The sequence below is a fragment of the Zingiber officinale genome, chromosome 1A (genome assembly GCF_018446385.1).
Source record: "Zingiber officinale cultivar Zhangliang chromosome 1A, Zo_v1.1, whole genome shotgun sequence".
Lineage (NCBI taxonomy): Eukaryota > Viridiplantae > Streptophyta > Magnoliopsida > Zingiberales > Zingiberaceae > Zingiber > Zingiber officinale.
The window spans coordinates 149,029,132-149,101,220 of record NC_055987.1 but is presented as its reverse complement, the minus strand read 5'-3'; the positions used below and the strand labels follow the sequence as shown (position 1 = coordinate 149,101,220).

Genomic DNA, 72,089 nt, shown 5'->3' with positions numbered 1-72,089 from the left:
TATTAAGGTAAAATAAATATTAAATCCAACCTTGACTGCTTTTGCTCTCGCCCCACTCCATGTGTTATCCTTTTTTTTAAAAGTGCGAGTGAAAGTATCAATGAAAGAAGGCTCCTTCCCTCTCTCATGGGTCTAAAAAAAATATTATTTCAAATAATGAAATAATTTGATATATATTAAAAATTTGTGAAAGAGAGAAACAATTACCATTCTCCGTCTATGCTCATCTATGTTAATGGAGCCTCCCGCATATATAGCACTTGATTCACCAGAATTGTGAGATTGATTCATTCTATTCAGGTCACTCCTTTGTTTACTTTCCTCCGTTGCCCAAAATAAAGTGATCCTCTCCCAATTTTCTTCAGTGATGAAGTTTGGCTTTTTCCTCCGACTCTTTGCGTGACTTAGTACATGTCTAATGTGATCGCCACATTTCTTTTTAAATATTCTTCGTATCTCCATTTCGTCATTCGGGTCCCAATTATTTAAGCGCTGAAATAGAAATTTATTTTATTATATAAAAACTGTAAAATTGAAGTAAACTCATGTAACGACCCGCCTTCTACTAACTAAGCTGTAAGGCCGATCGTCACATTATGTTGTGCTAAACTATTCCCTGACCATCTCTAGAACTAGATGCGGAAGCTGGACTAATTAAAATTTTACTAATCTGTTAACATTTCTTGGTGCTACATGTACTAAGGAGTGTAATCTCAAGTATACCTAACATATACCATATCCCCTATGGTCAAGGAACTGAAATATATGTTTTCCAGCTGTTATCAGACCTCCCAATCGATCCACGGATTGATTGGAATAGTCGGATCGATCCAGTGATCGATCCAGACGGCTACTGTATGCGGGACATAAGTTGGATCGATCCAGTGATCGATCCAGCATACTACTGTGCCCGGGACGATAATTTGGATCGATCGGCTGATCGATCCAGGCTGATCAATCGATCCATTGATCGATCCCAGAGCTCTCTGTTCGTGGCAGAACGCGACTGGATCGATCGGCTGATCGATCCAGAAGCTTACTGTTCGCGACAGAATGCGACTGGATCGATCGGCTGATCGATCCAGAGGCTTACTGTTCGCGGAACCAGGCTCCCAATCGATCCTCTGATCGATTGATGGCCCCCAATCGATCCACGGATCGATTGGGGTTTCTGATTTCGCAGTAAACTCTGATTTCAGCACTATTTCGTGCCAAACTCACATTCACAAGTTCTAATATAACTGGAAAACAATCTAACAACGAATATTTAGTATTCTAAGCATAGCCTAATGCATAGTTCACTAGTTCATGGCATTTAAACATACTAAAGTGCGGAATGAATAAAACTACATAGTTCTAATGCTTAAAACAAAACTGGCTAGATCCCTAAGATCTTTATTCCAAGTTCCACCCACACACATCTTCCTTGCATTGACCTCCAGCCTCCACAGCTAGTCCATTTTCCTTTTACCTGTATCTGCAGTATAAGGAAAATAGTATCTGTAAGTTAAAAAGCTTAGTAAGGAACCATCTACCTCACTAAAACATGCATACGATGCAAATATGATTTTAAATCATGCTGTTTGAAAGGATATGCTAAGTATACTAAATAAACTAAAACATGGCATGGCATATAAGCATACAATCATGGCATATCTAAAGCTGAACATGGTATCAATCACATGGTATCAATGAAGAACTAAGCTGATACTAAAAACTAAGCTAAGCTAATACTGAACTACGGCTAGGACTGTACTGAATTCACGAACTAATTGTGAAAGTTTGAAAACCATATACATATAGTAAGTGAAAATACTAAACATGCTGCTGATGGGCCCGGCAACTATACGTGCTATGCGCGCATCTCTAACTAGACCCGGGGTTGCAAGTCCCGAATTTAGTAGAGCTACTAGGTTATCTAAACCTAGGGACCGACTATGGGAGCCCAGCCCAATGGATATCTAATCCAGTACAGTGCCAACTGAAAAGTAAAATACTGAGTATAGCTAAACTGTTCTAATTTGCTGTTTCTAGGTTATCTGAACCTAGAGTTAGGTTGTCTGAACCTAGAGGTGACTGTGGGAGTCTACCCATTGGACCGTAGTCCCATATAAGCTAGAATAAACTGATCTACTAATTTAGATGCTTCTAATACATTCAACTGTGCTAATAAAAAAAATGCCTAAGTTGCATTCTTTTTTAAGATGGTCATTTAATCGAACACCTAGTGTGCTTTAACTCCCCTCTCTATTAGGGAGACTACCTTTAGGCACCCAACAGCATCTAAACCTCCAATTGAAGGAGAAAAGACGTGTCCGGCCCATCTAAAGGTACTCACTAAATCCCTAAACCTGCGAGGAGGGTTAATTACACCCTATGTGTCGAAAACATACGCATATAACTAAACTAATGCACAGAAAATCAAACGGTAGCTATTATACTGCAGGTGAGGGGTTTCTTACCTCCTGTTCATAATTTCTTACGATTCTATTCGCTAGAATTCCGGTGGAGATGATCTTCTCGACGATCCGCTCGCGTCTTCGCATTCCTCTCGCGGAGAAGAACCTTTTTTGTGTTGGAGTCGTCGCCGGAAGATGTTCCCTTGACCCTTGGCTTGGTGTGCCGTGCGTGAGGAAGAGGAGAAGAAGGAAGAGGCGGCGGTGGTGTTGGGTCTCGGTGGAGAAGGTGTTGCCGAACCAAGTTCTCAAAATAAACCAACCCCAACTTAACCTTCCTATTTATACCAAGTAATTAATTCGGCCAAACCAATTATAAATATAATTGATTCCCTTTCCTTTCAGCACGGCCCTGCTGGGTTCAACTGGTTACTAACATTATCCCTAAGTCATAGGTCTCGGGTTCGATCCCCGCCTAAGCTATTTTGCGGTTCTAATTATTTTTGCCGCTTCCGCTACTCGGAAAATTCCGGAAAAATATCTAAAAATTCCAGAAAAATCATAGAATATTTATAATGCTGTTTCAAGAATTTTCGGGTGTTACAATCCCCCATACCTTATAAAAAGTTCGTCCTCGAACTTAGAATAATTCTGGGTACTTCTGTCTCATGCTGGCTTCTGTCTCCCAAGTTGCCTCTTCTGCTGTGTGACTGTGCCAAATAACTTTGACTAATGGTACTTCCTTGTTCCGCAATTTCTTAAATGCTCGGTCTATTATCTGAATAGGCCGACTATCATAGCTGAGGTCTTCGCGGATCTGTACCGACTGGGGCTCAATCACCTGGGTGGCATTTGGGGTATGCTTCTTCAGCATAGAGACATGAAATACGTTGTGGACAACTGACATTTCCTGGGATAGCTCTAGCTCATATGCTACCTTTCCCACTCTTCTGCTGATAAGGTATGGTCCCACATATCTGGGACTTAGCTTGCCCTTCTTCCCAAAACGCATTACTCCCTTCATGGGAGCTACTCTGAGGAATACTGAATCCCCAACTGAAAATTCTAAGGGTCTGCGCCGTGTATCAGCATAGCTTTTCTGCCGGCTCTGAGCTGTCTCTATCCTCTAGCGGATCTACTGTATAGCTGCTGTGGTATCTGCTACTAGATCTGTCTGAAACTCTAGTTCTTTCTGTTCACCACTCTCATACCAGCAGATTGGAGATCTACACCTCCGCCCATAGAGAGCCTCGTAAGGTGCCATACCGATAGTGGCCTGATAGCTGTTGTTGTATGCAGTTTGGCTAAGCTCTGATGTTGCACCAACTTCCTTGAACTCAAGGGACGTCTAACATACTTCAGCTGTCTAATTGGCATGAATTACTCACTATCCCATTGAACATATGTTCTTTAACTTAGTGCCCAATGCTGACTGTACACACTCCCAGAAGTGTGATGTGAATCTGCTGTCCCTGTCTGAAATGATGGTTCGTGGGACTCCATGTAGCCTGACGATCTCCTGAAGATACAATTGAGCTAGCTTCTCCATGGAGTAGGATATCTTGATAGCTAAGAAGTGGGCTGATTTAGTCAACCTGTCGACTATTACCCAGATGACGTCAAAACCATTCGTGGTTCTGGGCAGTCCCACTATAAAATCCATAGAGATATCCTCCCACTTCCATTCTGGAATCTGTATAGGCTGCAGAACTCCTCCTGGTCGCTGATGTTCTGCCTTGACCCTCTGACAGGTGAGACAGATGCTAACATATCTGGCGATGTCTCGCTTCATCCCGGGCCACCAAAAATGTTTCTTCATGTCTTGATACATTTTGGTGGAACCTGGATGCATCGCATAGGGAGTCTTGTGAGCCTCATCTAAAATCTGTCTCCGTAGCTCCTCCTGATCTGGAACACAGAGTCTGTCACCAAAATACAACACCCACTATCGGACACTCTGAATTCTCTACTTTCTGATTCTGCTAGCCCTTGCTTGATTTTCTGAATTTCAGGGTCCTGCTCCTGAGCTAACTGAATATCACCAAGCAAGGTAGACTCTAAGGTCATAGTAGAGAGCTGTCCAACGATGAGTTCGAGACCGAAATCTACAATCTCCTTCTATAGGGGCGGTGACACGGCTGTAAGAGATAATAAGGTAGCACTGGATTTTCTGCTAAGTGCGTCGGCTACCTTATTTGCTTTCCCTGGGTGGTAGAGGATGTCTATATCGTAATCCTTGACCAGCTCTAACCATCTGCGATGTCGCATATTCAGATCCTTCTGAGTGAAGAAATACTTCAGACTCTGATGATCTGTATACACTCTGCACTGAGCTCCATATAAGTAATGCTTCTAAATTTTGAGAGCGAACACTACTGCTGCAAGCTCAAGGTCATGAGTAGGGTAATTCTTCTCATAGTCCTTGAGTTGTCTAGAGGCATAGGCGATCACCTTACCGTCTTGCATCAACACTGCTCCTAATCCCAACTTAGAGGCATCACTATAGATGTCAAAGTTGCTGGTGTTGTCGGGTAGAGCCAAAATGGGAGCACTGGTCAATCTCCTTTTTAGCTCGCTGAAGCTGTTCTCACAGTCCTCTGTCCACTGAAATTTCTTGTTCTTTCTGGTAAGAGCTGTCAGTGGGGAGGCTATCCTGGAGAAGTCCTCTACAAACTTCCTGTAATAACCTGCTAATCCCAGAAAGCTTCTGATTTCACTGGCGTTCTTCAGTCTTTTCCAGTTACTTACTGCTTCTATTTTGCTGGGGTCTACCATGACACCATCCTTTGAGATGATGTGACCCAGGAAGGACACCTGATCAAGCCAGAATTCACATTTCGTGAACTTGGCATATAGCTGATTTTGCTGAAGTGTCTGTAGTACTGTCTTCAGGTGCTCTGCATGTTCTTCCTGAGTTCCTGAGTAGATGAGAATGTCATCGATGAACACGATAACAAACTTATCTAAGTACTCTTTGAATACTCTGTTCATGAGATCCATGAATGTAGCTGGAGCATTTGTCACGCCAAAAGGCATGACTACGAACTCGTAATGTCCGTATCTGGTCCTGAATGCTGTCTTCGGTATATCACCCTCCTTGACTCTGACTTGGTGATGTCCGGATCTGAGGTCAATCTTAGAGAACACTGCTGCTCCCTTTAACTGGTCGAACAGGTCATCTATCCTGGGAAGAGGATACCTGTTCTTGATCGTGACCTGCTGCAGTGCTCTGTAGTCTATGCATAGCCGCATGCTTCCATCCTTCTTCTTCACGAACAGTACAGGCGCTCTCCATGGTGAGTGACTAGGGCGTATGAAGCCCTTTTCAAGCAGCTCCTGTAGTTGCTCATGAAGTTCCTTCAGCTCTGCGGGAGCCATGCGGTAAGGCGCTTTGGAAATAAGATTGATGCCGGGGAAAAGCTCTATCTCAAATTCAATCTCCCTGACTGGTGCTAGGCCTGGTAACTCTTCAGGGAAGACTGCTGGGTAGTCACATACAACTCGGACCTCTGCTAGCTGGTCCTGGCTGGTATTGACTACATGTGCTAGGTACCCCGTACATCCCGAATCCATCAACTTCTGTGCATTCATAGCTGAGAGAAATTTTTTAGCTTTTCTCTTTGGTTCTCCGATGTACTCGAACTGTGCTTCTGCTTCGGGTTGGAATACGACTTTCTGTTTACGGCACTCTATGGAAGCACCGTATCTGATTAGGAAGTCCATTCCAAGGATGACGTCGTAGTCAGTCATTTCTAGCAGGATCAGGTCACAAAAGAGTTCCCTGTCTGCTATAATGACTGGCACTGCTCTGAGCCAGTGCGTGGATGCCATAACTTCTCCCGAAGGTAGTGTCGTCAGAAACTGACCACTGAGTACCTCTGGAGCTATTGCTGACTTTGCGGCAAACGCCCTAGCTATATAAGAATGGGTTGCCCCAGTATCGAATAATACAGTTGCTACTTGCTGAAAAATGCTAAGCTGACCTGTAACAACTGTCGAGGCATTGGCTACATCCTCTCTGGTGAGTGAGTAGATCCTCGCATTCGCCATAGCTGGAGGGGCTTCTAATCTACCCTGGCTGATAAGTGGACCTTCTAGAGCGGCCTGCATCTGATATAACTGAGCTGGCTGGCCTGCATGCTGAATCTGCTGTGGCTGAGGAAGACCGGTCTTGTTCGGGCACTGCTTGGCCATGTGCCCTTCTTGTCCACATTCAAAGCATCCTCGTGTGCCCTTGCGGCAAACCCCTGGGTGGAATTTCCCATAAGTAGCACACTTTGGATAGTTGGGTCGCTTGCTAGATGGTCCTCCTTTTGTGTCACTCCCTGATTTGCGCTTGCTATTGGAGTTCCCTTTCCAGTTAGAGCTGTGGCCTTGCTGTTTTTGAGTGTGAGAGTTTCCTTGGCCTTTGAACTCTGAGGAGACCTGCTTCTGCTGCTTTATGCTGTTCTGGTAATGCTCTGTGGTCAAGGCACTGCTCACTAACTCCTCTGTGGTTTGTGGCCTATGTATGCCACCAGCCACGTTCACTGCTATCTCTGGCCTCAGCATCTTGAGCATCAACCGGATTCGTTCCTTCTCTGTGCTGACTAGCTCTGGGCATAGACGAGCCAACCTGTTGAATTTCTTCACGGCTTCCTCAACTGAAAGGTTGCCCTGACGAAACTCGGTGAACTCGTCGTAGTGGCGATTTGTAACCCGTATGTGAAAGAACTCCTCGAAGAATTCTTTCTCGAAGTCAGCCCATGACATCTGGTTCACTGGGCTCTTCGTTCTGATTGTTTCCCACCACATGCGTGCGTCTCCTATCAGGCAGAAGGAGGCACACTTCACCTTCTCGTGTTCTGGCCAGTCCAGAAGCTCCATCGTACTCTCCAATGTTTTGAACCATGCTTGTGCATCCCATGGTTCACTAGTGCCTGAGAAGTTCTCTGGCTTGACTCGCTGCCACTGGATCAGATAGGCTTCCTTTCTTGGCTCAGCTGTTGGGACTGCTGGTGCTGGTACTGGTACTGGCGCTGGCGCTGCAGGCGGAGCTGGTGGAACCTCCAAGACTTCTGGAGTCGTCAGGTTCGGTTCTGGGGTGACTGTGGGGGTACTCTGCTGATTAGCCTTGAGAGTGGCTATCTCCTGTTGCTGCTCAGCTAGCTGCTGCTGTAACTGAGCCACTAATGCTGTAAGGTCTGGGGGAGGCACTGAACTGCCTACCTCTTGCTAGAGCTCAGTAGCTAGTACCCTTCTAGCTGGGCGTCCTCGTGCCATTGCTAAAGACATAGGGGACAGAACATGAATAACTATTACAATCATAATTGTATAACTATCGTTATCATGTTATATACTATCACATACTATCATGCAGCAGTTTACCTATAAACATGAGCTATACAAGAAAGCAAGAAACACAAATAAAGTAGAGGTATTCTTACTTGGAAGCTGTAGGTTCAATGCTGATGTGTGTGTAGAAAGTATGGAACACTGCTCTGATACCACTCTGTAACGACCCGCCTTCTACTAACTAAGCTGTAAGGCCGATCGTCACATTATGCTGTGCTAAACTATTCTCTGACCATCTCTAGAACTAGATGTGGAAGCTGGACTAATTAAAATTTTGCTAATCTGTTAACATTTCTTGGTGCTACATGTACTAAGGAGTGTAATCTCAAGTATACCTAACATATACCATATCCCCTATGGTCAAGGAACTGAAATATATGTTTTCCAGCTGTTATCAGACCTCCCAATCGATCCACGGATCGATTGGAATAGTCGGATCGATCCAGTGATCGATCCAGACGGCTACTATATGCGGGACATAAGTTGGATCGATCCAGTGATCGATCCAGCATACTACTGTGCCCGGGACGATAATTTGGATCGATCGGCTGATCGATCCAGGCTGATCAATCGATCCATTGATCGATCCCAGAGCTCTCTGTTCGTGGCAGAACGCGACTGGATCAATCGGCTGATCGATCCAGAAGCTTACTGTTCGTGACAGAATGCGACTGGATCGATCGGCTGATCGATCCAGAGGCTTACCGTTCGCGGAACCAGGCTCCCAATCGATCCTCTGATCGATTGATGGCCCCCAATCGATCCACGGATCGATTGGGGTTTCTAATTTCACAGTAAACTCTGATTTCAGCACTATTTCGTGCCAAACTCACATTCACAAGTTCTAATATAACTGGAAAACAATCTAACAACGAATATTTAGTATTCTAAGCATAGCCTAATGCATAGTTCACTAGTTCATGGCATTTAAACATACTAAAGTGCGGAATGAATAAAACTACATAGTTCTAATGCTTAAAACAAAACTGGCTAGATCCCTAAGATCTTTATTCCAAGTTCCACCCACACACATCTTCCTTGCATTGACCTCCAGCCTCCACAGCTAGTCCATTTTCCTTTTACCTGCAGTATAAGGAAAATAGTATCTGTAAGCTAAAAAGTTTAGTAAGGAACCATCTACCTCACTAAAACATGCATACGATGCAAATATGATTTTAAATCATGTTGTTTGAAAGGATATGCTAAGTATACTGAATAAACTAAAACATGGCATGGCATATAAGCATACAATCATGGCATATCTAAAGCTGAACATGGTATCAATCACATGGTATCAATGAAGAACTAAGCTGATACTAAAAACTAAGCTAAGCTAATACTAAACTACGGCTAGGACTGTACTGAATTCACGAACTAATTGTGAAAGTTTGAAAACCATATACATATAGTAAGTGAAAATACTAAACATGCTGCTAATGGGCCCGGCAACTGTACGTGCTATGCGCGCATCTCTAACTAGACCCGGGGTTGCAAGTCCCGAATTTAGTAGAGCTACTAGGTTATCTAAACCTAGGGACCGACTATGGGAGCCCAGCCCAATGGATATCTAATCCAGTACAGTGCCAACTGAAAAGTAAAATACTGAGTATAGCTAAACTGTTCTAATTTGCTGTTTCTAGGTTATCTGAACCTAGAGCTAGGTTGTCTGAACCTAGAGGCGACTGTGGGAGCCTACCCATTGGACCGTAGTCCCATATAAGCTAGAATAAACTGATCTACTAATTTAGATGCTTCTAATACATTCAACTGTGCTAATAAAAAAAATGCCTAAGTTGCATTCTTTTCTAAGCTGGTCATTTAATCGAACACCTAGTGTGCTTTAACTCCCCTCTCTATTAGGGAGACTACCTTTAGGCACCCAACAGCATCTAAACCTCCAACTGAAGGAGAAAAGACGTGTCCGGCCCATCTAAAGGTACTCACTAAATCCCTAAACCTGCGAGGAGGGTTAATTACACCCTATGTGTCGAAAACATACGCATATAACTAAACTAATGCACAGAAAATCAAACGGTAGCTATTATACTGCAGGTGAGGGGTTTCTTACCTCCTGTTCATAATTTCTTACGATTCTATTCGCTAGAATTCCGGTGGAGATGATCTTCTCGACAATCCGCTCGCGTCTTCGCGTTCCTCTCGCGGAGAAGAACCTTTTTCGTGTTGGAGTCGTCGCCGGAAGATGTTCCCTTGACCCTTGGCTTGGTGTGCCGTGCGTGAGGAAGAGGAGAAGAAGGAAGAGGCGGCGGTGGTGTTGGGTCTCGGTGGAGAAGGTGTTGCCGAACCAAGTTCTCAAAATAAACCAACCCCAACTTAACCTTCCTATTTATACCAAGTAATTAATTCGGCCAAACCAATTATAAATATAATTGATTCCCTTTCCTTTCAGCATGGCCCTGCTGGGTTCAACTGGTTACTAACATTATCCCTAAGCCATAGGTCTCGGGTTCGATCCCCGCCTAAGCTATTTTGCGGTTCTAATTATTTTTGTCGCTTCCGCTACTCGGAAAATTCCGGAAAAATATCTAAAAATTCCAGAAAAATCATAGAATATTTATAATGCAGTTTAGAGAATTTTTGAGCGTTACAACTCAAGAAAATATACTTTGAACTCGCTCCACCAAAGTTGTTTTATGGCCGATGGAGTGCTTGAATATGTCAAAGATTCCCCTCCCCAATGGTTGTTCACGATTCTATTTATTTCTCGAACAACTAGTACCGGATTTTCAAAGCTGCATTAAATTACAAAATAACGATGTTAAATAATTAAGATATGTCTAGCAAATAAAATATTTTATAGTACTTACGAATCACCGATGGGGACTAAAGGAGCTCTATCATTCCTAAACTCAGCAAATGAGTTTCTTGCTGAGTCAGGAGGATCTGAGTGGACAGGTAACTGCTCTGGGTAAGGTACTTGTGGTGGTGAATATGAAACCGGTGCAGAAGGTACATGCGATGGGCCCGGCTGATGAAGGGGTGGCATAGGTACACTGGCAGGGGAATATGATGCCGGTGGAGAAGACACATGGGATGGGCCTGCCTGAGTAGGGGGTGGCATAGGTTCACTGGCAGGTGATGGATGTGTCTGGTCCTGTGGTCGCTGTCTACGTCCACCACGTCGAAATATATGCTGGAAATTTCAATAATTTAATAAAGGTAATTACAGAACTGATACATAACAAAGGATAATTTAAAACTTACCATTATTATGTAAAGATTATGGAAAAGGGTGGAGGGGAAATTTATGAAATGTGACCTCTGATTACCTGTAGGAACAAATACAATGTGTTAACAGATAAAGTAAATCAAATTATAAAAGAGACAGTATATACAATAAAATATGGGAAATTTCTTTAAATAAGCTAACAAAACTTACCCATCATCATAAATCAAAGTCATCATTGTCATTATCATCCTCCTCCTCCTCTTCCTCTTCCTCCTCCTCTTCCTCTTCCTCCTCCTCCTCCTCATCATCAATTTCACTTCTATCCACGTTGATTACTACACCGTTGGGATCTCGTAAAGTTGGAATAATATATTCCTCAGTCTGAAAGGTGTTTGAAACTTCCTCTTGTTGATATGCAATGTTTTCCCAACGTGCCTCAATTTTTTTTCGTGCTTTAGTTTTACAAACAGCCCACCAATCAATCTTATCGCGTTTTAAACTCGGATATGAAGAATAGAATACTTGAATTTCTTGTTGTGTCAACACAAATGGTTCATATCTCTTATAAAATCTCTTATGATTTATTTCAACTAAATTATAATGTGGATGCACTTTCATCCCTCTAACAGGGTCAAACCAGCGACACATAAATAATATAACTTTCATTTGTGGTCCCGGATATTCTACTTCTATAATTTCATCCAACAAACCATAAAAATCATTGTTTGCACCTCCTTCATTGGATGACGATACGCACACCCCACTATTCATGGTATTCTTGCACATTCCATAGTCTTGAGTATGAAAATTATATCCATTTATGAAATATGCTGGCCAAGTGCGTACGCATGAATTTGGACCCCATGACAGATGGATTAGCCATTCTTGCTCAAGGTGAGCTTGATTAGCTTGAACCTAAGGTCAAAACACAAATTGTTAAAAGTATGCATATGTATCAACAAATTATAGATTTTTTACTTACATATGATTTGAACCATGCAGCAAATTCTTCTTCACAAAATCGATCGAACTCTTGTGTCGATAATTCAGAATATAAGTTGGTAAATATCCTACTCAAAAAAATATATTGTTACACACACAATTGAAAAAATAAAAAAATAACAATAAAAATATATACTTACTCGTAATATGATGATACTTCTGGACAATTTAGTAAAATATATGTTTGGGCTGCCCGCCATTCTTTACCAGTTAAGTATCTTTGTTTACATGGTCCACTTGGTCGACCAAGGTAGTTAAAAATTGAAAATGAGATAACATTTGGATCAATAGGACCCTCATCATTTCTGCCCGCTCTTCGCCTTTTGCATTGAACATGAGGTTCAAAATAATATGATGCAAAAGTGGTGACTTCCTCCACAATGTATGCCTTAACAATAGAGGCTTCAACTCGTGCTTTATTTTTCACCTTTTTCTTCAAATGATATAAGAATCTGTTGAAGATATATAAAATTATATTAAATATATATAAGAAGTATTTTTTTTTCATTCAATCAGTCGAATTATACAAATAAGACACTCTACCTTTCAAATGGATACATCCACCGAAAATGGACGGGTCCTCTAACTTTGGCCTCATATGGCAAGTGACCCAAAAGATGCTCCATGGAGTCAAAAAAAGAGGGTGGAAATATCCTTTCCAAATTGCACAAAATGATTGGAATATCTCTCTCTAACTTCTCCATGTGTGAACGTCTCAAAACTGTTGAGCAAATATCATGTAGGAAAATACTTAACTCCGTAATCGCTCCCCATACAAATTGTGGTAAGAGTTCCTTAAAAGCAATAGGAATCAGTCTTTGCATTATGATATGACAATCATGACTTTTCATACCAATTAACTTCCATTCTTTCAAATCGACACATCTTCCAAGATTAGAGACATACCCATCTGGAAATTTCAAAGATTTCAACCATTCACATAGGACACGTCTTTGATCCTTATTTAATGTATAAATTGCCTTTGGCTTTGGTCCCCTACTATTTTCATCGACATCAAGAGTGGGTCTTTTACATATGAGTCGCATATCTTTTCTTGCATTGAGATTGTCTTTTGTTTTTCCGGTGATATCCATCACAGTATTTATCAAATTATCAAAAACATTCTTCTCAATATGCATTACATCGAGATTATGATGTATCAAATGACTAAACCAATATGGTAAATCCCAAAATATACTTCGTTTAGTCCATTTATGTGTACTCCCATATTCATATGTTGTAGCATATGGTTGTTCAATAACAGAGGGAAAGTGATGCACTCTGTACCAAATATCTTGACCTGTCAATCTCAATGGGGGAAGTGTTCTTTCGATCCTATTTTTAGTGAATTCATCTTTATTCTTTCTGAACTTATGATTTGTTGGTAAGAATTGCCTATGACAATCAAAATAACTTGGTTTCTTTCCGTGTTTCAATCTGAATGACTTTGATCTCTCCATACATATTGGGCATCCCAAGATCCCAGCAGTACTCCAACCTGATAGCATATCATAAGCTGGAAAGTCATTTATGGTCCAAAGAAGAGCAGCCTTCAGTATAAACATCTGGTTAGAATGAACATCGTATGTAGGAACACCTTCATCCCATAGTTGTTTAAGTTCTGCTATCAGAGGTTGCATATAAATATCTATTAACTTTTTTGGATTTTGCGGACCTGGTACAACCAATGTTAAAAACATATAAGGTGTTTTCATGCACATCCCAGGCGGAAGATTATACGGCGTTAAAATAACTGGCCAACAAGAATAATTTCTTCCTGATTTACTAAACGGAGCAAATCCATCAACACAGAGACATAATCTAATATTTCTAGTCTCCTTTGCAAAATCTGGATATGTTCTATCAAAATTTTTCCAAGCATCTGCATCTGATGGATGACACATAAAACCCTCTTCTGTTTGATGAGTTGCATGCCAAGTCATGTGTTCCGCAGTTGCCTTTGATGCATACAATCTTTGTAACCTAGGAGTTAAAGGTAAATAAAACAACTGGCTGTGTGCTTTACGTCGTTGTTGACTCCTTCTGGTTGTCTTATACCTATCTTGATTACAGAATTTACAAACCTCTACATCTGCATCATCTCCCCAATATAACATACAACCATCTCTGCGAACATCAATTCTTTCAACAGGAAGACCTAAATCTTTCACCAGTTTTTTCATACTGTAAAAATCAAGAGGCAAATTGTGATCACGTGGCAATGTATCGTCAAACGCTTGAACAATATCATTAAAACAATCTTGCGACATATTATGATCTGCCTTTATATTTAATAATTTGGATGTGAGAGATAATTTAGTCTGACTGTCACAACCGGAATATAATGGTTCATTTGCAGCACCCAATACTTCTTGAAATTTGTAATATATTTCATCCAAACCTGGTACATCAGGCTCCTCCAACGGCAATGTATTAGTGGCAAACATTTGTTCACTTGTTGGAGGAAAACTAGAACTTGCACCAAGCGTCTCGGGAATATAATTTTGACAACTTGTATCAATTACCATCCTCTGATATGGATTGAATTGTTCATAATAACTCTGATCCCCACTAGCAGTGTAAAGCCCGAAAAATTCCCGAATTTATTTTAGAAATATCCTATGATTTCTCTAGATTTTTAGGATATTTTCACATAATTTTTGGAGTACCAGAAGTAGCAAAAACAAATAAGTCGCAAAATAGCTTAGGCGGGAATCGAACCCGAGACCTATGGTTTAAGGGATAATGCTAGTAACCGGTTGAACCCAGCAGGGTCGTGCTGAAAGAGAAGGGAAACATTTATATTTATATTGGAGTTGGGCCTAGTTACCCACTTAATATAAATATAAACTTAAGTTGGGGTTGAGTGATATTATTTTGGTTCGGCACATCCTTCTCCAACGAAACCCTCCCAACACCACCGCCGCTTCTTCCTTCTTCCCCTCTTCCTCACGCACGGCACACCAAGCCAAGGGTCAAGGGAACATCTTCCGGCGACGACTCCAACATGAAAAAGGTTCTTCTCCGCGAGAGGAACGCGGAGACGCGAGCGGATCGTCGAGAAGATCATCTCCACAGGAATCCTAGCGAATAGAATCGTAAGAAATTACGAACATGAGGTAAGAAACCCCTCACCTGCAGTATAATTGCTCTCGCTTGTTAGTTTTGGCGTTAGTTCAGTAGTTCTACAGTTTTCAGTTTTAGGGTGTGCTTTTAGTGCACACCAAGCATTCGGTAGAATGCCCAGTTCAGAAGGATGCACCAGTAGGCGTCCTAACAGCATGTAAAATGTATTAGAAATATTTTATTCAACTTATTACCAGTTATTACAGCTATATGGATCAGATATCCATTGGGTGGGCCCCCACTGTAGCCTCTAGGTTCAGATAACCAAGCTCTAGGTTTAGATAACCTAGAACAGCAAAGTAAAATAAAACAGTATTCAGTATTTTACTTTTATTCAGTTGGCACTGTACTTGGATCAGATATCCATGGGCTGGACTCCCACAGTCGTCCCTAGGTTCAGATAACCTAGTAACCCTGCTTTTCGAACTTGCAATCCCGGGTCTCGTAGGGATGCGCACACAATAAGTACAGTTGCCGGGCCCCTAGCAGGATGTTTAGTATTTTCATCTATTATTATATATAGTTTTCCAAAGATGTAATCATGATGGAAACACTAACTTAGTTTCAGCTATTTATCTCGGTGAAGTTTCATGATTTGAGTTCATGACCGTTAGATGTTTATGCATTACGGATCGGTATTCATGCTTAGTTTCAAATACAGTATGCTATGCTCAACTTGTTTGTATGCCATGATCAATACATGTTTGTATGCCATGCCATGTTGCCATGCTCAGTTCAAACAGCATGTTTTAAAACATAATCGCATCGTTGCATGTTTTGTGAGGTAGATGGTTTCTTACTAAGCTTTAGCTTATAGATGCTACTTTTCTTATACCGCAGATACCGGTAAAAGAAAAGTGGACTAGCGGGTCGGAGGGCGATGCTACGATGATGTGTGTGTGCAAGGGGTCTGGAATAAAGATCCTTGGGATCTATACGCTTTTATTTCAGTTTTAGTACTTAACATGTCTAGTTTGATAACTTAGTCTTGTTACTAGTTGTTATAGATTAGTAAACTATGTCTTGTTTAGTTTATCATGTTTAGAACGTTAGTATTTACATGCTAGAGTGTTTTTCATGTATCTAGTGCTTGTGTATGTGATTTTTGGCACGAATCAGTGCTGGAAATCAGAAATTCTGATTTCATTTCAGACTATCAGAACCTGGATCGGTCAGCAGACCGATCCAGTGCCATTCCTTCTCCTGGATCGGTCAGCCGACCGATCCAGATGGATACAGTAGCCTACTGTATCTCCCAGGATCGGTCAGCCGACCGTTCCATCCGCGAACAGAGAGTTCGGGACGAAATCAGCGGTCACTGATCGGTCAGCCGACCGATCAGTGAGCCACTGATCGGTCAGCCAACCGATCAGTGAGCAACTGGATCGGTCGGCAGACCGATCCAGCCAGCGTTCCTGTGCGCGATCAGTGAGCAGCTGGATCGGTCGACAGACCGATCCAGCCAGCGTTCCTGTGCATGTTAGTGGATCGTTCCACGGACCGATCCAAAGTTCCAGTTCACCCCCCCCCCCTCCCAGCATAGCTATGAATATCTAGAAGGTAGTTAAGTATAAAATCCCTCTCACAGTGTTAATAGAGGCAACTACCATAGTTTGGTAATGTTTTATTTTACCCAGTTTCCGCTCAGTACAGCACAGTAGCTTCAGTAGTTAAGGTAGCGATCCGGCTCACAGCTTAGTACCCAGGAGTCGGGTCGTTACAAGCAGAGGCTTGAAAATTCCGTCCATAATCCTCATCATATATGAACGGTTCGCCATGACTTGTCCAATTATAATAATTCGGAGTAAAATCAAATCTACAAAGATGTTCTTCAACTTTATCGGTGGGTAAAAATTTTCCATTGTGACATTTTCTACACGCGCACCTTATCTCATTGACATCCATATACATAACTTGACTAGATGCAAAATTTAAAAATTGCCTCAATCCAGTGATAAACTCAGGAGTTAACCCTTGACGATTAGGAAATTTTTTTTTATACATCCAACTTCGCTCATTCTGCATTTTACCTGAATTCAACTATTCATGTTAAACATTATTAAAAGTTACTATAGATAAATCTTATCATTGAAGACAAAACAAAAACAACAACTAATCAAAAAGAAGGAACGCAATTAATCAACTATAATATAATTATTTAAAGCTAACTTTATATACAAATTAGTAAATGCATAATAATGAACTTAAGAATACCGAAAAGAGGTCAACAAATACAGCTGTCTTCAACTACACTGAGATCACGCCAAAATGAGACCTGCACAAACAACATTATCAATTAAGACAGTAATTTTTGAATATTAACTTAAATTTCAGATCATTAAGGTCCACGGCGGCAGCCATACGCCGTCCAGCCATCGCCTGGCAGCGGCCAGCCACACGCCGGCCATGCAGCGGCCTGCCGGCGGCCAGACAGGGACTGCCGGAGGTGGCAGTCCAGCCAGGGCCTGCCGGAGGCCATGCAGGGCCTGCCGGAGGCCAGGCAGGGCTTGGCGCAGGCGGCCATGCAGCGGATGCCGCCGCCGGCCATGCACACGGTTGGCAGAGTGCTTACCCGGAGATCAAGCGATACTCGCAGATCACGCCGTCGTCGGTCGGAGATGTGGCCGAAACCTGAAATCGCAGCTTGGGAAGGGGTGAACGGGGGAGAGAGAGGGGAAAGAAATGAGGGAAGGGAAAAAGTATCGGGTGAGTTCTAGATCTAGGGTTTATTAGGAACAAATATATTTTGTTCCCAATTTCGTCCCTAGGTTTGTGACGAATCCATGGATTCGTCCCAAATTTTGGGACAAATTCTGGATTCGTCCCAAAATCTGGGACGAATTCAGAAATTTGTCCCAGAATTTAAATTTTTTTAAATAAAAAAGGAATAAATACGGACCTAGCGACATCAGAATTTGATGAAACAAGTTTTTATGTGCTCGTCTCATTGTCCTGATCGTAAATCTATCAATAAAAATATTTTTTACCAAATATATATATATATATTTGGAATTTTTTAATCCCAATTTGACCTAATTTGGTGTTAAAAATTCAAATCACTGAAAATAATAATTAAAAATTATGGATGATGACGTATTTACGATCAGCTCAACGATACGAATGCATAGAAACTTGTTTCATCAAATTCCGAGGTCTCTAGGTCCATATTTAAGCCTTACGTGTTTCATTTTATTTATTTAAAAATATTTATAGGTTTGGGACGAATTCTGGATTCATCCCAAATTTTGGGACGAATTCTGGATTCGTCCCAAATTTTGGGATGAATCCTGGAATTCGTCCCAAAGTTTGGGAAGAATCTCTGGATTCGTCCCAAAAATTTAATTAATTTTTAAAAAAAAAACAAACTTGGACGGCTTAAATACGGACCTAGAGACATCGGAATTTGATGAAACAAGTTTCTATGTACTCGTCTCATTGTCCTGATCCTAAATCTATCAATAAAAATATTTTTTACCAAATATATATATATTTGGAATTTTTTAATCCCAATTTGACCTAATTTGGTGTTAAAAAATCAAATCACTGAAAATAATAATTAAAAATTATGGATGATGACGTATTTACGATCAGCTCAACGATACGGATGCATAGAAACTTATTTCATCAAATTCCGAGGTCTCTAGGTCTATATTTAAGCTTTCGGACACTAATTTACAAATGTTCAGTACACAACACATTTTTAGTTAGTATCAATCTATAGATGTTTTAAAAAATATCTACATAGAGATATCATAATTTGATGAAACAAGTTTCTATGAGCTCGTATCGTTGTCCTGATCATAAATCTATCAATATAAATATTTTTTACCAAATATATATATTTTTGGAATATTTTAATCCCAATTTGACCTAATTTGGTGTTAAAAATTAAAATCACTGAAAATATTAATTAAAAATTATGAATGATGACGTATTTACAATCAGCTCAACGATACGGATGCATAGAAACTTGTTTCATCAAATTCCGAGGTCTCTAGGTCCATATTTAAGCCTTACGTGTTTTATTTTATTTATTTAAAAATATTTATCAGTTTGGGACGAATCCAGAGATTCGTCCCAAAAATTTAATTAATTTTTTAAAAAAAAACAAACTTGCACGGCTTAAATACGGACCTAGAGACATCGGAATTTGATGAAACAAGTTTCTATGTGCTCATCTCATTGTCTTGATCGTAAATCTATCAATAAAAATATTTTTAACCAAATATATATATATTTGAAATTTTTTAATCCCAATTTGACCTAATTTGGTTTTAAAAATTCAAATCACTGAAAATAATAATTAAAAATTATGGATGATGACGTATTTACGATCAGCTCAATGATACGAATGCATAGAAACTTGTTTCATCAAATTCCGAGGTCTCTAGGTCCATATTTAAGCCTTACGTTTTTCATTTTATTTATTTAAAAATATTTTTAGGTTTGGGATGAATTCTGGATTCGTCCCAAATTTTGGGATGAATCCAGGAATTCATCCCAAAGTTTGGGACGAATCTCTGGATTCGTCCCAAAATTTGGGACGAATCCAGAGATTCGTCCCAAAAATTTAATTATTTTTAAAAAAAAAACTAACTTGGACGGCTTAAATACGAACCTAGAGACATCGGAATTTGATGAAACAAGTTTCTATGTGCTCATCTCATTGTCCTAATCATAAATCTATCAATGAAAATATTTTTTAACAAATATATATATATATATTTGGAATTTTTTAATCCCAATTTGACCTAATTTGGTGTTAAAAATTCAAATCACTGAAAATAATAATTAAAAATTATGGATGATGACGTATTTACGATCAGCTCAACGATAAGGATGCATAGAAACTTGTTTCATCAAATTCCGAGATCTCTAGGTCCATATTTAAGCTTTCGGACACTAATTTACAACCGTTCAGTACACAACACATTTTTAGTTAGTATCAATCTATAGATGTTTTAAAAAATATCTACATAGAGATATCATAATTTGATGAAACAAGTTTCTATGCGCTCGTATCGTTGTCCTGATCATAAATCTATCAATATAAATATTTTTTACCAAATATATATATTTTTGGAATATTTTAATCCCAATTTGACCTAATTTGGTGTTAAAAATTTAAATCACTGAAAATAATAATTAAAAATTATGGATGATGACGTATTTACGATCAGCTCAATGATACGGATGCATAGAAACTTGTTTCATCAAATTCCGAGGTCTCTAGGTCCATATTTAAGCCTTACGTGTTTCATTTTATTTATTTAAAAATATTTATAGATTTGGGACGAATTCTGGATTCGTCCCAAAATTTGGGACGAATCCAGAGATTCGTCCCAAAAATTTAATTATTTAAAAAAAATAAATAAACTTGGACGGCTTAAATACGGACCTAGAGACATCGGAATTTGATGAAACAAGTTTCTATGTGCTCGTCTCATTGTCCTAATCGTAAATCTATCAATAAAAATATTTTTTACCAAATATATATATATATGGAATTTTTTAATCCCAATTTGACCTAATTTTGTGTTAAAAATTCAAATCACTGAAAATAATAATTAAAAATTATGGATGATGACATATTTACGATCAGCTCAATGATACGGATGCATAGAAACTTGTTTCATCAAATTCTGAGGTCTCTAGGTCCATATTTAAGCCTTACGTGTTTCATTTTATTTATTTAAAAATATTTTTAGGTTTGGGACGAATCTCTGGATTCGTCCCAAAATTTGGGACGAATCCAGAATTCGTCCCAAACTTAACAATATTTTTAAATAAATAAAATGAAACACGTAAGGCTTAAATATGGACCTAGAGACATCGAAATTTGATGAAACAAGTTTCTATGTGCTCGTCTCGTTGTCTTGATCATAAATCTATCAATAAAAATATTTTTTTACCAAATATATATATATTTGGAATTTTTTAATCCCAATTTGACCTAATTTGGTGTTAAAAAATCAAATCACTGAAAATAATAATTAAAAATTATGGATGATGACGTATTTACGATCAGCTCAACGATACGGATGCATAGAAACTTGTTTCATCAAATTCCGAGGTCTCTAGGTCCATATTTAAGCTTTCGGACACTAATTTACAACTGTTCAGTACACAACACATTTTTAGTTAGTATCAATCTATAGATGTTTTAAAAAATATCTACATAGAGATATCATAATTTGATGAAACAAGTTTCTATGAGCTTGTATCGTTGTCCTGATCATAAATCTATCAATATAAATATTTTTTACCAAATATATATATTTTTGGAATATTTTAATCCCAATTTGACCTAATTTGGTGTTAAAAATTAAAATCACTGAAAATATTAATTAAAAATTATGGATGATGACGTATTTACGATCAGCTCAACGATACGGATGCATAGAAACTTGTTTCATCAAATTCCGAGGTCTCTAGGTCCATATTTAAGCCTTACGTGTTTCATTTTATTTATTTAAAAATATTTATAGGTTTGGGACGAATTCTGGATTCGTCCCAAATTTTGGGACGAATCCTGGAATTCGTCCCAAAGTTTGGGACGAATCTGTGGATTCGTCCCAAAATTTGGGACGAATCCAGAGATTCGTCCCAAAATTTTAATTAATTTTTAAAAAAAAAACAAACTTGGACGGCTTAAATACGGATCTAGAGACATCGGAATTTGATGAAACAAGTTTCTATGTGCTCGTCTCATTGTCCTGATCATAAATCTATCAATAAAAATATTTTTAACCAAATATATATATATTTCAAATTTTTTAATCCAAATTTTACCTAATTTGGTGTTAAAAATTCAAATCACTGAAAATAATAATTAAAAATTATGGATGATGATGTATTTATGATCAGCTCAATGATATAAATGCATAGAAACTTGTTTCATCAAATTCTGAGGTCTCTAGGTCCATATTTAAGCCTTACGTGTTTCATTTTATTTATTTAAAAATATTTATAGGTTTGGGACGAATTCTGGATTCGTCCCAAATTTTGGGACGAATCCTGAAATTCGTCCCAAAGTTTGGGACGAATCTCTGGATTCGTCCCAACATTTGGGACGAATCCAGAGATTCGTCCCAAAAATTTAATTATTTAAAAAAAAAACAAACTTGGCAGCTTAAATACGGACCTAGAGACATCGGAATTTGATGAAACAAGTTTCTATGTGCTCGTCTCATTGTCCTAATCGTAAATCTATCAATAAAAATATTTTTTACCAAATATATATATATATGGAATTTTTTAATCCCAATTTGACCTAATTTGGTGTTAAAAATTCAAATCACTGAAAATAATAATTAAAAATTATGGATGATGACGTATTTATGATCAGCTCAACGATACGAATGCATAGAAACTTATTTCATCAAATTTCGAGGTCTCTAGGTCCATATTTAAGCCTTACGTGTTTCATTTTATTTATTTAAAAATATTTTTATTTTTGGGACGAATCCTGGATTTGTTCCAAAGTTTGGGACGAATCTAGTATGTCCCTAAATTTGGGACAAATTCTTATTTCGTTCCAGATTTGGGGACGAATTTAGCAACGAATTTTTTTTATGTTGCAAACTTGAAACGAAATTTTTTTGTTGCAAGTTTTGTTGGTTATTTGGGTCGAAATTTATTTTCGACCCTAAATTTGTCCCAATTTTGGGACGAAATTTTTTCGTTCCAAACTTTTGTCCCCAAAGTTGTATTTTTTTGTAGTGGTACATAACTCCAGCTACCACTACCCCGAGTAGCCGAGTGGACAGTCAAATGTATCATGATTGCTGATGACTCTCTCAACCACGAATGGGAGACAATGGTTGACAAAATATACCAACGGTCGCTGATGACTCACGTAATCGTGAATGAGAAACAATGATTGACAGGATGTAAAGAATGTAATCATCAGTAGAAAATAAATAATCACATCTACAAATATAATCATCTCTATACAATACTAACACAGTCAAGTATGAGTTATAATCAATATAAATAAAAATAACAAATACACATAATACTAAGTAACATGGATAGCAATGATACTGCATAAATATTATAATAGATCAAAATGTAAGATCAAGTAATAAAAGGTCATGCTTAGGAAGTAGATATCAAGGTAAAAGATAGCTACTATGCAATCAATACAAATAACAAAATCATGCACTAAGGACAAAAGGTCAAGAGTCTCAAGAGGTAAGGGAGGAACTACCCACCTCTCAACGTAGAATGTCCTTTGATGTCTTCCAATCAGTGGGCTTATCTCAAGATCAAAAACCCTCTTTGGTTTTCTTTTACGACTTTCGTTGGCAGGCAACTGACTGTGGTGATGAGGCTGGGGTGTCAACGCCACCGTCGACATCCGAATGGTGGGGCAAACTGCATCACGATAGCCTAGATCGTGGTGGCGGCGGTGACTCTTGCTCAACGCTGAGTGCGGCTGCGACATGAACACGCGAGGACAACAGGGTCGTCTGCTTGTGATGGCTTGCATGGATTTCTGACATCGCCAGCAAAGACAATGGTCGGTAGTGGTCATAGCAGTGGCCTCGGTTGGTTGACAGCGGGGATCACAGCAGTGCCAGCTGCTACTTGTGACCCGCAAGCATGAGAGGCGACGACTTACTCTCTGACATCGGCTCTGGCTCTCCGAAGACGGGCAGCCGACAGCGGTCCACTATCCAAGAGAAAGAAAGAGAATGGTTGGTGCGGCTACATCGCCTCTGTCGAGGGCAAGGGCATGCAGACGAGAAAAGGGGTGATGGAGAGATTTAATCAAAACTTAGGTTTTGACTAAATAAACCTAGCTTTTATATTCAATCAACTCCTAACTTAAATGAGTATTCTAAACAGACTCTTCCAAAACCTAACCAATTTATCCCCATAAAATCTTTAAAATTCATTTTAAATTTTCAAAAACTCTAATAAAATTTATATATTCATATAAATTTATTTACTTATTAATTATTAATTATTTTATTATTATTATTATTTAATAAATTTAATTATATCAAATCTTCATAGTTTTAATCTATATTATTTCTCTCACACAAGTATGTATATTATAGGAAGGGAGTCTTTTGTGAAAGGTTTGCGAAGACTGAAAGAAACTGTTATGAAGGATTGTTGAGTTGCGAGTCAAGTGATCACCATGACACTCAAGTTAGACTTTGAAGAAAAAAGCAGAGAAAATGGAGGAAAATAAAGAGAGCCGTAAGTTATAAGATTGCTTACATGGATGTTAGAACCAGTTACCTTTGAATAGAAAACGAAAGGGTGGCACTGGTTCACAAAGAGCATATCTCTTTCCTTTATTTTTTTGTGAGACAACTTTCTTGGTAATCGGTGTCTTAATTGCTTTATCTTTTGATGATTGGCGCTTCAATAACCACCAGGGTCAAATTTTAATTTGGACGGATCATATTTGGATATGACTCAGAATTGAATTATCTTGAGGTATTCATTTGGGATTGATGTGGTCCGAGTTCCATTTAACCGGACTTAAGGTCAGTCTAGCTTGATCCGAGGTTTGTCAGGACCAAAGTTAATCTTGGCTTGATTTGCCATTCGGTTAACTTGACTATGCCACATAGGAATGATTATCTCTGCCACACGGTTAGCATTTTCTCATTTTGTATACGTATACGGGAAAGAATGTTTCACGCCCCGCAGATGTCAATCAATAGTAGCAATGCGCTTTATAACTTGATTTGGATCACTTCGGAACGGTGTGATCGTTAAAATATAGGATGGTATTATATTAGGTAATGAGGTTGAAATTTGGCGCTTCTAAGTATGTCTTTCCTATGTCTTGATCATTGCACTAATGGCTAGTAGTCATCCGTAATTTACCTCCTCCGTATTGTGTTAGAATTTTAGGGACATAATTATAATTATAAATGTCTAATGTCATCAATTAAAGAAGTCATAATTTAATGTGATCAAATTTATGATTAAGGAATATGACTTAATGGTTTAATTGTTATGAATAAATTAATGTGGATACCATGTGCAATTTCTAATTTGTTGAGGGGCCAAATTAAAAATAGACAAACTTATGTTTCTATAAATAAGGGTTATGGTCCCAGTTTGTAAATGAAACTTTTGTTTTGTTTCCTCGCCGGCAAAACTCTCTGGACACTAAGGAAAATCTACAAATTGAAGACCTTGCCCAAAATCGACTGCATACTATGGATTCTGGTACGCTTCCATAATTCTATTTATCCAATTTATAATTTCTTAAAAATTGAATAGAATGCATATATTTTGTGTTGAGATTACTCAACCTATTTTTCTATTAATTTCTATGACTTAAGGGTTTAATTGTTATGAATAAATTAATGTAGATACCATGTGTAATTTCTAATTTATTGAGGGGCCAAAATAGAAATACACAAATTTATGTTTCTATAAATAAGGGTTATGGTCCCAGTTTACAGATGAGACTTTTGTTTTGTTTCCTCATCGACAAATCTTTCTGAACACTAATGAAAATCTACAAATTGAATATCTTGTCCAAAATCGATTGCATACTGTGGATTCTAGTATACTTCCGTAATTTTGTCTATCCAATTTATAATTTCACATAAATATACATATTTACACTTTATTTAATACCTTAATAATATCTTAATATTTTAAATAAAATTAAATTCAAATAATAGAAGTCACTTTGGTGACATATAATTCAAATTTAATTTAATTTAAAATAATAGATATTAATAAAATCCATACAATCCAATTAAAATTTAATTTTTTAAAATAATTTAAGTAAATTATTTTTTTCAAATAATTAAATTTAATGAAGTATCATTAAAGGGATAAAATAAAGATAATTTAATAAAATATCAACTAACTTTTATGTTTAAAATAAATAATTTATTTACTTAATTAAATTCTTTTACACCCACTGTGCGTGCGCGCACGATATCAATCGGATTTTTTTTTTAAATATTTTAAATTAAAAAAATCAATTAAAAAATAAATATTTTCTTATATAAATCTCTAATATATTAATATATTCCTTCATCATATTACAATACTCAATAAATACTTAAATTTATTTTATTTTAATTTCTTTTTTAAACTAAACACTATAATCTAATTGGGAAACCTAAACCCCAGAGGTAAAATCTAAAAAAAAAAAATAGATTTGATTTCTTAACCCAAAGCCTAAACCCTAAAGGTAAAAATCTAAAAAAAAATAATTTTAATATTATAACCCAAAGCCTGAACCCTAAAGGTAAAATTTAAAAAAAAATAATTTTGATACTATAACTCAAAGCTTGAACCATAAATAACTTTGATACTATAACCCAAAGCCTGAACCCTAGAGGTAAAATCTTAAAAAAAATAGCTTTGATACTATAACCCAAAACCTAAACCCTAGAAATAAAATTTTAAAAAAATATTTTAATTATTTTTTTTAATTCAAAAATTAATTATAAAAAAATAACAAAACACAGACATTTTGAATTAAAAAAATAATATTTCTTTATATAAGTAGCTACGTTAAGATATCCCCTTAACATATTACAATACTCCATAAATATTTAAATATATTTCATTTTTATTTTTTTTTAAGTAAATATTATAATTCAATTAGAAAATCTAAACCCTAGAGATTAAATCTTTTAAAAAAAAATTAATTGAAAAATTATATCCCAATTAGGATACCTGAACCCTATTAATAAAATCTTAAAAAATATATTTTATTTATTTTTTTAATCAAAATTAATATATTTTATTTATTTTTTTTAATAAAAATTAAAAAAAAATCATGATATACTGCGCGATGCGTACAATCATACACTGTACATATCACGCAGTATATATATATATATATATATATACACAGAATGTACAATTGGTAAGAGATTATTTTTCGATGAATACATACTCTAAAAAGAAAATTCTCATCTCATAATTAAACTTGACAGTCGGTTGTAAATTGAGTCAGTAATTTATTTTCCGTCGTATAATCGAATTATGAAGGATAAGTGTAATCATATTTTACTATAATTTATAACTTGATTTGAACATGATTATATGAATTACACAGAATAATCTTCGGTGAGAATTCCGTTAAAATTAAATTGAATTAACTGAAACTGAATAAATTAAATTTTTTAAAATTAATCGAATCAATTGAATTTTTTAAGTTAATCGAATTGATAAAGTATTGATTAATTTAGTTTTCCTTTCCACCTAATTAATCCAACCTTTTGAAGTTACCGATTTAGCTGAGGTCTTTTCTTCTAACCGCCTCTAACACTATTTCTTATCCTGGGTTACGGTATAGTGAAAGAATGTCCAGCTATCTGTATAGTTGGATTTTTAATTACGATATATTTATAAATTTTTTTAAAAAAATGGAACTCGTAATTAAAACTATTGGACTTCCAGATGGTCCATTATAAACAATTATTAATTCCAAACGGTCCCTCTCTAACGCTGTTTCTTCATTTTTATTCGTGATAGCTGTTTGTTCTGTTTCAACAGCTTTTCCATCCTCGTTCTGCAGCGAGGGGAGGAAGAACTCGACGATGCTGCGGCGGCTGGACAGGTCAAGGCCGAGCCGCTCGCCGGTAGCAGACCATGGCTTCGGAGGTGGAACTCTTTAGGTCTGCGACTCCCCTACCTCCTCCTCCTCCTCCTCCTCCTCCTCTTCTTGATCTGCTTCCTACGATTCCGGGTACGAAGAGCTTGCGGCCGTGGATAGATTCCTCTTCTTGATCTGCTACCTCCAGATCAGCTCCCGTCACTCTTTTCCCCTTGCCAAATGGACAGATTCCGTCTTTCTGGTCTGCTGCTGCTGCCTCATCTAGTCATCTAGATCTTGACCTTTTTTTTAACTGTCTTCGACGAAGCGATTTCTACCTCTCCGCTTCTCGGTTTCTTTCATCTCTATATACGGTCCCATAGAGCGTGTTACGAAGTGCAACGTGCAGCCTTGCAATGGCGTCCCCCGTCATGTTCTTCTGTTTCCTATTCTTCCATCTCTGCACTTCTCACGCAGGAAATCATCAGCAAACCAACTTCCTCAATTGCTTTCTTGAAGCAACCCGAGGATCTTCCACTTCTCCTTCGAAGATATACACTCCCAACACCACATCCTTCTCCACCCTCTTTCGCTCCTCCATCCAAAACCTCCGCTTCCTCTCCTCCGGCGCAAAGACTCCCTCCTTCCTCATCCTCCCCTCCATCGTCCACGACGCCCAGGCCGCCGTAATCTGCGGCCGCCGTCACGGCGTTCGCCTCCGCGCCCGCAGCGGCGGCCATGACAACGAGGGCCTCTCCTACGTATCCTTCTCCAGTAGTACTGACGGCCCGTTTGCAGTCCTCGACCTCTCTGGCCTCCGCTCTATCGAAGTCGACGCTGAAGCTCGTACCGCCTGGGTCGGCGCTGGCGCCACCCTCGGCGAGGTGTACTACCACGTGGCTGCCGCCAGCCCCACCGCCGCGTTCCCTGCCGGAGTCTGCTCCACGGTCGGTGTCGGAGGGCACATCAGCGGCGGCGGCATCGGATCGTTGCAGAGGAAGTACGGCGTCGCCGCCGACAACGTCGTGGATGCCAAGCTGGTCAACGCCGAGGGCGAGCTGATGACCAGGGAGACCATGAGGGAAGACTTGTTTTGGGCGATAAGAGGCGGCGGCGCGGCGAACTTCGGCATCGTCGTGGCCTACAAGTTGCGACTCGTCTCGGTGCCGCCCAAACTGACGCTGTTCTCCGTGAGCAGAACGCTGGAGGAGGGTGCGACGAGGTTGCTGTATTCATGGCAGAGCATCGCGCCGCGGCTCGCCGACGATCTATGGATCACAGCCTTGGCGTTGGCTGTCGGAGAGGCGCAGCTAAACCGCACGATCCAAGTTACATTCGTAGGCCTCTTCCTGGGCCCCCGTGGCGGTATGCTCGCGGCCATCAAGAAGAGCTTCCCCGAGCTGGGCGTGAGGGCCGAGGACTGCAACGAATTGAGTTGGGTGGAGACGACTCTCTCCCTCGACGACCATGCATTGAATGATACCAGCGTGCTGTTGGACCGGCGGCCGGTGTACAACAGCTCCTTCAAGAGCAAGTCGGACTTCGTGAGGAAGCCCATCTCCGAGAAAACATGGGAGGGGATTTGGGAGGCTATGATGGAGGGGGAGGAGGAGCCTCTGATGATGGCAATGGAGCCGTGGGGTGGAAGGCTTTGGGAGATAGAAGATGATGCCATTGCCTTCCCTCACAGGAAGGGGAATTTATATATCATTCAATACGGGATGAAGTGGTTCGAGACAGAGGCGGCGGTGACGGAGAGGCACTTGACATGGATGAGAAAGTTCTACGAATACATGACGCCTCATGTGTCCAGCAATCCGAGAGCTGCGTATCTCAACTACAAGGATATCGACTTGGGTAGCAGCACAGAGGAAGGGAGGACGAGTTACAGGGAAGCAAGCGCTTGGGGAAGAAGATACTTCCTGCACAACTTTGAGAAGCTTGCGAAAGTCAAGGCTCGAGTTGACCCTGAGAACTACTTCTGGAATGAACAAGGCATCCCTCCTTTTGCATTTGCTGTTGCTGCTTGGTGAATTTTACAGGATATAGGATAAATAATTACGGTTGCTTTGTATTTGAATGCATTAAATAAAGCTACTATTTACAAATAACTGAATTAACTGTTTGCAGAATCTGACAAACAACGAGTACACATAGACATACATTGCTTAGTTTTGCATATTACTAATACAGTGCTTAGTTCATTAAAATCATTAAGCACCTGGAGAACTGTTGGAAGCAATTCCATCTGGAATCCCATCTTCGGATAATATCAACAATAACAACAACAACAACAACAACAACGATAAATATAAACTAAGTTAAAGCAGTCTCATGTTTGATCCGTCCGAGATCAAATATGATGTGGTATAAAAATCTAACACGTGTTGGGAATTTCGGGCCGCAAAAATCGCTTTTTCGCATTGCGGAAACCCCGAACCCCAAGCCACCGGATCCGTGCGAAGATAAAATTTTCGAAAGCATTACGAGTACGAGTTTCTTATGCTAGTTCTAAACTAGATCTACAATGAAAAGGAATTTACCCTCGATGCGATGCCCTTCGCAATCTCGCTCGTCCAACGGTTCGCCAGATCTCGAGATTGTCAAGTGTACGATCCTTTAGAAGTATCCACACGAACAAACTAGGTGGAGAAGACCAAACAAAGGTGTGCTAGCACCTTAGGATGTTCGGCCAAGGAGGAGGAGAGGGAGAGGAGAATGAGAGCAAGGAAGAAGATGGAATGAATGCCTTGAATTGCATTCACTTGCAATTCAAATGTGTGGCCGGCCACAAATGTAACCCCCTTCTCATTTAATGTGGCCGGCCATTAAAGAGAGGATTTGTAACCTCCATGAGGTGGCATACACATGTGCTAGCCTTGATGATGTGGCACATCATCATTGGTCCTCATAATGCCAACTCATAAATGAGGTGGCAAATGGTCAAGTCAAACTTGACCTTTCATCTTCCTTCTCAAGTCAAATCAAACTTGACCAAATCTCTCTCATGGTTGATCTAATCTAACCATTTGATTCAAACCAACTTAATATAATGAATCTAATTCATTTAATTAAATTGATTCAATGAGTTATAATCTAAATTAAACTCGTTGAACACATGAATCAAATTGAGTCCAACTTAATTAGTACAATTAAGATTACCCTTAATCCAATTTGGTTCATCACATGAACCTAATCCTCTTGGTTCATCATATGAACCTAATCTCCATCTAATTGTCCTTTGTGTGTGACCCTATAGGTTCTTGTAACGTTGGCAATGCTTCTAAACCCATTTAGAAGCATAAGTAATGAGCAGTATCTAGCAACACATCATTACTACCCAAGTTACAAGAATGTTGAGATCCAACATCACCTTATGACTACTAATTGTGACTCCTCACAATATATGACATTGTCCTTCTATCCTAGACATCTAGATTGATCAATGTGAGGCATAGACTGTGTCATCCTCTCACCAATCTAAATCTTGAACTCCAAATAGACTCACTAAATCAAATGAACTCAATATCTCATATTGACTCATTTGGGCATGGCCATGCACTTCGTAGTCTCACTCTATCAAGAATATCGATGTCGCTCCCGTCATATAGGAGGGATAGATCCCATCTACATCACTCACATCCCTCTGCATAATTCGTTACATACCCAGTAATCGTCTTTATAGTCCACCCAGTTATGAGTGACGTTTGACAAAATCAAAGTACATAACTCCTTATGTAGGGATCCATGGTGACTTCAGGTCCAAGGACTAGTAGTCATATTAATAGCCACATGAGTAAGTATATGATACCCATATAACGATCCATGATACTTTCTCATGGCGGGTCATTCAGTATACATTCTCCAATGCATACCCATGTGTCAACTTGATATCTCTATATCCATGACTTGTGAGATCAAGTCATCGAGTTGACCTACATGCTAGTCTTATTGCATTAACATTGTCCCTGAATGTTAACACTCGACTAGGAATGATTAAGAGTAGTGTTCCCTATATCATCTCATTATTGGTTCAACTAACTGATTGATATAGGTGAGAACCTTCTACTCAAGGACGCTATTATACTTAGTTTATTTGGCACCAATACAAGTAAGTATAATAACCTAAAACAAATGTCTTTATTTATATATAAGAATATGATACAACAAGTCCATAATACAATCATCAAATGATTGGCTCTAGGGCTCTAACTAACAGTCACTAAAGACATTACTCGTTAAAGTCAAGGAGATCAATGCTAGAGAACCAGCAGGCTCACCAAAAATGGGTCGAGCAAAAGTAGATGTCAACTACCAATCAAGCTCGAAGTGTCCAACTGGCTAACAAGTTCATCAAAGCAGATCGCACGTCTGGCCAGGATCACTACAGCAAGAATATCATATTCTCATTACTACTCGAAGGAACGCTAAGGCGACCAGAACTCTTATCCGATTGGATGCGAAACAATCTACTAGACCGAGGTACTACAAAGAAGAGCGACGGAGATCGACTGGGCAGGGATTCTCGACCGAGCGGCTCCCCCGCTCGGCCAAACAGTGGGACCCCTCCCATATCTTGTAATATCCTCTTGGAGATAATGTCGCTGACAATAGGGCAAGGTCAACAAGCAAATTGCACAACAGAAGCTTCTACTGTCATGTCAGAGATTTACCAGCTTTGCTGAGATATAGTGTTAGAGACACTTTTCTGACATGTCTTTTCATAGGACAGTTTGGAAAACATGTTCGCACCTCGAGGAGTGTGCATGTCACCTACTATAGCACTATATAAAAGGGGGGTCCATGTACCGGCAGAAATATGTGCTATCTGTTATTTGCGCTTGTACTTTCACTGCTACTATGTTGCTCCGCCTTCTTTCTACTATTCCGGTGACTGACTTGAACATCGGAGGGTCAGCACCGAGGACCTCTTCCCTGGCCTGACACTGACATTCTGTGTGTTGCAAATCGGAGCGAAGTCTTCACGGGGTCAACAGAGGAGCCACATACCCAGCCAGCCTTCTTCATGATTTTCGGATAAGATCACTAGTCAAGCATCCGGTCAATCTTGACCTATTTGACTCTTTTGGTCAACATTTAACCGTCAATATCCCATATGGATAATTGCACCTACAATCTCCATACATTGTCAAATATCAAGACTCAAACTTGAGTCAATTCAAGGTTAGTCAACCTGATTAATTTTGACCTAGAAAAAATTATACCAACACACTAATTTTTATTTGAGTTCATTTGAATGTGTTCAAGTTTATTAGTGAATTTTAACCAAAACCTTTTTGACGTCGTCAGTAAATTTTAGCCAAACTCATAGTCACTAATGATCTTAAATTTATCAAATTTGATTCAAATCAAAATTATTATATTTATCAAACACTATTATATTCTTGAGACTCTCATTAGTATAATTGTGTCCTTATTTTTTGTTATTTCATCCCATATTTTAATTTGTTGTGAGATTTTAAAATTTTTTAAAGAGAAAAATAATATTTTAAAAATTCATTATAATGTAACTCATTTTTTGAAATTTTAAATGTGCTTTTATGTAATTTAATAAATATGAAATTCATTAAATTTTTTTTTGAAATTTTAAATGTGCTTCAATGGCTAATATATATTAGATAAACACACATAGGAAGAAGTTTTTTTCAAAAGAAATGTATAATCTAATAAATGTGAAAGTAGGGTGAGCGATTTAGATATTAATAAAAATTGAATAAGTGATCAAGTAAAACGCATGACAAATGAGATCCATTGAAATTTAACTGTTTGCACAATCTGACAAACGAATACTCAAAGAAATAGAGTGCTTAATTTTACATTATTAATATGACACAAATCAAAATCAAGTAATTATCATCCGTTCAGTAGTTGATCCACACTACAATAGAAATTCTTCGCACCAACTTAAATTCAGTGTTACAAAAATTAAAGAATCCAAAAGTAAATTTACGAACTTGGATCCACAAATTTACAGGTAAACATGCTGATACCACTGTCATATATTTTCTATGTACAGATTGAGGGCTACAAAATAGTTCTGTGTGATGCCATAGTTTCTTTGTTGTACAGGTGTTACAAAGTTCGTTGAGTTTCTTGCTATCTTTGTCGAGGATGGGGTTGGTCTAGAGAAGAACTGCTCGAGTGAGAAGATGATTCTACGCTTTCAGACATCTCCACTTGTGTAGGGAGTAGTTTGAGGAAGCTACCTTGAATATGTGGACTTGGAATTGATGTTGAATCCATGTCTGTGCAACCAACGCATCAACCAAATTGTTATCCAAACAAATTAATTTGGAAAACAAAAAAGAGGAAAAAAATCATTACCAAACAAGGATTTAATTGTTGGCCTCTTTGACTTATTACTCTTTTTCTTCAGCTCAGCTGTACAAAAACGATTAGGAAGTTATAGATTATACGTAGATCAATCCATGGAATCGAATAAGATCTTACTGTTCTGTCTAATAAAATTAGACAAGCAAATAAATGAGAAAGAGAACCAACCGACGCCTGGAACTTGATGGTCATTTACGATTTCAAAATTTTTATAAGTATAGCCCACAAAGTTGACATCCTTCGACGGAAGCATCTGTATAATGAGAAGGAATACAATGAATATCACAATTAAACTTCAACAAAATATAGTCAAACTATTATCATATTAGCAAGATAACAATGATAAGTTAAGCTACAGGTAAATGGTATAGTTCATAGACACAGCACGAAAGAGACCAACATGAAGCACTAGACTTCCATGACAATAAATTTATCAAAAATAATATTGTTGATTCAAAGGAAAAAGTTGGGATCTTTTTAGAGGCTCCAACTCAAGTAAAATTGAAAAACAAAACTAAACGAATCGGTAACAAATATTCACTCATCTAAGATGATTCAACAATTTTAGAAATAAATTGACTCTGATTTACAAATATAAAATCCTACCAAACTATATATATATGCACCTAAAACTCATTCTCCTAATTTAGCGAGTATCAAATAAGAAGTTATAAATCTTTGACACCGAGAATAGAAATAAGAAGTTATAAACCTTTGATATTGAGAATAGGACAATTAGAAAATTTAATTATGAATTCAAAGTGCAAATTTGAAATTGATTCCTTGTCAACTTCTTTTCTTGTGCCGTTGTTTCTAAGCATACGGAACAATAGCTTCAGTAACTCTGTTTAACAATGTTTTTTTCATTATCTTTCCACTTCGTACGTCCCATCTAGTAAGAAATTGATTTGTTTCCTTTCTTTTTTGTCATCACTACTAACAAATAATAAAATGTCTGAGCTTTTATGGGGCAAAGATGATGTTCACATCAGCATAATATTTGCAAGGCGTGAAAGTAGTAACATTGATAGAATTTGCAAAAAGAGAGCGCTCATGACAAAGTCAATAGATTCATGTTCGAATGCTTTCAACAAATTAACATATTGTACAACTTGAAAATTGAGCTTTTGGTTTGATTGATAGAAACAAATAAAGAAACTAATTTAATTAATTGATAAACATTAAAGTCACAAGTAACAATAACATGAAATATGTCAATAAAAGCCTTGATTGATTTTCAAATTTTTAGGTTGATGCTTTGCACTTCTAGTTCATGATGTTTGTTTTGTTCAATTTTCTCTTGGCTTCTTGAATCATGCATAAGTTATAATTTATTAGCCTAAATCCAACATCATGTTTATGAATTTTTGAAAGGCGTCAAATAAATGAGAGGTTCTAAATTTATATCATCAATTGGTTCATCTAAGATGTCACTGGACTCTTAGAAAATGTTATCATAGTTTTGTCTAAAGTTGCATTAACAAGTGGTTCATCATGTTGTTACGAAGCTCTTCTAAAATGTCGTTAGAGAAATTTGCTTGGATTGAGTTATCAAAAGATGATTTTTTAACTGAACTCTTTATTTTCAATTAAAGTTTTTTGATTGTGAGTGAACTAGATGTTTTAGCTGAGTTTGATTCACTTAAGGAAGATTAATTTATATTAACATACTTATTATCTCTTAAAATGTGGGGCATACTTTTTCATCAATTCTTGTTTCATTTCAAGCTAATATATGATGGATTCTGCTCATCATGTAATAATGATTCTCGATACTTCGCCAAAATTCTTTGTAAATCCTATAAGTTTGTTGTTAGCAAATTGTGTTCCTTCAGATGAGGGCAACTTATATGAGTCACAATAGTTTTCAATGTCATCTAACCAATTTAGAATCTATTAAAGTTTGATCATCCATCAAAACTAAGTCTATCATGTCCAAGCCTACATCCATTATGATTTTTAGGAAAATAATTTGATTATTTTCTAGATATGGATAATTAGATTATGTGTGAGTGTGCATGTCATTCATGGAGTTATAAGTGTAAAAATAATTATTTGGATGGTTCGTTCTGAAAACCTTAGATTGCCCATGCATCATTTATGTGCTTTCATTCTGAAAAAAAAAAAATTGTAATAATTAACCATACGTTACCTTTCTCCACGGGCCAGACTTTGAAGAAGTTTGAACTGGCACTGATGTCTGCATCAAGATATAGTGACACATGTCATTTGAAGTATGCAAAAGGGATAAACTGATAAATGCTTTTCAAATAAATGATGTCGTGTTTTTGTTGTTACATTTAGCGTAATTTAAGAGTCCAACGAGCAACCTGGTACAAGAACTACCCCCCTTTTTCCAAAAACATCTAAGCAAATCTATCTGCTGGACATAGATTCTCAATACTGATTCCTTGGTCATTGGCATCTAAGTGAAGAGTTGCAGTGCTTTTCTTTGTTAACAAACAAGAACAAAGCCCTAAATTTCAAAGAGTACTCCACCATTTAGAGGTTGTTAAGGTTAACAACACAAGTTTCCAAGTGTAGATTTTTCATGAAAAGTTGTAGTGAAGAAGCAAAGGTGAAAAATATCAGAAAACAAAGGTAAGGACCGCCAAAGAAATTGGAGAAATTAACAAAAACTTAAAGCAGGCAAGCATCAGAATACTACAAGATACATTGGAAAAAAATAATTACAACGTCTTAGACCAAAGTCAAGTTTTCCTATTTCATACGAATTGACACTAAGGAACTCAATGCCTTGCACAAAGTAGAGTTTCCCTATTGCATATGGATTAACACTAAGGAACTCAGAATTGTTTGAGATTGTCATACCTCCTCAAACTTCTCAAAATTCTGAGTATCCAGCTCATCATTAACCTCCGGCTTAAAAGCAGCTTCCATTTGGTACAGTCTCTCCCATTGGATGCCTCTAAACCATGGGTGTGCCTGCAACTGACGATCTCTTAACAAATTCTGCATACATTTTATGAACTTGCAGCCAAAAACATCTCAAGTACACAGACCTTTATTTCATGGGCACCTTTTGTACCAAGTCTATGCTCTACATTACAGAGAAGTCTGCTTACAAGATCTTTAGCTTCTGCAGAAAGTTTTGCCTCTTCAGGGAACTTTAAGTGGTTTCTCCAATTTACAATCTGCAAGTCAGAAGTGAGCAACTATGACAAACGCTACAGTGACAATGCTTCTTATCATTTTTTTGGGGGGTGGTGGTTGGGAGAGGGAGGAGGGAGGGGCAGTAGAGAGAGAGAGAGAGAGAGGATATTATGACTTTGTCCATCCACTACAAACCCACACAGATAGGGCTACTAATATCTAACTGGGATAGCATGCCATTATGTCTACAGCAACCACCACATGTTACAATATGTACCATTCCACCCCTGTTGCAAAACTGAAACACCAAGTGGCATATCATCGGGATTGAGTTTAATGCTCACATCTAACCCCACTAGCTGCAATTTTAAGGAAAAAAAAAGTAAATCAAATCAGGAACCAGAAAACAAGGCCTTTATTAGAGTGTTCTTATCTCTCAGTAACTAAAATTTAGTGTTATATAAGGCCACAAATAACGACTCCTATTGAAAAAAGGAGGTTAACATATTTCTTAGTAGTTGTACCACCAAAAACTACGTGATAAAATATCACGTAGACATGAATCCGTCCTTAAGATATGAGGGTGGACAGAGAAGACATGCATCTCAGGATGAAAGCTCAAAACAGATAGGAGGACACAATTTGATTATTGTTTCTACCTTAAGATCTGGCTTTAGCTAAGACAGAACAAAAAATAGCAAAAATTTCTTAAGCATAAAAGCTCACGAATAAACCAGAGATCAAAAATTAGGTCATTCATTTCAAAAAACTATAGCATGGAAAAAGCTGCAAATTTCCATGACACTCGACAAACCTTTCTACATGTGGACATTGGATCTTCAGAATAAAATGGTGGATAGCCCACAAGCATCTCGTACATAATTGCTCCAAGTGACCACCTAAAGCAGAATGTAATCAAAACAATTAACCAAGAAATGTAACCACAACAAAGAAAACTTTAGAATCAAACCAGTCACACTCCATTCCATATCCTTTCTTGAGAAGAACTTCAGGAGCAATATAATCAGGTGTCCCAACAGTTGAGTAAGCCTGAACACAGTAAAGAACTTGCAACTAAATGATAATATGCTAACATAAAAAAATTACAAAAGTCCCTGTTATTCTTTAACAAACATGGAAACTAGTGGCAGGCCCCACAATTTAAGAACTGTTGGGTCCTTTATTGCTGATGCAAACTGAGTACAGGCAAAATGATGGTATACCACCGTTTTCGGCTAAATCGAGGCTAGAGTTAGACTCTATCTCTTTAGATGAATTTGCCCCACACATGGTGTTCACGGAATACGACAATTATCTTCCAAGATACAACGACTTTTATCTTGCGATAGCAGCACTGCAAATCGCAAGACCTCCGAACCGAGGAAGCTTCTTGAACTCTCCAATGCAAGAATGCAATGCTTGCTTTGCTTGGAAGGAAGTGAGTGAATGAATGAATGAGTATGTGAGAGACTTTATTTATAGTATAAGAACCTCTTGGTTCAATTAGATCTCATCCATCCATTTTAAAATGGGTGATGTAGATCGCATCCTTTCCTGAAAGGCATACTACCTCTTCATTAGATGCACCCTTTAATCATCCAAAAGGCATTTAAATCTTTTTGATTATTTTTCCATTTATAATGTCTAACAATCCCCCACATAAATGAAAAATAATGCATGCATGTTATCACCTAAGGAGAGTTCAATCGATAAGTTAATGCACCGGGAGAGGTAGCTTGTGGCTTTGAACCTTCCGTAGTGGAATGCTATCGAGCATACTAGGCTGCGCAGTGAACGTGATATCTTGAACTGCTCTGCTGTTTGTGTATACTAAGACAATAACACTCACACAAAGATTTATCTCACTTACTTTGGGTTCTCATGGTTGGTTCCGTTTTGGACATGGATACCATCTTGGATTCATGAGTGTTTCATTGAAACGGCCAGTTTTCACACTCACAAAGGTGACACTTCTATCAAGAGTATACTACCATACTCCACCTTATAAAGGTATAGAAGTCATTAAAAACATAAGCTTAACCTCACTACATGTGGTAGGACAGCACAAGTTCATCCTAGGATTGGGATAGAGATAATGATAATATATCTCGTGTGCTGTAACACAACTTCTATAACTTCGTTGTCCCATTGAACCAAGATCTTGGCATCTCCAGTCAACAAGGTTGAGTTACCGCTACAGTCGTTTTTAGTTGTAGATTTTTAATCTCATTCCTCTCGATGAGCAGTATACTTGATCTCGACTTAGCCCCTTCGTAAGAGGATCTGCCAAATTATATATGGACTTGACATAGTTGATTGCAATTACTCCGTTCGAGATCAACTGCCTAATGGTATTGTGTCTACGACAAATATGTCGAGACTTACCATTATACATACTACTCTGTGCCCTTCCAATCGCCGATTGACTATCACAGTGTATAAGTACGACGGGCACAAGTTTCGTCCAGCTCGGAATATCTTTCAAGAAATTCCGCAGTCATTCAGCTTCTTCAGCTGCTTTGTCTAATGCTATAAACTCGGATTCCATAGTTGATCGAGCTATGCATGTCTACTTTGTGGATTTCCAAGATACCGCTCCTCCACCGATTGTAAATACATACCCACTAGTGGATTTGGAATCTTTTGTATCTGATATCCAATTAGCATCACAATATCCCTCTAAGACAACGGGATACTTTCCGTAATGTAATCCATAGTTCATAGTATATTTCAAATATCTAAAAACTCGTATCAATACTTTCCAATGGGTGTCATTTGGATTACTCGTAAAACGACTCAGCTTGTTGACCGTACAAGCAATATCCGGTCGTATGCAGTTTGTGAGATACATCAAGCTGCCTATTATCCGAGAATATTCCAATTGCGATATGGGCTCACCATGATTTTTCACTAAGTGTTGACTTAGATTTCACTGTAGAGAGATCGTTCACATTGAACCTTTTCAATACTGACTCTACATAATGGGATTGTGTCAAAACTATCCCATCGAATGTCCTGAGAATTTAATTCCCAATATAACATCTGCTAGACCGATGTCTTTCATATCGAAATTCTTGGTCAACATTTTCTTTGTACTCATGATTACCTCATGATTACTGCCCATTATAAGCATGTCGTCTACGTATAGACAGATCATTACATGACCTTCAGGTGTGTTTTTGATATAAATGCATTTGTCACATTCATTTATTTTGAATTCGTTTGACAGCATTATTTTGTCAAATTTTTCGTGCCATTGTTTAGGCGCTTATTTAAGTCCGTACAACGACTTAACAAGTCGACACACCTTTTCCTCTTTTCCTGGAACTACGAACCCCTTGGGTTGCTCCATATTTCTTCTTCCAACTCACCATTTAAGAACGCAGTCTTAACATCCATTTGGTGTATTTCAAGGTCATACAGTGCTGTGATGGCTATCAGCACTCGTATGGATGTAATCCTTGTCACCGGTGAGTAGGTATCAAAGTAGTCAAGGCCTTCCTTTTGCTTATACCCTTTGGCTACAAGTCTCGCCTTATACTTGTCAATTGATCCATAAACTTTATACTTGCATTTTAGTATCTACTTACAACCTAATGGTTTGGTACCAGAAGGAAGGTCTACTAGTTCCCAGGTATGGTTATTCATGATGGACTCGATTTCATTATTGATGGCTTCTTTCCACATTGGGGCGTCAGGACTAGAGAGAGTTTCGCTTAATATTCTTGGGTCTGGCCCGAACGATTTCTCAACTCTAGCTCGCTTGCTCCGATGTGGCTCTTCGCTTTGATTGTCAATAGTCCTTTTACGACAACTAAGTTCAGAAACGTCATTTTCGTTAGAACTTCCGTTGTTATCACTTTGAACGTTTCCCTTCTTATTTGGGAATATGTTTTCAAAGAATATCGCATTCCGAGATTCTATGGTTGTTCCCACATGAATATCAGGAATGTCTGACTTGTGAACTATGAATCGATATGCACTACTGTTATGGGCATATCCGACAAATATCGCATCGAACGTTTTAGGTCCGATCTTTACTTGCTTTGGCTTAGGTACTTCGACCTTTGCTAAGCACCCCCATACCTTTAGGTATTTGTACGATGGCTCGCGGCCTTTCCATAGTTCATATGGTGTTTTATCGTTTTTCTTGTGAGGGATTTTGTTGAGAATGTGGTTTGCTGATAGTATAGCTTCCCCCCACAAGTTCTAAAGTAAGCCTGAATTTATCAACAAGGCATTCATTATTTCTTTTAGTGTCCGATTTTTACGTTCGGCAACACCATTTGATTGAGGCGAGTAAGGCGCCGTTGTTTGATGAATAATGTCAGATTCTGAACAAAACTCATCAAACGATGCACCATATTCTCCTCCTCTATCACTACGAATTATTTTAATTCGTTTATCAAGTTGATTTTCAACTTCTGTTTTATAGGTTCTGAAAGCTTCTAAGGCCTCATCTTTACTTCTTAAAAGAAGAACATAACAGAACCTCATACAGTCATCAATAAAAGTAATAAAATACTTTTTACCTCCTCTAGTATGCACAAATTTTAAGTCACATAGATCACTATGTATTAACTCTAGAGGAGTCGTTGACCTTTCCACCGAATGAAAAGGTAGTCTCGTCATTTTTGCTTCCACGCACACTTCACATTTGTGGGTTTCGTCAACATTGACGTTTGATAATAAATTTAACTTGACGAGACGTTTTAGAGTATTATTATTGACATGCCCAAGTCGATCATGCCACAAATTAAAACACTCAACAACATAGCTAGAAGCTTTTATTTTATTACCATCAAATTCACGGTGTACAGTCATTACAACCATTTTGAACAGACTCTGTTCTAAGTACCCTTTACCTACGAATACATCATTTTTCGTAAGTACAAAGTTGTTTGACTGGAACACTAGTCTGAAACCGGCCTTAACAAGTGTTGATCCAGAAACTAGGTTTTTCCTAATGTCAGGAACATGGAGCACATCAATGAGCGTTAGCTCTTTCCCAGACGTCATTTTCAGAACAACTTTCCCGAGTCCGACAATCGGGGATGTCATGGAATTGCCCATATAGAGCTTTCTTCCACTTATCGGAGTATACTCGGAGAACATCGCCTTATCAGAACAAATATGACGGATTGCTCCAGTATCGATCCACTACTGCTTTGGGTTATCCACCACCGTGTTGGCTTCAAACACGGCCGCAGTGAAATCCAATTCCATGTCGTCAGAAGTTACAACTTGGTTCGCAGCATCCTTCTGACTCTTGGTTGGTTTCTTCGGGCGTCTGCAATCCTTGGACATGTGTCCTGGCTTTTCGTAGTTGTAGCATGTGCCCTTGAATGTCTTGTCTTGAGCATTCTTTTTGGATTGCTTCGGCTTTTTGGCTTTTAGCTCAGCCAGGTTGGACATCTCGTCGACTGCCTGCTTCGTTCATCTGAAGTTGGACATCTTTCGATTATCTTCCTCTATTCGTACCCTCAGGATTAGGTCTTCAAGTCTCATCTCCTTTTGCTTGTGCTTTAGTTAATTTTTGAAATCCTTCCACGACAGAGGGAGTTTCTCGATTACAACGGCTACTTTGAACGACTTGTTCAACTTCATGCCTTCGGCATCCAGATCATGCATTATCAGTTGCATGTCTTGGACTTGAGATGTTACGCTCTTGGAATCCAGCATTTTGAAATCCAGAAACCGGCCGACGATGAATTTCTTCAACCCGGCGCTTTCAGTTTTGTATTTTTTTTCAAGTGACTCCCATAGAGATTTTGCCGTCTCTATTGAACAATACACGTTATACAACGCGTTGTCCAATGCATTAAGAACGTAGTTACGGCACAGGAAATCTCCGTGTGACCATGCATCGCATGCAACGTTACTATCGGAATTACCTTCCGTAGCGGCTGGCGGGTCTTCATGCAAAAACCGTACGAGGTTTAATGTTGTCAGGTAGAACAGCATCTTCTGCTGCCATCTGTTGAAATCGGCTCCGTTGAACTTTTCCGGCTTCTCTCTGGTTGGAACAGCGATTGGAATGTCGTTGATTCCAGCCATCAGTTTGCACGAAGAAAATTCGTCTTAAAAATGTTGGGTCCTTTATTACTGATGCAAACTGAGTGCAGACAGAATGATAGTATACCACCGTTTTCGGCTAAGTCGAGGCTAGAGTTAAATTCTATCTCTTTAAGACGAATTTGCCCCGCACACGGTGCTCACGGAATATGGCAATCGTCTCCCAAGATACGACTTTTATCTTGTGATAGCAACACTGCAAATCGCAAGACCTCCGAACCGAGGAAGCTTCTTGAACTCTCCAATGCAAGAATGCAATGCTTGCTTTGCTTGGAAGTGAGTGAATGAATGAATGAGTATGTGAGGGACTTTATTTATACATATGAAAGGGTATAAGAACCTCTTGGTTCAATTAGATCTCATCCATCCATTTCAAAATGAGTGATGTAGATCACATCATTTCCTAAGAGGCATACTACCTCTTCATTAGATGTACCCTTTAATCATCCAAAAAGCATTTAAACCTTTTAATTATTTTTCCATTTATAATTTCTAACCAGAACCAAACATAGAGGAGAATTACTCTGCAAGACTACAATATGCATGTACTTGGTATACTAATAGCATGGTAGAGTGAGTCAAATATGTATAAAGAAATACAATGATTCCAATCATATCTAATTAGCGACTCTGAATGTTACCAGCATCCGTCTATTCTTTTGCCAATGTTGTAGTTGCTCCTGTTGAGTACGTCTTGGAGCAGGAGAAACACTAGACCGCCTGTCATCCAAATTTCCTCCTGGTTGATATTCAGGTTCATTAAGATTTGGAAAACTACTACTATCCAGAGGTTTACACAACCCAAAATCAGAAAGCTTCATATGTCCATGTCGGTCCAACAATAGGTTATCGGGTTTGATGTCCCTTCGAAGATAAATCCATGGTTCAGCAACTAAGTGCTGTTTATAAAAAAAGAGCATGCACACAACTGGAAGAAGCATACCTGTGAATGTAATTGTGCTTATGAATAGATTCAATAGCTAAAACAGTTTCTGCCACATAAAATCTGGCCTCATCCTCCGTCAATGTATCCTTGCGCATGAGCAGAGTCATCATGTCACCCCCGGGAAGATACTCCATGATGAGATATAAATATTCATCATCTTGAAATGAGAAGTAGAGTTTAACAATGTAGGCACTGTCCACCTCTGCAAGTAGGTTTCTTTCAGCTTTCACATGTTCCACCTACAATTCACATGTAAATAGAAAACTAAATTGTTGAAATAACCAACAGAACAGATAAATGAGCATGAAAATTACCTGACCCCTACGAAGCATTTCAGATTTCTTAAGTTTTTTCATTGCATAGACATGTCCAGTTGTTTTCTCTTTACATATTCTGACCTGCATGAAAACCTGATCAGTCATCCAATCAAATTAATTTCTGGGATAGTCCAATTTAGTTGGCAGACATCATTTGGCTAAAGAACAATTTAAAGACATATTCTATAGGTACTGATCATGCACAAGAAAATAATATCAGCATGTGTCATTTATGTTAACAGCATGATTTTAAATCTTGAATCGACGAAATTTTTCATTACACCCACTGAACAGCATGCAAGAAGATCTAAAACCCCAGCACAAAAAAGGATGAGTTCTTCCACAGCTTGCCTTCATCACAAGCATCCTTTTGCGACCCCGAGCTTATTCCATGAGGATGAAACCCTTTTGTCAAGACACAAGCGTATCCACTTTCATCATGAGTGTCACAAGAATCATCAACCTTCCACTTGAGCTGCAAGCTCCTTTAGTGACCTGGCACGATCCTATACATGAGCCACGTGCTCCTTCTGCGGCTCAATGCAACACTATATTTGAGCTGAGAGCTCTTTTCACTACCTAACACAAATGTCTACCGAAGTACCAACCGAAATGGAATTGTACAATCCTAAAACCGTATCATTCTAGTTAGAGGAAAATACTTCGGCATGGATCCGGCTCGAGAGTTAGACCTTGGTTAGAAGTACTTGAAAAAAAAAAACATGTTTTTTTTTTTTCCTTGACAATCCTTTCCATAGTCCAATTAGTAAAATTCAATACTGAATTAAAAGTGTTGATTGTTAGGGATTGAGGTAGGTTTGTAGGAGGCACAGATAAGCAAATTTTGCAAGTAGAATAAGGCCCTATTTGGTCGAAAGGATAGATAATTGGGTAGATGACTTAGCTTATCTGTTTGCTTGCGCATTTGGACACCCATCCATTCAGTTTGAATAATAAATCACAGGATGGATAACTAGATTAGGGAAACAACATTAATACCCTCCTCAGCAATAACTGCTTTCTTCTCTTCTCTCCCACAACATCAATCAACTTTAATGCAACAATTCATAGCTAATTCATAGAATGAATAATATTTATTCTTATAAATGCAAACAGAAAAAAGAAACATTTTTCCTAGCAATGGTTTTTAGATGCTGAATTCTAGAGAAGAGCAGCATGCTGAATTCTAGATGACCAAATCATCATATTCTATATGAGTAGTGTGCTAGAACTTAAATATGAATCACATCATGAGCAACACACCAGATTATGGATGAGTATTGTATCGTTACTCTGAAGGTGAGCCTTGGAGCAACGGTAAAGTTGTTGCTTTGTGATCAAAAGATCACGGCTTCGAATCCTAGAAACAACCTCTTGCAAAAAGCAGGGTAAGACTGCGTACAATGGATCCTTCCCCGAGACCCCGCATGGCAGGAGCTTCGTGTATCGGGCTGCCCTTTTATTGTATCGTTACTCTAAACGAGCAGGACGTGATCAGAATGGCATGAGTATAATACGACCAGAATGCACAGCCAGAATAGTACAACCTAAATGTGGCTAGGGAGAAGATTGACATGGGTATTGTAATATGGGAACTACAGCATCGACTGTGTTATAAATAGGTAAGTCCTCATCTTCCCTTTCATTGAACTGCCCGATCTCAGTATGCCCCTATCTGGAATAGGAGGGATGTATTGGGATCTTTTTTACTTCAACTTATATTTTCTAATTGATCCATCATTCCAACCAAACAATTGAAGGATGGAGATGGCAATCCATCCATCCACTTAACCATTCATCCTTCCACTTATTCATCCAAATGAACAGATCTAAACATGCAAAATTAGTAAGCTTCTTGTTCCTCATATATCCTATTTTGTGTTACTAGTATTTACTTATGTCTACCTAACCTCCATTGAACACAATAGAAACCATATCAAGCTAATGAAGCTACGATTTTTTTAATCCAAACAGACACAGTGATAGATTTAGGTGGCCAAAAAAGGTTTTAAAAAACTTAGGAATTTACCTCTCCAAATGCCCCCCTCCCAATAATAGTCAAAAGTTCAAAGTCATCCGCACCCATTTTATGTCTTTGAAGGCGCATATATTCTGTTTCTTTTGTCTCTAAATTCTTCAAAATGCTATTTTGCACTTCCTCAGGAACTTCTGAATCAGCAAGCTTCCTCTCCAACATCCAGCGTCTGAAATTGTCATTGAATTAAATGGAAAAGAATATGAGGTGAATAAAATCCACATTCAAGGTATATACTTATATGTAAAATTAGTTTCATAATCAGAAGGCATATGCAGCCATGGTCATGGTTTCATACTCGTGTCCAATAAAAACTAAAAAGGAACCTTCAAGACACAAGCATCACATGATAAGTGTATCCCAACTATTTAGAGTCAGCAATATGGATCTCGTTTCACCATTGAGCTATATGTAGGACCATCTAATTTACTTAGTTTTCTTTCAATTACGATAACAGGATTTTTTTTTTCTCTCTGACATAAAAGCAAAAATGGATTAACTAATACAGCCAATGGTCAAGTAGAGAAACAATAAAGGCAATCTGTTAAACCACTTGCCAGTTGACTATACTCAAGTATACCAGCTCAAGAAACCTTTTTAATTCAAAGAAATCATCATGTTGTTTTTCTTTTAGCTAGTGATGTGCGTAGGTTATATATGTGTTTAGGCATATTTTCACGCACATCTACTCCATGAGCATAATCTATGTTTATTGCACCTTATTTCATTATTATATAATATTTCCATTATATTTGTTCGGAGATCTACTCTTTGCACGTCATTTGGAGAAAAATGGAGCAAAGAAGCACATTGGAGCAAATATAGAGAAGACCTGCAACTTGGTCGTGCCCCCTGGCACGACCGTGTGCCAACCCAAGGGCAAGTCGTGCCCCATAGGCACGGCCGTGTTCCCCTTACAGAGTTGATTCAGTGGCTGGTCATGTCAAATGGCATGGCTATGCCCCCTCACCCATGGCCACTCATGCCATGGTCATGACAATTAGAACAGTCGTGTCTCTCCACCCAAGGCCATTCACACCACAGTCATGCCTCAAGGCACGGCCATGTGGCGGAGAACCGTGTCGTGCGTAAACGGGGCTGTGTTGAATCTGGGCAGACTGCAGACTGATTTTGAAACGGCCATAACTTTGCACTCGGTTAGAGTTACAAGTTGTTTCTTTATACAAAAATATAACTAACTTCAAGATCTACAATTTTGCTTTAGGTTCAACAAAGAGAAATCGTGGTTTAGCCGTGCTAAAAGGAACGGTAGGGCCGCCATCCTCGGCTGCATCACATCCTCCGCCTAGACTATAAACCAAACTTTGAATCATCATAACTTTCAACTCGATTGGAGCCACGGCTCGATCCAACTATCAAAATGTAGATAATTTCAAGGACTACAACTTTGGTTTAGAGTGAAATACGAGAAAACCAGGTTTAAAGGGTAAAAAACTTGTTTTACCGAACCTCTGTAATCCTGGCTAATCTGGGCAGTTGGAGGAGGTATAAAAGAGTCAAGAACCTCATTCTTTGACTCATCTTTGGCTTGGGGCTCCACCCCATTCCTTGGAGAAGGATTCTCCCCCTTGGGGAAGCCCTAGATCTTCCATCTTCACCGATCCGTCCACCTCCGGAGCAAGGATTGCAAGTAAGAAGACCGACAATGCATAGATAAGCATTCCTCTCTTCTTTATCTTGTGTTTTAGATTATAGGATGCTTAATTTCTTGTCTCTTATTTGTAAATCCTTTGTAGATTCTTTCGATCTAGGATATAAGAAGTAACTATGATGTGACGTGATATATGAACTATGTATTTGGACATTTTCTTATTCGATGAAATATTTATTTCATGTTCTATGTGTGTTATGTCTTCTATGTGTTTGATGAAATGTGTGAATGATGTAAACATATAGATGTGTATTAATTGTTCACCTCGTAGAGGGGTTACTCCAGATTGTATGATCGGAGGGCCCCAGTGACAAGGGTATCCCTTTAACCGGACATCTAGGGGATCGCCTTGAAAGGGAGGATGATTCTCCACAAGGAAGCATCTAATTAGGATTAATGGGTTATCTCTAATCCTATGTTAATAAGTGCCTTGTGTAATCTAGTGAAGTTACCTCTTCTACTTAGTGGCATCGGATACCACTAGGGGTAGCACTCCAACATGACCGTCGCGGGGTGTGTCAGTATTTAGTTAGACTTCAAACCAAACTCCTAGACTCATTCCTCCAATTACTCTTTCCTTCTCTCTACTCTCTTTTCCCTCGCTCACTTGCGCTCTCTCTTTTCCCCTCTCTCTCCTCTCAATCTCTCTTCCTAGCGTTTGTGAACCATATTTCAATTGTCTAGATAATTCGTTGTACGAAGTTAACTAGTGCTTAATCAACAATCCCTGTGGGATCAATATTTTATTACTTGGCGACAACCATGAACTTGTGGATTGTACACATCAAGTTTTTGGCGTCGTTGCCAAGGACTATTTTCGATTAACATTAGTTTATTAGCATATGAGTCACTCTAGACATTTTTCTTTTTCTTTCCTTTTTGCATTTTCTTTCTTGTTTTTCATTATGCACTTCCCTTCTTGTTTTTAAATTCTGTATGTATTTTTAAAATCAATTTAAAAATTGGTCGAGTGTCTTGATTATTTTATATCTCTTATATCCATGTGCTATGTGATGATTACTCACTGTGTCTTGTGAATTTAGTGTCATTATTTCAGGTGAGACTGGCAATTTTCTTTAGTCATGGATTGGTATTCTTGACAACCTGGAGGCTTAAATGCAAAGAATAATTTGGATGACGAGCAAATGTCGAACACTGCAAGGTATGTGGTAGTCTAACCCATCCGAGTGCCATGTGCCACCTCTTTCGAAATGAAGTTGGCCCTTCCACAGCACCAATTGATGATCCATGTAAGGTTTGTGGCAGCTCATCCCATCCAGCTGCTATATGTCACTTCTTTCAAAAAGCTGTTAGCTCTTTCCCAGAACTTCAAAATCTATTCCAACCTGTACAACAAGACATATATGATTCAGTTTCTAGTATTTCTAGCTATGACTAGAGAGATCGTTAGACTCAGAATTTTCAACCCCAAGGAGAACGAGACCTACTTCAACACTACAATCAAGATGGGTTGGATCATCAAAATTTTGATTTTAACTTTATTCAAAGTGTTAAGCAGTTTTCTCAAGCAAATCAGACTCCATCAGAATTTTAAGATGATTTACTATCAGATGGACCACATCAGTTGCAACTTAATGAGGTGACTGACTGGGAGAACCCAAGACTCAGATATTCCTACTCCCAGTCAGATGAAGACCAGTATCGCGTAGCGTTGGTTCATAACGTTTTTGTCTTATCCTCGCGTAGCATAAATAGCGAAGCGTATAGCGCAAGCTTTTCGTGCACGTCAATGTTTAAATTTAAAATAAAATAAAATATACTTATATAAGTAAAATAAAAATAACATAACCTAAAATTAATCATAATAATTCATTACATGTCAAAATATCCCATAACAATAATTTAAAAAGTCTTATAATTAAAACAACATAACCTAAAAATAATCAGTATCATTCAATTCTATCTCACTATCATCATCAATAGTGTCTATGGTTGGAAAATTTCCACTATCAAAAGTTGTTGGAATTACTCCTTCATAATTTTCAGCATCAAGATGATTATCTTCCACATCAACAAGACTCAACCTTGCTTGTTTGTCTTTGCTTCCACCTATTATATAAGAGATACGACATTTGAGAATCAATTATAGGTGAAGTAGATATAAATACATAATTTGCATATGCTTAGTGATTACTTGAATTTTCAACAACTCTTTTTTTTGAATTCGTAGGAGGAACTTCAACTATATCCTCAACATCTTCGATTCACTTATTTGAGTCGAAAAGACTTTCAAAGGTAGCCGACGGCACACTCACAATAGGATCACTTTCAAATAATTCATCATCTTCAAGCCATTTAGTAGTTACGGGGAGAATTGGACCTTCTTTCTCAGTTATCCATTCATCATCCGAATTAATTTCATCAACTACAATGGGATCAATCTTGTCTCTCCTCCTAATGCTTCTCTCCCTAAGCTTGAAGTTATATTTCACAAACACCAACGCATTCAACTTTACATGTTCAAGTCTATTTCTCTTTTTTGTATGAATCTAATATTACAAAGAAGAAAACATATATATATAAATTAAAAATAAACAATGATATGAAAATTATAAAACAATTAAAATTCAAGTAAAGCTAGAAACATAGAATACTCACCGATTCAAAAGTGCTCCAATTTCTTTCCCATCCCGAAGCACTAAAAGTGAGACCAAGCACTCGAATTGCAAATGTAGTAAGCTCGGGTGTCTTCCAAAACGTTCCCACCACGAGACTAATAAGTAATAACATTAAAAAAAATTACAAGAATGTATATAATTTTAAAATATGAATGCTAGTATAATTTTACAAGAACGGTTACAAGAAGAAAATTTTACCCAGAGTTCGCAACATTCTTGTTCGTTTTGCTATTGGAGTTCCAAATTCTCCTTCAACTTTATTATACAAGTGCAATTGGATGTCTACTTTAAGACGATCATCAGAAGACAACATCCTATCCATGCAAGTATACAATCCATCTCTAACTTCATCACAATCAGAAAATCTTTCTTCATAACGCAATTGCTGGTTCAAATAGTACCCGGCCGATGATGAAGTTGTGGAGTCCATCGTGAATCAATTTTTTTCCAAATAGGCTTGTATTTTCTGTCAACTCCCCCACAATTAAATTTTATTGTCTCTTTTATTTCTGATGAAGGGGAGCCTTGGCGCAACGGTAAAGTTGTTGTCATGTGATCAAAAGGTCACGGGTTCGAATCCTGAAAACAGCCTCTTGCAAAAAGCAGGGTAAGGTTGCGTACAATGGATCCTTTCCCGGGACCCCGCATGGCGGGAGCTTCGTGCATCGGACTGCCCTTTTTTTTTGTCTCTTTTACCTTATCCATAAGTTCATAATATATCTCATGGCCGATCTGTCCTCCAAATCAACTTCCCTTAACACACTTACAAGAGAAACAATACTCTTAACACAAAATGCAACATGTGGCCAAAAGTTAATAACAATTCTCTTCACGACCTTCCCCTGAGTTGTTTGAGATAGTGGTGAACTAACTCAATCTTCGGAAGCAAACATTTGTTCAAGTGGCCTTTTAACCTTATACATACTCTGAAGAGTGAGAAATGGAGTAGCAAAGCGAGTAACAGCGGGACGGAGAATTTCTTTACCGTTTGTATACTTTCCCATCAAAGAAAGTATAGTCCCATGACCATAAAGGAACTTTACAACCATCTTAGCTTGCTCAATTGTGTCAGAAAAAATCTTCAACTTTGCAATATCCTCCAACATTAGATCAATGCAATGCGCCGCACAAGGTGTCCACCAAATTCTATGTCTAGTCTCCATAATTTTTTTCCCCGCCTTAATGCAATTCGAAGCATTATCCGTGACAATTTGAATTACATTTTCCTCTCCCACCTCATTAACAACATCATCAAGATATTTAAAGATCAATTCCCCATTTTTAATAGAAGTTGATGCATCAATAGATTTCAAAAAGAAAGTGACGGCGGGACTATTTACCAAAAAATTAATCAAACTTCTATTCTTTCCATCCGTCCAACCATCGGACATAATAGTGCATCCATATTTTTTCCATGCTTTTTTATGCCCCTCATATATTAGGTTGATGCCATCAACCTCAGCTTTAAGTATCCAAGTTCTTAACCCATGCATTAAAGGAGACTTGAACCCTCTTCCATATTCCGCAATGCCCTCAACCATGGGCAACCAATAAGGATCATTCACAACATTAAACGGAAGTGCAGCAGAGTAAATAAAACGACCAACTCTTCGCTTCACATCAACTAGTAAATCTTTTTTGTATATCGAATTTAAGGTTGTTTGTCGAGGTTCGGAACTAACAAATCCATGAAGGGTACCTTTACCTTTTGATTCACCACTACCAGAACATCCAATTGAATTTCCCCCACACTTCCAACTTTTGATGATTACGTACTCATACTCTGGGACCTTCACCAATCTCTCGTAACAATTCGGTTTGTTTGCTTTTAGACGCTCTAATTTTGTCAAGTGATTCTCTAATCTCTTTCTTAATATCATCCGAAACACTAACACAAAGTGCAACCCCTTTATGAGTTTGAGCTAAATGTTCCTTCAAGCGAGTAATTCCTCCATTCAATATATGATGACAAAATTTGTACCGAACAGATTTTTCCCCTTCATTGTGATAACAATACTTCCAACCAATATCCTTTTTATCTTTTTTTGAAAAATTTGTAGACATTGCAAATTCTAACCAGACAATCAAAATCCTAGAAAAACAAAAGAAAAAAATCAGAACAAATAATTAATTAATTAGAAAAAAATGGGAATCAATCTAGGCATCTAGATCGATCATTGGATCGATCCTGTGATCGATCAAGATCCTTTCTGTTCGAACAGAAAGGGTCTGGATCGATCACTGGATTGATCCAGGGCGTCTGGATCGATCCAGTGATCGATCCAAAGCATCTGGATCAATCCAGACCCTGGATCGATCGATCCAAATACCCAACTTCTGGAAATCACGAAATCTTTGCTCCTTTGAGAAAAAAAAAATGAAAAAACGAAGAAAACGAAAGGAAGGTGAAAAGCTTACCTCCAATCACTGTCCCTCGCCGCCGCTCACAGGTCACTGCTCGCCGCTCGCCTTGTCGCCCGCCAATCACAGATCACTGCTCGCCGCCGCTCACAGGTCTCTGCTCGCCGCTCGCCTCTCGCAAGTTGTCGCTCGCCGATCGCCGCCTATCGCCTCTGCCCTACCTAGACGGTCACGATTCGACTCGCCTTTGCCCTACCTATTGTGTAAGCAATTTGCAATTATAGCGCCCGCTATAGGCCGCTAAGTCATGATAGCGCACGCTATGTGCGCTATCTACGCTTTTGTCCCGAATAGCATGGGCTATTCGGGACAATCACTAATCAGCGAACGCTGCAGAGCGCTCGTTGATCGTAGCGCGCGATAACGAGCTATATAGCGCGCTATTCGCCGCTATTGAAAACCCTGATGAAGACCAAACTACAAGAATTAGAAGAGTTCTTGGGGCAAGAGGGGATCTTGTTTCTCCAATTCCTACAACAAGTTGATGTGTTAAGTTCAAATTCGGAGCCTCGGTTGAATGATGATTTGGAAGGGATGGAATATAAAGATGAAGGCGACTATGATCATGATTCTGTAGCTCTAAAGGACCCCTCTACTGCTTTGAATGGTGATGATGTATTTTATGATACTCCGGACACTGATAGGACCATTAATGCATCTTCAACCAATCTTGCTGTTGTTCCTTTTGCAACTTCTGATAATACATACTTGATGGATGATGGGATCATTGAAGAGGCAGATGTTGATATTAGTGTGCAGCCCTCCAAGTGGGAAGTGATGGATACTCAAAGACCCTGAGGTTGGACACTCCCACTTTTGCCTATACCTAATTTGCTTCAGAACAAGACCTTAACATCAACTGTGATCACCACGCTCTTAGCCTGGGTACTTCAAGTGAACCTTCTCCAACCGTCCAAAAGAATCTTTAAGGAGAAGAAGGAGAGAGCAATTCCTCAAGTTGTGTTTCCCACAATGAAAGCTCCCTCCACATTATGGGTCATTAGCCGAAAAGTCTGGAGGTATCTCACTCCAGCAAGATCACGATTTAAGTGAACCAAATGAGGGGTCAAACTACCTAAAACAAGCGCTTCTTGGGAGGCAATCCAAGTTCTTCAATCTTGTTTTCATTTTACTTTTAGTTTCTTTCTAGTTTTCTTTTCTTTATTCATAATAACCCAAGTCTTCTACCTAATTTTTCTTATCTATCTTCTTTTTATGGGATTCAAAATTGTGATGGAGTGCAAATCACTAGAGATGACAATTTTCCGCGTGGGTTCGGGGCCCCGCGGGGAAAACCCGAAATGGGGATGGGGATCCCCGATTTTTCGGGGATGGGGCGGGTATGGGAATACCATCCCCATCCCCGAACCCGCCCCAAATATTATTATTATTAATATTAATAAATAATAATAAGATTTTTTTTAAAGTATTAATAATATTATTATTATTAATATTGATATTAATATTATCATTAATAATAATGATAAAATAATAATAATAAAATAATTAAATATGAGGATGGGGCAGGAATGGGGATTTGATCCCCGTGGATTCGGGTTCGGGGAATCTCCGAACCCGAAAAAATGAGGACGGGGCGAGGATGGGAATGGCAAACCCGCCCCCGCCCCGCCCCATTGTCATCCCTACAAAGTATCTTAAAAACAAGAATGTTTCAATCATTTGGAGCTCATCACTTAGTAACTGCTCTTACTTCAAAATCTCCTCCGTATTATATTTCTAGTTTTTATTGGGATAATGAAAAATTTAAGTCGGGGGATGTGTTGGGTTATAGTTTAGTTTTTGTACATTTCTTTTTGCATAATAAAATTTTCTAGTTGCATCATTTATCACATCATAATTGTTTGTTCCTTAATATAAAATACTAGCACACTTATTCTAGATTTTATGTGGTTTATGAGTTCCTTATGATACTAGTATGTTTAGTGATCTATCGTCTTCTATCTATGATAGCATGAAGTGAGCAATGGTTTTACTATAGAAGTTTGAGTGTTGGCCTTGTTTTAGGAACTCTTTACACTTGCCTAATTTTGATGGTAGATAACCCTGAAAATAGTTATGTTCATAGAAATGGACTAGTACTTGTGTTTCTAAAGTAACCTCTTAATTGCATTTTGATTACTGGATAATCTCAGATCATGGCAACTCACTTGAAAAAATCAAAATCCCTGTATTTGCATTTATATATTTACTTTTGTATTAGTCCTACACCTTTAAAGCACTAAAAAAAGAAAAAAAAAACATCATATGAATAAAGGATTTAAAACAGTTATCGTGGAAATTAACAATTTACCCCTTTGAGATCGAGTTAGGTTACTGGGAAATAAATGTTTTATTTCTCTTGATTCCGAGTAATCCTTTGAGACCTTGTGTAGTTTTAGAGATATGAACCATGCATATGGCAGATAAGTCTATCGCCAGAAGCATAAGGAACATAGTTTTATGATGACTTGACTAGGCTTAGGGATTGAAACATGAAAAATTTAGGTCACTATTGCACTTAACACGGAGAATTATTTCTTAAGCCATATTCAAACAACTTTTGTATCTTGATCACCAATGAAATCATTTGATAAAATTAGATTGACTTGCTTGAGATTATGATGCACTATTTAGCCATTGGAGTCTAGATTGCAGTTTTTGCTTGAGGACAAGCAAAGGTTTAAGGCTTGAGGTGTGATGTGCTGAGATTATATATATTTTTAGGCATACTTTAATGCACATCTACTTGTATTCATGAGTATAATTTATATTTATTGCATCATATTTCATTATGTTATATTTCCATTCTATTTGTTCGAAGATCTACTCTTTGCATGTTTTTATTGACAGAACGTCATTTGGAGCGAAAATGGAGCAAAGAAGCATATTGGAGCGAATATAGATAAGACCTGCAACCTGGTCGTGCCCCTTGGCATAGTCGTGTGCCAGCCCAAGGGTAGGCACGGTCATGCCCCATAGCACAGCCATGCCTCCCACGAGAGGCCAATCGAGGGGCGGCCGTGTGAAATCACACAGCCGTGTTCACCTTACACGGTTGATTCGCTGGCCATACCAAATGGCACGGTCGTGCCCCTCACCCGTGGCCATTCACGTCATGGTCGTGCCAATTGGAATGGCCATGTCTCTCCACCCGAGGCCATTCATGCTATGGGCGTGCCTCAAGGCATGGCCGTGTGGTGGAGAACATGAGAGGGTCGTGCCGCATGAAAATAGGGTTGTGTTGAATTTGGGCAGACTGAAACGGCCATAACTTTGCACTCGGTTAGAGTTACGAGCTGTCCTTTATACCAAAATGTAGCTAACTTCAAGATCTACAACTTTGCTTCAGGTTCAACAGAGAGAAATCATGGTCTAGCCGTACTAAAAGGCATGGTCGTGCCTCCCATCCTCGGCTGCATCACACCCTTCACCCTCCGCCCAGACTGCAGACCAAACTTTGAACCATCATAATTTTCAGCTCGGTTAGAGTCATGGCTCGATCCAAATATCAAAATGTAGATAATTTCAAGAGCTACAATTTTAGTTCAAAGTGAAATACGAGAAAACCGAGTTTAAGGGGTGAAAAAATCCATTTTACCGAACCCCTATAATCCTAGCTAATCTGGGCAGTTTGGAGGAGATATAAAAGAGTCAAGAACCTCATTCTTTAACTCATCTTTGGCTTGGTGCTCCGCCCTCATTCCTTGGGAAGGGTTCTCCCCCTTGGGGGAGCCCTAGATCCTCCATCTTCACCGATCCGTCCATCTCTAGAACAAGGATTGCAAGCAAGAAGATCAACAACGCATAGATAAGCATTCCTCGCTTCTCTATCTTGTGTTTTGGATTATAGAATGCTTAATTTCTCATCTCATGTTTGTAAATCCTTTGCAATGGAGTAGATTCTCTCGATCTAGAAGGTAGGAAGTAACTATAATGTGATATATGAACTATGTATTTGGACATTTTCTTATTCGATGAAGTGTTTATGTCATGTTCTATGTGTGTTGTGTCTGTTTGATGAAATGTGTGAATGGTGTGAACATGTAGATGTATATTGATTGTTCACCCCGTAGAGGGGATACTCTAGATTGTATAACCAAAGGGCCATAGTGACAAGAGTATCCTTTTAACTGGATATCTAGGATATCGCCTTGAAAAGGAGGACGATTCTCGATAAGGAAGCATCTAATCAAGCTTAATGGATTATCTCTAATCCATGTTAATAAATGTCATATGTAATCTAGCGATTGTATGATCGAGAGTCCTAGTGACAAGGGTATCCCTTTAACCGGACTTGGTAAGTTACCTCTTCTACTTAGTAGCATTGGATACCAATAGGGGTAGCACTCTGACATGACCATCGAATGGTAGTGTCGATATTTAGTTAGACTTCCTACATGTGCATAAGGATGGAGGTAAGGAGATGAACAATGTATAGGGACATTAACTAGCATCATAATGAAACTGAACTCCTAGAATCATTCTCCCAATCACTTTTTCCCTCTCTCTACTCTCTTTTCCCTCACTCACTTGTGCTCTCTCTTTCCCTCTCTCTCTCTCTTCTCTCAATCTCTCTTCCTAGCGTTTGTGAACCACATTTCGATTGTCTAGATAATTCGTTGTGCAAAGTTAACTAGTACTTAATCAACAGTCGTGTGGGATTGATATTTTATTACTTGACGACAACCGTGCACTTGCGGATTGTACACATCAGCTAGTTAGTGGGTAGAGAACAATTATTGACAAGTTTACATAAGTTGTAACTATTAACTATTAGCGTAGTTAGTGAACTAGCTTGAGTGAGATAATAAGCTATTCAGTCTGATGAGAATGCTAGAATGACCTGAAATGCATGCTTTTAAGTAATGATAGAATTAAGGTTTAATGATCCATTGAGAAAAATAAGAATACAAAAATGGAAAAAGGAGGTGAGGTAAAAATGGACATGAGAAAGGTAGGGAAATGAAGTGAGGAAAACAATTTCTGTCCCCTCAAAATTGATCCATCCAAAAGGATGCACATCGCTGCCACCTCACAATCGCTCATAGCTGCAGGATGCCTCAGTCTTTGCCCCAACTCTGATCCCTGTCTTTTGTTGTGTTCCAAGGAAATTTATATTTGCTCGCGGTTATCATCACTTTAAGGAAACACGATCTAAGGGCATTCCTACTTGGCAAAAGAGAAAAAGGTGGAGGGAAGGGGAGAAGAAAAGCACCATTGTCTGTTTACTTTGGTGGACAGGCAAAATGGAGAAAGGTTAGGAGGAATTTGGGCATTCTTCCACCCAAAATCAGTCTACTAAAAATTGGGTACATGATGAATGATAGAAGACAACAGCCTCACATCTGACTTTAATTTGGCCTTCCATCTTCCTCCCTATGTCTTCTCCTCCTCCCATTTGAACAACTTGATGGATCATTAGTTCCCTCTTCTGTCCCTGCCCTCCTCCCTCCTCTTCCTCTTCCTCCCCCTTTTGCCTTCCTTTCTTTTCCCACCTCATCCATCTGAGTACACATAGCTTAACAATCGAATGGGAGTTTGAATTTGATAAATGCATGGTTCAGATCCTACATCACGGAAACTAGAATAATAACTCTATAGGGAAGCCACCCCAATCCAGTACACTTAGAGAAGTAAGAGGATAGTGGTGATGGGTTTAGTAGAACTTGGAGATCAATAGTTTCAGACGACATAATTCTTCAAGACCCGAATTTCTGATGCCATAACAAACACCTAAGGCGGAGAAGTTTAGACAGATTTTCTTTTTTAAATGAAAATTATCACCTTTCTTTGCGATCTTGCAAGGACTTCATCTGAGCCTTGTAATGGTTCTCAATATACTGCTTTGCAGCGGCGACCTTCTTCTTAGTAACATTTGAAGGTGCATCGTCAACTGGAGGCTTCTGCATATCCCTCGCACTTCCAGGTTCCTTCCTAGTAAGTCCGGGTTTGACCTTCTCCCTAGGTTGTAATCTCTGAAACCAGCTTCTCGCAGAATCCATATCGGATTACACGCACAGTCACTCCGAGGTTGCTATTCCGTATCAGTAGACTGAATCAACGAAAGGCAACGCATTATCTTCGCATTCAAAGAAATAGTTCTTTAGAGTTCGTCATGTGAAAATTCAAAATTCAAACTAAGCAAAACTAGATTGGAACGAAAACGAGGCATAATTATGAACAGAAATAAAAGCCCACGACAGATCATAAATTACCACCCTAAAATGAAATCTAAACCAAAATGCAACAAAATCTATGTGCTTACAGAGTTCCCTAAAGCCGACATGAAAGTCACAATTAGAAAAAACTAAATGCCCACTGCCTCCTAATTTCCCTTCTACAATACAAAAAAAAAAACTCTAAATATTAAAACAAATTTCAGAAATTTCGACACTAATTGACCGCAATCCACTAGAAAAAAACGCGCAAAAATGGATAGCTCTAGAGCGGCACACGCACCAACCTAGATTTGCAACTCCTTGACGGATTGGAAGACTTTTCGCCCTCGCTCACCACAATGATTCGATCTTAGCGGCGTCGCGTCGCTTTGATTCTCTGCAACTAACGCCTCCGTCCGCTTTCTGTCCACCTTCTTCCTGCCACGACGGGATCAACACAACAACACAAGACAGGTACATTTAGACATCATTACGGCACAACTAGCTAAGAGACCTTTCATTATCTTATGGTAGTTTTGCGCGCGAGTCCCTTATATCTGTATAATTCTCATTACAACTTCGGGTACAAAATACATTTAAAAAAGAGAGAATTGTAAAGTTTATGGATGGCAAATATTTAAATTTATTTAACAATTCAAATAAATTTATTATTTATTAGTTCACAATTAACTTTATAAAGTTATTCAAAATTTTCCTTCTTAATTGCGATCTTATAGTTGATTTTTTTTGTCAAAATTGTTAATTTATCAAATAAATATAATAATTTATTTAACAAGTATCGTATATTTTAAATCTAGAACCTTTTAACTTGATACAAGTGTATTTTCTATATTTTAAAAATTGTTGAAGGTCGTGCCTGTAAAATAGAACGAATTTTACTGAAATGTAAATTTTAAAATGTTAAAGGGCATGGCTGCGAAAGGGACTACTTTTCTTTTTTGCGCCTTCACGGGGAGAACTCCATTGTTTGATTGGGAGCGTTCGGCAAGGCCACCTGAATTGTCTAAAATACCCTTATTTCTTTGCCCAGACAAGAAGAGAAGCTGAATCGGGGTGGGACCCGCAAAGACGCGTGTGGCGGGACCGCAGCGGCCGCGTACCCGTAGGATCGAATCGAACTGGTCCTGACGCACTCCGGTTTATTTAAGAAAGAAGGCAAAAAAAAACCAAGAGGACGAGGCGGAGCGATTGCCTCAACGTCCGGTTTATTTTTTAAATTCTCTGCGGTCTCGTTAGTTACTAGAACTGTCGGCCGGACCGGATGCACTCACATCCTGTTTGCTGCATCCGATAAATGATAATTTAATCTTCAACAAATTAATTAATAAAATTAATGTTTATATATATACCCTGATTTTGTTGCATCCACGTATTTAAGTAATGATTTGACTGATATTGATTAGTCAATAGCTAGTTTCATTGATGTTGACGTTGGTGTTAAGGTTATACATGCAAATTAAGGAAGTTTAACCAGCTGCTCTTAATTTCCCACACGTGATCATGAGTTCCATTTAGATAAGTTTTATAATTAGAATTGTGGCCTAAATTACTTTATAATATAAATTTTAGTTTATGTTCGTACCAACTGAAATAATAATAAATAAAAAAATGGTCCCGATGATGTCTAAAGCTAGATATGCTAAGATTTTGATCGAGCTCATCAGCCAATGCAAGAATAAAGAAGGAGGTCACTTAGATTCCTGCTGACTTTTCGTTGACGACAGTCAATCATGCTCCTGTGTTATGACTCAATCTCCGAGGACGTTCCGGTCCATGCGTCGCAACGTGCACGGGTCTCCCCGTCCACGTGGAGAGCTCGAGACGCCGCCGCCCTTCCATGAGCCAAACGCGAATTCCGCAGGGTCCCATGCGCCACGTAGGACAGAGCTCCCCGTGTTACCCTTCCGCCGTCGAACCGGGCGGCCGACCTCTCGCATAAAGCGAACGAAAGGCCGGCATCCGATGCAAAATGATCTGTGAGGTCGACCGGTCGCTGCATGCGCTTCTCGCCTGCTATAAGTAGCCGCCTCGGCCGTTGCTTCTCTCTTCAGAGCTGCAAGCTACACGCGTTCTAGACGTACGTACGTCGCTTCGAAGAGGAAAGGTTGATAAAAACCAGATCAATGGCCGTCGTCATCACCGCCACTGACGAGTACCGCTCTCTCGCCCATGGATCGGCAGTCGTCGACGATCGGCTGGCGATTTGCGACAGCATGGCTGAGAGAGAGAATCGAGATGGTGATGACGACGACGACGATGACCATGACGTGGCACCGGCTGCGTGAGGGCATTTAGTAAAGTGTCTATGATCTATTAGATTAAATAACATATGCATATATAGATAATGTTATCTGTAGAAGGAGATAGCTAGAGAGCTAGGTGGTTACATCTATTGTGCTAGTAAGGGTTGCCAATGCAGTATAATATTTAATGAATTGCATCATGCTTATAGTTTATTATACGCTCGGAGAAAATTTCATAGAATTAAAAATGATTATATGTTATGAGTTGTTGAGATTTTAATCAAATAAGCTGGATGACATATATAATTGATATATCTAGAGATATATATTCTCCCATCTTGGTCTCTTTATTGGGTGACAGAACTAGCTAATTAATTACATCTTGAGAAAGGTCATTAAATATAAGTGCAAAATTGTTTACACGAACAAATTGAATAATTGACATGAGGATAAACACAAAATAAATTTCCTTTTAGTTTTATCACATTTTTAAAATTTTATATAAATTTGTAAGGTTGACAAATAGAGGGAGAGTGCATGGAAATTCTTTGATTTGCAAAGTAATTATTATAACTGTTACTTAAGTTAATTATTTAAATTATTTTATATGAAAGAAATATAAAAATTTAACAAATTACGAGGAGTATAAAATAAATAAATATAACAGAAAAGAAAGTATATTGTAACTACATTGTACTTATAGGAACAAGTTTGATATTTAATTTGATAAAATTTATTTTATTCATTCAATAATATATATATATATATATATATATATATATATATATATATATATATATATGAAGCAAAAAAAAAACGCACTCGCGTTTTTTCCTTCTCCTCCTCCTCTCTCCGCCGAACCTTTTCGCTCCTAAACCCTAGCGCCGCCGGTCTTGCCGCGATCTTCCCTGAGCACCTCTAAACCCTGTGTAACAGAAGAGTAGTCCTACTTCATATTTATGGTTGTTGGCCTAGATTCTTTGAACTAAACATAATATATAGTGTTAGTTCCATAACAAATTATCTAAGTTCTATTTGCTCGTCAATATTCCTTCTGCAGAATGTTATAATTTTTTTTAATCAAAGTAATCAAAATTTGATTATTAGGTTGTTGTTTCATGGCATCATCAAGTTTTAGCAGCATCGAAAATACAAGATTTCAACCTGTAATATGTAGGGACTGCGGACAAAGAACATTGGTGTGTGTTTCTAGATTAACCAAGAATCCTGGAAGACAGTATTACAGCTGCAAGCAACATGGATGGCAAAAGTGGGTGACGCCCGATACTAGTTCAACTAGTAATATTGAAAGTGAACACAATGCTTCTCATGGACACAACCCGAGAATAATCACTACAAAAAAACATAACTTTGGGGACAAAAGTTTGGAACGAAAATAATTCGTCCCAAAATTGGGACAAATTTAGGGTCGAAAATAAATTTCGACCCAAATAACCAACAAAACTTGCAACAAACAAAATTCGTTTCAAGTTTGCAACATAAAAAAAATTCGTTGCTAAATTCGTCCCCAAATCTGGAACGAATTAAAAATTTGTCCCAAAATTAGGGACAAATTCTGGATTCGTCCCAGATTTGGGAACGAATCGAGAATTCTTCCCAAATATTGGGACGAATCCAGGATTTGTCCCAAATTCTGGGACAAATCCAAGATTCGTCCCAAAACTGAAAATATTTTTAAATAAATAAAATCAAACACTTAAGGCCTAAATATGGACCTAGAGACATCGGAATTTGATGAAACAAGTTTCTATGCGTCCGTATCATTGAGCTGATCCTAAATACGTCATCATCCATAATTTTTAATTAATATTTTCAGCGATTTGAATTTTTAACACCCAATTAGGTCAATTTAGGATTAAAAAATTCCAAAAATATATATAATTGGTAAAAAATATTTTTATTGATAGATTTATAATCAGGATAATGATACGAGCACATAGAAACTTGTTTCATCAAATTACGATTTCTCTAGGTCCGTATTTAAGGCGTCCAATTTTGTTTTTTTATTTTTTAATAAATAAAATTTTGGGACGAATCTCTGGATTCGTCCCAAAATTTGGGACGAATCCAGAGATTCGTTCCAAACTTTGGGATGAATACCTGGATTCGTCCCAAAATTTGGGACGAATCCAGGATTCGTCCCAAAACTGAAAATAATTTTAAATAAATAAAACCAAACACCTAAGGCCTAAATATGGACCTACAGACATCGGAATTTGATGAAATAAGTTTCTATACGTCCGTATCATTGAGCTGATCCTAAATACGTCATCATCCATAATTTATAATTAATATTTTCAGTGATTTGAATTTTTAACACCCAATTAGGTCAAATTGGGATTAAAAAATTCCAAAAATATATATCTTTGGTAAAAAATATTTTTATTGATAGATTTACAATCAGGATAATGATACGAGCATATAGAAACTTGTTTCATCAAATTCCGATGTCTCTAGGTTCGTATTTAAGGCGTCCAATTTTATTTTTTTATTTTTTAATAAATAAATCTTTGGGGTGAATCCAGAGATTCGTCCCAAACTTTGGGACGAATTCAGGATTCGTCCCAAAACTGAAAATAATTTTAAATAAATAAAATCAAACACATAAGGCCTAAATATGGACCTAGAGACAACGGAATTTGATGAAACAAGTTTTTATGCGTCCGTATCATTGAGCTGATCGTAAATACGTCATCATCAATAATTTTTAATTAATATTTTCTGCGATTTGAATTTTTAACACCCAATTAGGTCAATTTGGGATTAAAAAATTCCAAAATTATATATATTTGGTAAAAAATATTTTTATTGATAGATTTATGATCAGGATAATGATACGAGCACATAGAAACTTGTTTCATCAAATTCCGATGTCTCTAGGTCCGTATTTAAGGCGTCCAATTTTGTTTTTTTATTTTTTAATAAATAAAATTTTGGGACGAATCCAGAGATTCGTTCCAAACTTTGGGACGAATTCCTGGATTCGTCCCAAAATTTGGGACGAATCCAGGATTCGTCCCAAAACTGAAAATAATTTTAAATAAATAAAATCAAACACCTAAGGCCTAAATATGGACCTAGAGACACCGGAATTTGATGAAACAAGTTTCTATGCGTCCGTATCGTTGAGCTGATCCTAAATACGTCATCATCCATAATTTTTAATTAATATTTTCAGTGATTTGAATTTTTAACACCCAATTAGGTCAAATTGGGATTAAAAAATTCTAAAAATAAATATATTTGGTCAAAAATATTTTTATTTATGTATTTACAATCAGGGCAACGATACGAACGTATAGACACTTGTTTCATCAAATTCCGATGTCTCTAGGTATATATTTTTTAAAACATATATAGCTTGATACTAACAAAAAAGGTGTTTGTAGTGAACGGTTGTAAATTAGTGTCCGAAAGTTTAAATATGGACCTAGAGACATCAGAATTTGATGAAACAAGTTTCTATGCGTCCGTATCGTTGAGCTGATCCTAAATACGTCATCATCCATAATTTTTAATTAATATTTTCAGCGATTTGAATTTTTAACACCCAATTAGGTCAATTTGGGATTAAAAAATTCCAAAAATATATATATTTGGTAAAAAATAATTTTATTGATAGATTTATGATCAAGATAATGATACGAGCATATAGAAACTTGTTTCATCAAATTCCGATATCTCTAGGTCCGTATTTAAGGCGTCCAATTTTGTTTTTTTATTTTTTAATAAATAAAATTTTGGGACGAATCCAGAGATTCGTTCCAAACTTTGGGACGAATTCTCCCAAAACTGAAAATAATTTTAAATAAATAAAATCAAACACCTAAGGCCTAAATATGGACCTAGAGACATCGGAATTTGATGAAACAAGTTTCTATGCGTCCGTATCGTTGAGCTGATCCTAAATACGTCATCATCCATAATTTTTAATTAATATTTTCAGTGATTTGAATTTTTAACACCCAATTAGGTCAAATTGGGATTAAAAAATTCTAAAAATAAATATATTTGGTCAAAAATATTTTTATTTATGTATTTACAATCAGGGCAACGATACGAACATATAGACACTTGTTTCATCAAATTCTGATGTCTCTAGGTATATATTTTTTAAAACATATATAGCTTGATACTAACAAAAAAAGTGTTTGTAGTGAACGATTGTAAATTAGTGTCCGAAAGCTTAAATATGGACCTAGAGACATCGGAATTTGATAAAACAAGTTTCTATGCGTCCGTATCGTTGAGCTGATCCTAAATACGTCATCATCCATAATTTTTAATTAATATTTTCAGCGATTTAAATTTTTAACACCCAATTAGGTCAATTTGGGATTAAAAAATTCCAAAAATATATATATTTGGTAAAAAATAATTTTATTGATAGATTTATGATCAAGATAATGATACGAGCATATAGAAACTTGTTTCATCAAATTTCGATATCTCTAGGTCCGTATTTAAGGCGTCCAATTTTGTTTTTTTAATTTTTAATAAATAAAATTTTGGGACGAATCTCTGGATTCGTCCCAAAATTTGGGACGAATCCAGAGATTCGTTCCAAACTTTGGGACGAATTCTCCCAAAACTGAAAATAATTTTAAATAAATAAAATCAAACACCTAAGGCCTAAATATGGACCTAGAGACATCGGAATTTGATGAAACAAGTTTCTATGCGTCCGTATCGTTGAGCTGATCCTAAATACGTCATCATCCATAATTTTTAATTAATATTTTCAGTGATTTGAATTTTTAACACCCAATTAGGTCAAATTGGGATTAAAAAATTCTAAAAATAAATATATTTGGTCAAAAATATTTTTATTTATGTATTTACAATCAGGGCAACGATACGAACATATAGACACTTGTTTCATCAAATTCTGATGTCTCTAGGTATATATTTTTTAAAACATATATAGCTTGATACTAACAAAAAAAGTGTTTGTAGTGAACGGTTGTAAATTAGTGTCCGAAAGCTTAAATATGGACCTAGAGACATCGGAATTTGATAAAACAAGTTTCTATGCGTCCGTATCGTTGAGCTGATCCTAAATACGTCGTCATCCATAATTTTTAATTAATATTTTCAGCGATTTGAATTTTTAACACCCAATTAGGTCAATTTGGTATTAAAAAATTCCAAAAATATATATATTTGGTAAAAAATATTTTTATTGATAGATTTATGATCAGGATAATGATACGAGCACATAGAAACTTGTTTCATCAAATTCTGATGTCTCTAGGTCCGTATTTAAAGCGTCCAATTTTGTTTTTTTATTTTTTAATAAATAAAATTTTGGGACGAATCTCTGGATTCGTCCCAAAATTTGGGACGAATCCAGAGATTCGTTCCAAACTTTGGGACGAATTCCTGGATTCGTCCCAAAATTTGGGACGAATCCAGGATTCGTCCCAAAACTGAAAATAATTTTAAATAAATAAAATCAAACACCTAAGGCCTAAATATGGACCTAGAGACATCGGAATTTGATGAAACAAGTTTCTATGCGTCCGTATCGTTGAGCTGATCCTAAATACGTCATCATCCATAATTTTTAATTAATATTTTCAGTGATTTGAATTTTTAACACCCAATTAGGTCAAATTGGGATTAGAAAATTCTAAAAATAAATATATTTGGTCAAAAATATTTTTATTTAAGTATTTACAATCAGGGCAACGATACGAACGTATAGACACTTGTTTCATCAAATTCCGATGTCTCTAGGTATATATTTTTTAAAACATATATAGCTTGATACTAACAAAAAAGGTGTTTGTAGTGAACGGTTGTAAATTAGTGTCTGAAAGCTTAAATATGGACCTAGAGACATCGAAATTTGATAAAATAAGTTTTTATGCGTTCGTATCGTTGAGCTGATCCTAAATACATCATCATCCATAATTTTTAATTAATATTTTTAGCGATTTGAATTTTTAACACCTAATTAGGTCAATTTGGGATTAAAAAATTCCAAAAAAATATATATTTGGTAAAAAATATTTTTATTGATAGATTTATGATCAGGATAATGATACGAGCACATAGAAACTTGTTTCATCAAATTCCGATGTCTCTAGGTCCCTATTTAAGGCGTCCAATTTTGTTTTTTTATTTTTTAATAAATAAAATTTTGGGACGAATTCCTGGATTCGTCCCAAAATTTGGGACGAATCCAGGATTCGTCCCAAAACTGAAAATAATTTTAAATAAATAAAACCAAACACCTAAGGCCTAAATATGGACCTACAGACATCGAAATTTGATGAAACAAGTTTCTATACGTCCGTATCGTTGAGCTAATCCTAAATACGTCATCATCCATAATTTTTAATTAATATTTTCAGCGATTTGAATTTTTAACACCCAATTAGGTCAAATTGGGATTAAAAAATTCCAAAAATATATATATTTGGTAAAAAAATATTTTTATTGATAGATTTACGATCTGGATAATGATACGAGCACATAGAAACTTGTTTCATTAAATTCCGATGTCTCTAGGTCCGTATTTATTCCTTTTGATTTTGTTCCTCTTTTATTTAAAAAAAATTAAATTCTGGGACAAATTTCTGAATTCGTCCCAGATTTTGGGACGAATCCAGTATTTGTCCCAAAATTTGGGACGAACTCATGGATTCGTCCCAATTTTAGGGACGAAATTGGGAACAAAAAATGTTTGTTCCTAAAAACCCTAGATCTAAACATCTACCCGATTCTTTTTCCCTTCCCTCATTTCTTTCCTCTCTCCCCCGTTCCCCTTCCCAGCTGCGATTTCCAGGATTTCGGCCGCATCTCCGACTGGCGACGGCGTGATCTCCGACGATCGGCGGTGGAAGGTTTTCGTTTCGTGGCCGCCATCGCCAGGCGCGTGCTGGCCGCCGCCGCCAACCGTGTGCATGGCCGGCGGCGGCAGGCGCTGCCTGGCCGCCGCTGCCAAGCCTTGCCTGGCCTCTGGCAGGTCCTGCATGGCCTCCGGCAGGCCCTGCCTTGCATACGGCTGGCTCTGTTTGGCTTGCGATGGCTGGACGACGTATGGCTGCCGCCGTGCACGCACCTTCTGAAATTTAAGTTAATTTTCGAAATTTACTGTCTTAATTGATAATGTTGTTTGTGCAGGTCTTATTTTGGCGTGATCTCAGTGTAGTTGAAGGCAGTTGTATTTGTTGACCTCTTTTCGGTATTCTTAAGTTCATTATTATGCATTTAATAATTTGTATATAAAGTTAGCTTTAAATAATTAATTATATTATAGTTGATTAATTGCGTTCCTTCTTTTTGATTAGCTGTTGTTTTTGTTTTGTCTTCAATGATAAGATTTATCTATAGTAACTTTTAATAATGTTTAACTGAATAGTTGAATTCAGGTAAAATGTAGAATGAGCGAAGTTGGATGTATAACAAAAATTTGCCTAATCGTCAGGGGTTAACTCCTGAGTTTATCACCGGACTGAGGCAATTTTTAAATTTTGCATCTACTCAAATTATGTATATGGATGGCAAGAAGATAAGGTGCGCGTGTAGAAAATGTCACAATGGAAAATTTTTACCCACCGATAAAGTTGAAGAACATCTTTGTAGATTTGATTTTACTCCGAATTATTATAATTGGACAAGTCATGGCGAATCGTTCATATCTGATGAGGATTATGGACGGAATTTTCAAGCCTCTGCTAGTGGGGATCAGAGTTATTATGAACAATTCAATCCATATCAGAGGATGGTAATTGATGCAAGTTGTCAGAATTATATTCCCGAGACGCTTGGTGCAAGTTCTAGTTTTCCTCCAACAAGTGAACAAATGTTTGCCACTAATACATTGCCGTTGGAGGAGCCTGATGTACCAGGTCTGGATGAAATATATTACAAATTTCAAGAAGAATTGAGTGCTGCAAATGAACCATTATATTCCGGTTGTGACAGTCAGACTAAATTATCTCTCACATCCAGATTATTAAATATAAAGGCAGATCATAATATGTCGCAAGATTGTTTTAATGATATTGTTCAAGCGTTTGACGATACATTGTCACGTGATCACAATTTGCCTCTTGATTTTTACAGTATGAAAAAACTGGTGAAAGATTTAGGTCTTCCAATTGAAAGAATTGATGTTTGCAGAGATGGTTGTATGTTATATTGGGGAGATGATGCAGATGTAGAGGTTTGTAAATTCTGTAATCAAGATAGGTATAAGACAACCAGAAGGAGTCAACAACGACGTAAAGCACACAGCCAGTTGTTTTATTTACCTTTAACTCCTAGGTTACAAAGATTGTATGCATCAAAGGCAACCGCGGAACACATGACTTGGCATGCAACTCATCAAACAGAAGAGGGTTTAATGTGTCATCCATCAGATGCAAATGCGTGGAAAAATTTTGATAGAACATATCCAGATTTTGCAAAGGAGACTAGAAATATTAGATTATGTCTTTGTGCTGATGGATTTGCTCCGTTTGGTAAATCAGGAAGAAATTATTCTTGTTGGCCAGTTATCTTAACGCCGTATAATCTTCCACCTGGGATGTGCATGAAAACACCTTATATGTTTTTAACATTGGTTGTACCAGGTCCGCAAAATCCAAAGAAGTTAATAGATATTTATATGCAACCTCTGATAGCAGAACTTAAACAACTATGGGATGAAGGTGTTCCTACATACGATGTTCATTCTAACCAGATGTTTATACTGAAGGCTGCTCTTCTTTGGACCATAAATGACTTTCCAGCTTATGGTATGCTATCAGGTTGGAGTACTGCTGGGATCTTGGGATGCCCAATATGTATGGAGAGATCAAAGTCATTCAGATTGAAACACGGAAAGAAACCAAGTTATTTTGATTGTCATAGGCAATTCTTACCCACAAATCATAAGTTCAGAAAGAATAAAGATGAATTCACAAAAAATAGGATCGAAAGAACACTTCCGCCATTGAGATTGACAGGTCAAGATATTTGGTACAGAGTACATCACTTTCCCTCTGTTATTGAACAACCATATGGTACAACATATGAATATGGGAGTACACATAAATGGACTAAACGAAGTATATTTTGGGATTTACCATATTGGTTTAGTCATTTGATACATCATAATCTCGATGTAATGCATATTGAGAAGAATGTTTTTGATAATCTGATAAATACTGTGATGGATATCACTGGAAAAACAAAAGACAATCTCAATGCAAGAAAAGATATGCGACTCATATGTAAAAGACCCACTCTTGATGTCGATGAAAATAGTAGAGGACCAAAGCCAAAGGCAATTTATACATTAAATAAGGATCAAAGACGTGTCATATGTGAATGGTTGAAATCTTTGAAATTTCCAGATGGGCATGTCTCTAATCTTGGAAGATGTGTCGATATGAAAGAATGGAAGTTAATCGGTATGAAAAGTCATGATTGTCATATCATAATGCAAAGACTGATTCCTATTGCTTTTAAGGAACTCTTACCACAATTTGTATGGGGAGCGATTACGGAGTTAAGTATTTTCCTACATGATATTTGCTCAACAGTTTTGAGACATTCACACATGGAGAAGTTAGAGAGAGACATTCCAATTATTTTGTGCAATTTGGAAATGATATTTCCACCCTCTTTTTTTGACTCCATGGAGCATCTTTTGATTCACTTGCCATATGAGGCCAAAGTTGGAGGACCCGTCCATTTTCGGTGGATGTATCCATTTGAAAGGTAGAGTGTCTTATTTGTATAATTCGACTGTTTGAATGCAAAAAAAAAAATACTTCTACTCCTGGATCATTTATATATATATATTTAATATAATTTTATATATCTTCAACAGATTCTTATATCATTTGAAGAAAAAGGTGAAAAATAAAGCACGGGTTGAAGCCTCTATTGTTAATGCATACATTGTGGAGGAAGTCACCACTTTTGCATCATATTATTTTGAACCTCATGTTCAATGCAAAAGGCGAAGAGCGGGCAGAAATGATGAGGGTCCTATTGATCCAAATGTTACCTCATTTTCAATTTTTAACTACCTTGGTCGACCAAGTGGACCATGTAAACAAAGATACTTAACTGGTAAAGAATGGAGGGCAGCCCAAACATATACTTTACTAAATTGTCCAGAAGTATCATCATATTACGAGTAAGTATATATTTTTATTTTTATTTTTTTATTTTTTCAATTGTTTGTGTAACAATATGTTTTTTTGAGTAGGATATTTACCAACTTATATTCTGAATTATCGACACAAGAATTCGATCGATTTTGTGAAGAAGAATTTGCTGCATGGTTCAAATCATATGTAAGTAAAAAATCTATATTTTGTTGATACATATGCATACTTTTAACAATTTGTGTTTTGACCTTAGGTTCAAGCTAATCAAGCTCACCTTGAGCAAGAATGGCTAATCCATCTGTCATGGGGTCCAAATTCATGCGTATGCACTTGGCCAGCATATTTCATAAATGGATATAATTTTCATACTCA

At 37.8% G+C, this 72,089-nt stretch overlaps 2 protein-coding genes across 4 annotated transcripts; one reads left to right on the top strand and one right to left on the bottom strand.

Moving 5' to 3' along the window:
- Window positions 1–27,502: 27,502 nt before the first annotated feature.
- LOC122037941 (berberine bridge enzyme-like 8) lies at window positions 27,503–29,697 on the top strand. Its single transcript, XM_042597436.1, has one exon. The coding sequence runs from the start codon at window positions 28,003–28,005 to the stop codon at window positions 29,617–29,619; it is 1,617 nt and encodes a 538-aa protein (XP_042453370.1). The 5' UTR covers window positions 27,503–28,002; the 3' UTR covers window positions 29,620–29,697.
- A 3,700-nt stretch (window positions 29,698–33,397) lies between these two features.
- Window positions 33,398–59,828, bottom strand: LOC122037940 (serine/threonine-protein kinase 38-like). Of its 3 annotated transcripts, none has more exons than XM_042597435.1 (14): window positions 59,619–59,828; window positions 58,944–59,211; window positions 46,422–46,596; window positions 44,390–44,473; window positions 44,073–44,314; window positions 43,771–43,993; window positions 38,025–38,104; window positions 37,869–37,953; window positions 36,964–37,095; window positions 36,773–36,886; window positions 36,093–36,140; window positions 34,109–34,193; window positions 33,932–33,988; window positions 33,398–33,852 (listed from the first exon to the last, which is right to left on the bottom strand). In XM_042597435.1, exons 2-14 carry the CDS (start codon window positions 59,159–59,161, stop codon window positions 33,704–33,706), a joined length of 1,692 nt encoding a protein of 563 aa, XP_042453369.1. In that variant the 5' UTR covers window positions 59,162–59,211; window positions 59,619–59,828; the 3' UTR covers window positions 33,398–33,703. The 3 variants fall into 3 exon arrangements, with proteins under 3 accessions (XP_042453369.1, XP_042453368.1, XP_042453367.1); XM_042597434.1 differs by having other exon boundaries at window positions 59,623–59,828; XM_042597433.1 differs by lacking the exons at window positions 58,944–59,211; window positions 59,619–59,828 and adding exons at window positions 50,719–50,833; window positions 50,937–51,105.
- Window positions 59,829–72,089: the final 12,261 nt, after the last annotated feature.

What these genes read in the sequence shown, in the direction of transcription:
- LOC122037941 (XM_042597436.1), top strand. Translation starts at nt 28,003, where the DNA reads ATGGCGTCCCCCGTCATGTTCTTCTGTTTCCTATTCTTCCATCTCTGC.
- LOC122037940 (XM_042597433.1), bottom strand. Translation starts at nt 51,060, where the DNA reads ATGGATAGGATGTTGTCTTCTGATGATCGTCTTAAAGTAGACATCCAA. An exon ending in AAAAGAATAGACGGATGCTG is followed by an intron (nt 38,105 to 43,770) that starts GTAACATTCAGA and finishes TACTGTGTTCAG; the next exon opens with GCTTACTCAACTGTTGGGAC. An exon ending in CCATCAAGTTCCAGGCGTCG is followed by an intron (nt 33,989 to 34,108) that starts GTTGGTTCTCTT and finishes GTTTTTGTACAG; the next exon opens with CTGAGCTGAAGAAAAAGAGT.